This window comes from Myotis myotis, unplaced genomic scaffold (assembly GCF_014108235.1).
Source record: "Myotis myotis isolate mMyoMyo1 unplaced genomic scaffold, mMyoMyo1.p scaffold_m19_p_3, whole genome shotgun sequence".
Classification (NCBI taxonomy): Eukaryota; Metazoa; Chordata; class Mammalia; order Chiroptera; family Vespertilionidae; genus Myotis; species Myotis myotis.
Window position 1 is genome coordinate 28,408,795 of NW_023416335.1, and position 53,952 is coordinate 28,462,746.

General features: G+C 41.0%; 1 protein-coding gene across 6 annotated transcripts; it reads left to right on the forward strand.

Moving 5' to 3' along the window:
* The first annotated feature begins 3,501 nt into the window (after window positions 1-3,501).
* On the forward strand, window positions 3,502-39,800 carry ANKRD10 (ankyrin repeat domain 10). Of its 6 annotated transcripts, none has more exons than XM_036297120.1 (6): window positions 3,504-3,980; window positions 8,260-8,412; window positions 13,888-13,979; window positions 25,695-25,948; window positions 34,650-34,745; window positions 37,846-39,800. In XM_036297120.1, exons 1-6 carry the CDS (start codon window positions 3,771-3,773, stop codon window positions 38,319-38,321), a joined length of 1,281 nt encoding a protein of 426 aa, XP_036153013.1. In that variant the 5' UTR covers window positions 3,504-3,770; the 3' UTR covers window positions 38,322-39,800. The 6 variants fall into 6 exon arrangements, with proteins under 6 accessions (XP_036153015.1, XP_036153013.1, XP_036153014.1 ...); XM_036297121.1 differs by having other exon boundaries at window positions 3,506-3,980; window positions 25,713-25,948; XM_036297124.1 differs by lacking the exon at window positions 3,504-3,980 and adding an exon at window positions 4,600-4,720.
* Window positions 39,801-53,952: the final 14,152 nt, after the last annotated feature.

Consider the following 53,952-nt stretch of genomic DNA (forward strand, 5'->3'; position numbering starts at 1 on the left):
AGGTCATCTGGAACCTAGATGGGCTGAGTCTCCAAATGGCACTAGCACCCAGGGATGGGGGAGTCAGAGATTATAAAGGACTCGGGTTTTTTCTGGGCAGAGAATTCTCAGGGCGGGTCCAGATCCTGGGAAGGTCCGGAGGGGAAGGATAATGATCTTAGCAAGTGGAATGTGGTCTAGGTGAAAGGGAATGTTGGTTGTGGTCTAAAGCTCAGTTCCCAGGGGAGTGGGTATCTATTCAATTATTTGATCAGACCTAACAATATCAAACTCAATTTTCAATCTACCATGAACAAGTTGGAATGTATAGCCACAACACAAGGTGGGTATCCATGAATGGAAAATGGTTAAGAGGAAACATTAACTAAACATCAAGGATTCTGGCTAAACCAACCTGACAGGATTCTTGCTGAAGGCAGGCCAGTGTGAGCAAATACCACCTGAGGGTTGTAGGTAATGAGAAACCTGATTAGACATCAAGGGTGAGCATAAACGACGTACAGGGAATTCTAGTTAAACCAACTTAGTATTGTTGCTAAAATTGGATAATACAGAGACAACCTCACAAGTCCATAACTCAAGGCCTAGCTTAAATTCAGGGGGGCCAAAATAGAGTTTAGTCAAGGAGAGAATCTTTGTCACTTATTTATGGCTGCTTTGTCAAATAAAATCAAAGGATGTGAGTTATGAATCTACTTTTTTTTCATTTTTCCTAGAACTTTTTAGAAATAAGAGTCCTAAAGAAAATCAGAAATTGATAAAATTTGTGAGTTGGGCAAAACTTGGGACCAACTAATTGGAACAATAGCATTTGGGAGTACTCAATAGACACCCTTATAATTCTCATATCCACAATTATCATGAGACATATTTTAGGAATTCAGCATCATATACAGGGTGTCCCCAAAAATGTATACACTTTAACACCTGATAGCTCAATTTTTAAAATGAAGTGTATTTTAATAAACACTCTTTTAAATATTCAGTGGGTATGTGTACATTTTGGGGGGACACCCTATATATGTTGGCCTATTTCTCTAAAGTTACTTAAATTTGCATATAGTCCAAGAAACCCTAAAAAAAACCCCAGGAAATCATATTAATTGAGGAAGGTTGCACTCTAAGAATCCTATCACTATAACCTACTTTATTTTCCTCTTCATGCAAAATAAATTCCAAGGTTAAAAAATTTTAACAGTGGGTTGGAAACTAGGTCTGGATATTATTCTAACCTCTGTCACAGGCATGCAGGAACTTTGTCCTTGGGCAAGTTCCTTAGCTTATCTGTGTCTCAGTTTCATCATTTGTAGGGTGCCTGGTAAGAAAGAGTAATCCCTCCCTCTCTGTATCATGCCTAAGAAAGCATGCTTTTGTCCTTTTGCAAAGTGGGATGTCTCTCTCCTAGGAAATGCAGGAGTCATTAAACAGGGTGTATATTGTAAACAGATAATTTGATTAATATCAACATATTGTACACAAAGAAAGATGATTGAATGAGCAGATCAATCTTGAAATGTGCTTATAGCATATTTCTACCTTTTCGGCACAAACCCAAAAGTATTGCTTGAACTACTGAAATACTTTTTAAAAATATACATATATATATTTTTATTGATTTCAGAGAGGAAGGGAGGAGAGAGATAGAAATATCAATGATGAGAGAGAATCACAGACTGGTGGCCTCCTGCATATCTCACACTGGGGATCCAGTGCGCAACCTGGGCATGTGCCCTGACGGGGAATCGAACCGTGACCTCCTGGTTCATAGGTCCCCGCTCAACCACTGAGCCTCGCCAGCTGGGCCTGAAATACTTTCTTGACTCACCTAATAGATTATAAATTCCTTGACATCAGATTCTAAATCTCATCCATATTTCCCATTCATTAGTAGTTGCTCACTACTTGCTACTTTTTCTCACTTACTTTATCTAGAGCAGTGGTTCTCAACCTTCCTAATGCCGCGACCCTTTAATACAGTTCCTCATGTTGTGGTGACCCCTCACCATAAAATTATTTTCGTTGCTACTTCGTCACTGTAATTTTGCTAGTTATGAATCGTAATGTAAATATCTGATATGCAGGATGTATTTTCATTGTTACAAATTGAACATAAAGCACAGTGATTAATCACAAAAACAGTATGTAATTATATATGTGTTTTCCGATGGTCTTAGGCCACCCCTGTGAAAGGTTTGAGAGCTGCTGACCTAGAGCATTTCCCAATGTGTTTCATTCATTCATGATGTACTCAACACATTTGTTGTATAGATAGCAGTCATTCCTTTTGCTGGGCACTGTTTCTAATTCATTGTTTTGTGTGTTTTTTTAAATATTTTTTATTAATTTTAGAGAGGAAGGGAGCGGGAGACAGAAACATCTATGATGAGGGAATAATTGATTGGCTGCCTCCTGCACGCCCCCTACTGGGGATGGAGCCCACAACCCGGCATGGGCCCTTGACCCTAATGGAACCCGGGACCCTTTAGTCAGCAGGCCAAGGCTCTATCCACTGAGCCAAACCGGCTGGGGCTCTAAGTCATTGTTTTATTTATTAACTAATGCTGCAATGTGCTATCTTATGCATCAATATTTTCCCAGATATGTGGTTACCTGCTTATAGCTTACTGATTAAAATTCTGTCAAAGAAAAAAAGGAAAGCAATATAGACAAGGAAAACGAATATATACAAACTATATGGTTAGAAAAGTACTGTTAAGTAAATATCCATAAACGTTAATAATCGTGAGATTATTGATAATTTTCACGTTTTACTCATTATCAGAAAAAAATCTACTTTAAAAAAACAATGATTCTCAGTCACTGAAAAATAATTTAGTATTTTTTTGCATGCAGCAGTATTTTCCTCATTATTTTTGCTGTCTGTCCTCGCAAAGGACCAGCGGGCGCCCTAATTGGGGCAGAAAGCGCGGGAACGTGTCCTCGGCTCCCGGCCTGGGCCTCGGCTCCTAAGGAGCAGTGGTCCCCCCAAAGGAGTGACTGGGCGAACCGAACCACGGGCGCGCGGCCGACACCTCCCAGGGACCCGGAGCCCCGCTTCCGGGGTCACAGAACCCCAAACCTGAGACTCCGGGCGCTTTTTATTAAGTGGGGCGGGCTTCCTCCCGGAGGCCCCGCCGCTGGGCCGCCCCCGCGGGACGATGCGGACGCACCCGGGCCTGAGGTCTGGGAAGGGGGCGCGGCCAAGAGCCCGCGGGACCCGCCGGGCCAGGGGACAGCCTCGGCCCCGCTCCTCCCAACCCCAGGCCCCTACACCCCCTACCCACCCACCCCACGCGCGCTCCAGGCCCCACCCACCCCACGCGCGCTCCGGCCCCCCCGCCCCCGCAGCCCTAGGCCTCAGCCCCCCGCCCCCACGAAGCCGCGCCAGGCCCCGCCCCCTCCCGGCCCATCCATCGCCGCCGGCTCCACCCCGGCCGCCTCGGCACGGCCTCCAGCTCCCGGCCCCGCCCCTGGTCCCGACCGCTCTCAGCCCGCCGCTCCGGGCGTCTGCAACATCTCCGGCCCCGCCGGGCTCCACCCCACGGTTCCCGGCCTCCTTCCAGACTCGGTGTTTCCCGGCGCCAGCAGGGCCCGGCCTCCGCAGGCCCCGCCCCCCGTGCGCGCTGCGCTCGGCAGCCCGCGGGACGCTGCGGCGGCGGCGGCGGCGGCGGCGCTACACTCGCTCCATTGTGCTCGGGCGGCGGCGGCCTCGCAGGTCCTCCCCGGTACGTCCTCTCGGCCCGCCCGCGCAAGCTCTTCGGTGACTGACCATGTCGGCGGCGGGAGCGTGCCCGGGCGTGGAAGCGGGCTTCTCTAGTGAGGAGCTGCTGTCGCTCCGCTTCCCGCTGCACCGCGCCTGCCGCGACGGAGACCTGGCCGCGCTCTGTTCGCTGCTGCAGCAGACGCCGCGCGCCCACTTGGCCGCCGAGGACTCCTTCTACGGCTGGACGCCGGTGCACTGGGCCGCGCACTTCGGCAAGGTGGGCGCGGGCGCTTTAAGGCGCCATTTTCCGCCGCTCTCCTGTGGGGTCGGGGAAGATGGGGGCTGAGCGCTGGGGGCGCGAGGCGTGCCGGGATCGCGGGGAGGGGCGTGTCGGCCGCGACGGCGCCCCTAGGGACGCGGGCGGAAGAGGGCCCGGAGGCGCCCCGAGGGGCCTGGGGCGCAGGAGCCGCCGCGCTAGTTTCAAACGGGGGCGGCCTCCCGGAGGCGCCGGCTGCCCGGAGGCGCCGCCCCTGGCCTGGAGGATGAGTGCCTGCGGTCGGGAGGGCGGATCGGGCCCACCCCCGGGGGCCTGTGCCGCGGCCGGAGCCTCGCGCTGCTGGTCGTGTTGGGTGATGGTGCGGGACGAGGCCCTGGCGGGGACGCACGGGCTGCCGGAGGCCGGTGCCTCTGGGGAGAACCGCGGGGCGGCCGGGGCCCTGGAGGTCTCGTTCCCGCTCTGCCCCAGGAGAGAACTCCCGGCGCCGGCAGCGAAGCCGCGCCAAACTCGGAGGGTCGGTGGGCCGGGTTCCCCTGCCTCCTTGCCGAGCGTCGCCGGCGCCGAGCGGGGTCCGCGTTGGTCGGCGCCCTCTCCCGGCCCCGCGGCGGGGGTCTGCGCCCGGCCCCGCTGGAACCAGCGTGTACAGCGTTATCTGCAGACCCCTCTGTTAGCTGGAGGCTGTATTTCAGGTGATTTCGGGAGTGGAATAACCTGATTGAATGTAGTCACCAGGCCGTTGGGTAAGATAAGTGGAGATACTTTTCACAAATTGGTTTTAGGGGATTTTGTGTAGCATGTTGTCCATATGCTTCGGAGCCTCCCAGCTTGCCCGGGCTTAGTAAAATCAGTGATGGGTGTTCGAGTCTTCCGTGTAAATTACGGTAGAGGTGTTAAATTAGGCAAAATTATTAGATAACGTTTTCCCCGTCTGCGCAGTAAATGGGGTTATCGGATCCGAGGAGTCGTAAAGGGAAGGTTTCGGTGCATTTCAAAAGTAACTGATTAAGCCCTGGCCAGGTTCTCAGAGGTTAGAGCGTCGGCCCGCGGACTGAAGGGTCGCGGGTTCGATTCCCGGTCAAGGGCAAGTGCCTCGGTTGCAGATTCCCCGGCCTGGGAGGGGCACATGCAGGAGGCAACCAAAATATCCTCTGGGTGAGGATTTTAAAGAGAAAAGGTAACATTAAGACTTGTATGTCAAAATTCAGGAACATTTAAAAACGTTTCCCTCTGAAATGATGAGGTTAGGTTGAAATAAAGTTTTTGCAAGAATACATGCAGGGTAATGCGAAATGTTACTTTAAGACCTGAATATCTTAATATTTATATTACCAGCAGGTGAAGTTGCTTTACTTTGCTCTTCTTGGTGTTATATTCTCAGTACATTTGTATCTTTTGGGAAACCGTTTCTGATTCCGCTCATGAAACGGAAAAGTCATGCTTATTTTATTGAAAGAAATGAAAGAGTTATGATTAGTGGGGATGAGGCAAGTAACTTAATCAACCATAAGATCCCATGGCGCCAGTCTCTAAAGTTGGGTTACTATGGTACCAGTTGCTGACAATGAGCGCCTGTGGGAAATCAGTCTCTTAAAAGTAATAGAACCCTCTTTCCTGTCCTTCCTCTCTCTTCAGTGTAGATTTCCCAAGGCAATCAGTAATCTGTGGCATTATCTCCCTCCTGAGAGCATCTTGCTCTGGTTTATTTTTACATTAAACTCTCAAAGCATTGGTTCTCGACATATTCTGTCCCTCTGTGTTTTGGGGAAAGGTACCCTGTAACAAGCAAGGACAGCTTTTTTGAAAAGGCTTTCCTGTTGATGCCTCTCCTCCCTACCCGGTAGGAAGTGACACCGTGTTGTATGACAAGCCTGTACATTCTGTAGAATGCTCAACTCTCATTAAAAGTGGTCATTTAGAATAGTTACCACCCCAAGGGTGCTTGTTATCTAAGGATTACTAATGGCCATAACTGCTTTAACATGCTTAAAATGATAAATTTCTTGTGTGTATTTTATGATAATTAATAAAACTGACTTTTTGAAAGTTTTTACTTTTATAGAACATGAGTAGTAGATTAACCTCAAGAGGCCAGATATTGTAAATAGAGGCAATTACCCTAGTGTTTTCAGCCATCTTTAATCATTATGAACGTATAGTGTTCCATGTGCAAGGGCCATAGAAAGCATCATTCAAGTCTTTGAGAAAAAGCTATTAGGACAAATTAGATCAGGATTCAGTACTATAGGTCCCCAGTCCAGTCCCCCCTGAACACTCCCTCCGCCCCCTTGAAAACAGCTTCCATTCTTTTATATAAATTTAAGCCTACACTGTTCTTGGCCTGTGCAAGAGCCAATCTAGCATAATTATGAAATACGTGCACTGATAGGGTCCCTAGTGGCTGCTGGCTGCCAGCCGGGGCCTCCCTTCGTTCTGCCCCTGGTGGTCAGTGCACATCATAGCAAGCCATCGAACTCCCAGTCCGTCAAACTCCTGAAGGGACACTTCGCATATTGGAGATATATATATATATATATATTTTCCCAACTTTCAAGCTTGTGTTCCTAGAAATGTGCCAATTGTGCAGAGTTTCCTAACCTTTTATGAGGCTTATTTGTTCCCAGAGCACTTAACATTTAAAATTTCTAATTATACCTTGCTTTTACAAGCTGTCTTACTGAACAGTATTTTTCCAGAATTCCAAACCCAGTTTCCTAAATTGAACTAATAGGTACAGGTTTAAGTCCAGGGAGCTCTCAGTTGATATTAAGATGAACTGCTTTTGGAATACCCAGTGATTTTTTTTTTATCCTTGTCTCATTTTTGTTGGATTTAACAGCTGTTCATTTTATCACTAGTATTGGCACTTTTCTTTTTACTCAGTACATTAATAAAGGCAATATGTAGCAATATACCAAAATTGTCTCTTTATCAGCCATCACTCCCAGATTCAAGTTCCTTGAAGATAGCATGTTTTAAATCAGTGTACTTTCAATTGAGAGTTCATCTCACAAAAATGTTGATTTTGGTCATCTGTCCTTTGCAAAGAAAGGCTTAAATTGCTGAAAGAGGATAAGAGACATGGGGTGAGATGGGAACGTAGCTATTTGTTCTTCATTTGAGGTCTGTCCTCTGGAAGAGAAAGAATTTTGGCAGTTAGAGCTTTTTCACTAATTGTGCATGGTGCTTCGTGAACGGAAACGGAGCAGTCTGGAGTCCAGCATCTGAGGACACACCAGGTGGAAGAGTGTAAGTCCTTGAGAACAACAGGCCTTCTTGGACAGTGCTTGGCATGTGGTAGGCATTTCTTCAGTGTATGTTGAGTGTGATGAGATCTTTACCCAGAGGCTAGTATAATATGGAACCAGGCTGCAGAGTCTGATCTTGACTACTGTTCCTTTTAGTCACCTGCTAGGTGCAGAGCTCAGCTGTGCTCTATCCCTTTTCTGCATTGTTGTTTTGAGGGTTTTTTCCTCTATACAATCAGTTTGGAAAGACTTAAGTCCTACCCTCTCACTTACTCTACACATCTTTTCCCTGAGAAAATAATCTGAAGGGTGGACCTCAATTGAGTATTCATCAAATGCTGCATTGTATCAAGGTGTACAGTTGTGCAGACTGTAGAAAACAGCCTTTGACTATGGAGAGTTTACCATGGCTACACAAACCTTTTTTTAACCTACCAGTCACTTTAACATTTTTATTCTTTAGAATAGTGTGTGAAAGTGGCAAAACCTAGTTTTGATAGAAGTCTAAATAATGCAAGCTAATCTTTCCTTATTTTGTCTTTTCCAACTGTAGGGAAAACAGAATACTTAAATTTGTGTGGTGTCAGTCTTTTTTACTTTATATTTCTATGTGCCAATTTATTTTTATTTTTTTAAGGGAGAGAAATAGAAACATCAGTGATGAGAGAGAATTGTTGATTGGCTGCCTCCTGCACGCCCCCTACTGGGGATTGAGCCTGTGTCCCAGGCATGTGCCCTGACCTGGAATCGAACCATGACCTCCTGGTTCATAGGTCAGTGCTCAACCACTGATCCATGCCATCCGTGCTTATTTGCCAATTTTTTTTATAAAGAAAAATGTTTGTTTATTTTTTAATGCCTTTTAAAATTTCTATAACATTGGGAAGGAACGACTTAATTTCTTCCCTTAAACAGGAAAAAAAAAAATGGCAACAAATGCCACTTAATCTCCATTGTAGAATTAGATTATTTGTGTAATATTTAATAGTACACCAACATTTATGCATGTTTCATTTCTCCTACTGCTTTTGAAGTTGGAGTGCTTGATGCAGTTGGTGAGAGCTGGAGCCACACTTGATGTTTCCACTACACGTTACGCACAGACCCCAGCTCACATTGCTGCTTTTGGGGGACATCCTCAGTGCCTGATCTGGTTGATTCAAGCAGGAGCCAGCATTAACAAACAGGTAAGGGAATTTGTTTTGTTTTCTTTTTCTAGTTATAATTACATGGTGTTGAGTTTTAAATTGAGGCCTTAATTAGAGTTTGATATTTTTACCTGTGGGCTAATTGGAATTTATGTTTATTGAATTACTTGTGGATAATAGGCCTTTCACATAGCAATGCTTTCTGTTTATAGAGTACTCTCACCTGTTATATGATTTACTGTGATCCATGGTGACCCAAATGATTTGCCCAAGGTTACAGCTGTGACTGAAGGAGTCTGGCCTTAAGCCCAGCTTTCCTGGCATCCCTGCTCACAGCTGCCTTAGCCTTGTTTCCACTGATAATTATGCAAACATATTCATACTAGCAAAATATATTTAATAGCTGTGATTAAGTTAGCCTTAGCAGAATGACCAGTGTGAGTTAATGTTGCTTCTGGTACAAGTTGGGGGTGATGACGACGGAGATAAATGGTCACTAGGAAGTGACTTCTGGACACCAAATGCAAAGGTTTTGTATCTAAGCATACAAACATAAACATGAGAATGCCGGGATTTTTTGTTTTGTTTTTTTAAAACTATATTTTTATTGATTTTGAAGAGGGAGGAAAAGAGAGAGAAACATCAATGATGAGAATCACTGATTGGCTGCCTCCTACACGTTCCCCACTGGGGATCGAGCCCATAACCCCAGCATGTGCCCTGACTGAGAATCCAACCCACGACCTCCTGGTTCATAGGTTGATGCTCAACCACTGAGGCACGACGACTGGGCAGAATGCCGGGTTTTTAATGGTGTGTTTTCAGTATTCTTTTCACATGAGTTGGGGGAGGGGGAGCGGAGGAACCCATCAGAAGAGTGCCTAGCTTATTGGGAACTCTCTGAAACAGGCTTGTGGTTGTAAAAGACTCCATAGATAGTCTGACTGGAGCATCCCCAGTCTTAGCACGTGCCCCAGGTTGTACTCGTCTAAGGCAGTGGTCGGCAAACCGGCTCGCGAGCCACGTGCGGCTCTTTGGCCCCTTGAGTGTGGCTCTTCCACAAAATACCACGTGCTGGCGCACACGTACAGTGCGATTGAAACTTCGTGGCCCATGCGCAGAAGTCGGTATTTTGTGGAAGAGCCACACTCAAGGAGCCAAAGAGCCCCATGTGGCTCTCGAGCCGCAGTTTGCCAACCACTGGTCTAAGGGACTTGTGCCATGGGCTTTTTTTCTTCTCCTTTATCCTATTTTTATATTCTTTTCCTGGTTTTAATCTTTTGGCATGTTAAAGACTAGCCATTTTCTCAAGATTAGGAGATAATATCTCTGCCATCTCTAAGGTCAACATAAGGAGTTTCCAAAAATTTGGTGTACTACTAATAATCATCAAGGGTCTACTTTGTGCAAAGTAACTTTTATTTCCTCTTTTCTGCTTTTTTGTCTTTCCTAAGATTCATCCTTTGATGATAGCCAGAAATAAAGTAGTTGCAAGCCCCTCTCCTAAAGATAACACAGATACCCACCTACAAAGCAAGTAATTTAGGAAAAGTATTTTAGCAGTGATTTAACACAAGGATTGATGGGAAAGGGGACTTGAGGAATAGAGGGGTAATTTGTTCTCCATAATAGACTTTTAGTCGTGAGGACAGTAAAGGGAGAGCCCTGGATTTTAGACCTGTTTCTGTTACTCAACTGGAACTTATATCTCCACACAGGATGCCTTTATATATACAGACTTCTCTGCCACTTTGTTACTTTTAAAATAATTTTTTAAATATGTTTTTATTAATTTTAGAAAGGAAGGGAGAGAGAAAAAAATATCAATGAGAGAGAAACATCATCAAACAAAATGGATCGGCTGCTTCCTGCATGCTCCCACTGGGGATGGAGCTGAAACTTAGGCATGGGCCCCAAAGGGAATCAAACCAGTGACCTGGTGTGTGGGTCAACGCTCAACTACTGAGCCACACTGGCTGGACAACTTTGTTACTTTATCCACCTATTCAGGAGTTATAAGTTGGCAACTGTATACTGTTATTGCTGTAGGCATTGCCTGTCTCTACTTGTCTCATTCCTGGTCCTGCATTCTTCTCTCCTCCCCCTTTATCTCAGTAGGAGGGGCACTAAGCCTTGATTCCACACTCTGCTTCCTATCTCTCTGGCCTTGGGCAAGTAATATTCTTGGTCTGTGGCTCAACCTTTTTATCAATAAAATATGGACAATCCATAAATGGCAGTAATTAATGTTTAATATTAATATGGAATTTAAGTACAGAATACTCTACATGTTAATTTCCATTAAATTGTTACATAGAATCTAATTTACAGCTAAAGAAATTGCCTAATGCTACTTTTCAGACCTTTCTGAAATAATCCCCCTTTTCATATAATGTTTTTAGCAGCTCATTGTTTTCCATAGGTAACAAGTTTGTGCCCCCCACTCCTTCCTCTGAGCTGCTCTAGTTAGCACTGTGTGGAAATCTCTCCTAAACTTTGCTCCCAGGGCCAGAGTCCCCAAATCCCACTCTCTCCTTGCAACCCTCCCTTGTTTTAATTGTTCACGTGGCTCAATATCCCCAAGTCCTCCCATGTCAAGGGTGCCACTTGGATTTCTTAAGCATCCTGGCATTGCTCCTGACAGGATCTCAGTTGGCTGTGGTCTGATGTTGAACTTCGTTCTGAATCTCAGATGTTGTCTTGCTCTGTTAGGTAACTGGGACTGCTATGACAGGCACCCAGGGACCCTTGAGGTCCCAGTAGCCCTTTTGTTGGTTTCCCCAACACACTGTTGATCCATCTTGAGGTAGTTTTCTTCACTTTCCAGATAAACTATTTTAAAGCCAGGTCCAGGTTTTTCATCTAAGGGAAAAGAGGTCAGTGCCCCTGACTAAATAGTCAGGTATTGCATGTTTTAAAACTTATTGCAGCACGGGTTAAAAATTGCTGGTCTGTCATGACTATCCCTGGGTGCCATTTTTTGTGTTTGCAAGTCATCTCTTTAATACCCCTTCAAGAATTTTGCTGGCATTTGATGTTGCTTCCATAGTTTCTTGTATCTAGATTAGAAATAAGAGTTTTCTTTATTAAAATTCAAGGTGACTTGTCCGTCTTCAGATTTCTAGTAACCTCTCCCGCTTTCCTTTATTACTCAAGAGTTTGCCAACAATACTCCCAGAACCACACTACAAACTATTTGGTGTTTTTAAAATGTGACTGGGCTGAAATATAACCTTAAAATGGCTCTCTACTCTTACTCTCTTGGCTACAGTTTTCTTTAAGTAGTATTTATTCTGCCCTTCCCAGTTTAATGACGTTCTCCTTGTGTAACACAGAACAGGTAGTTTTGCTCTCATCATCTGTTACTATCCCACCATCTTCTGGAAATAGTAGCAAAAATCCTTTTCCTTCTTGTTCCAAAGGTAGCTTTCTAAAAACAAAACTTTATTTTCCCTGAGAGTTTTTGTTGTTTTGCTTTGTGGGTTTTGTTGTTGTTGTGTGTTTGTTTGTTTTTGCAAAACCTCATCTAAATCTCAGTTCTACTTTTCTGGCAATACCTGTCTGAAATTTTTATTTGTCCTTATTATGTACCCCTCCCACCCTTAACCATTTTGGGGGAGGATAGGGGTTATGTTTTTTTTGTTTTTTAAAAATCTGAGTTCAGTTGTTAGTTCCTTATAGAACCACATGGTTTTCTCTTTCTTGAAAAATGGGATTATTCTGTGTACTTTTATATCACTTTTGAACATATCTTAAAATAAATGTACACACTTTTTCAAAACTCCACTAAACTGTCAGGTCTTTCATATTTCATTTTTCTGTACAATAATGTACCACTCTTTTTTTTATTTTCGCCCTCACCTCAGTTTTCCCCCCTGTAATTTAATATGCGTTGGTGAGGAGCTCAAATATTGACTGAATTTATGAATGAGCTATTTTCCAAAGACTGTATCAGACACTGTAAAGTTGCCCCACTTCTGCTTTATATCTTTATCCCTTAACTATGTGGTAGTCTTCTGCCAGGTTCCGTTTCCAGTGACATTGAAGTGTTAATTGATTCAGTAACGGTTGCTGCTTAGCCACTTGGAATTTCCCAGTCAAAAAGTCCTATCTCAGTTTTTTTTAGTAGAAACAACTTCTCTTGATTCTGTATCTTTCTTTACCTCTAATTTACATGAGAATCTTTAAATCAAGTTGTGTTTCAAATTTTTTCCAGTCATGCAGTGTAAACTAATTCATCCTCTTTTTGGATTAATACATTAGTGTTGAATTGTTTCTCTGAGTCTGCTCACTTCCACTATCTCTTCCAGTATTGTTTTCTGAGGCATGAATCTGATTCTAATACAGCCTTTCTAAAAGTCCTTGGACAGATTTGTTCATCACAAACAGCCTGAGTTCTATACGAGCTGGCTATGTTTGACCCTTGTGTTCTCCCTTCCCATCATTTCTTGACTCTGACTTCAACCATGTTCTCTACAGCAGCGGTCACCAACCGGTGGTCCTTGAGTTCCGAAAGGTTGGTGACCCCAGCTCTACAGTGTAGTCCAAATTCAAGTTCAAGATAAAAAAAAAAAAATCGAAAGGAGAAACTGGTGATGTCTTGAATCAAGCTAGCCTTGTGGTAGATATGGGTAAACTAGACTAGATGTTAGATATTGGTGATATTTCTTGGCCCAACCTTTTTTTGGCCATGCTCCACCTAAGCATCTCTAAAATCCTGATCCTCCCCTCCCCCACCTGTGACATATAATTCTTATGCAAAAAGTGAACTATCCACGTGGAGAAAGTCTAAAAGGCCATTAACTTAGTCTAAACAAGCTTCCAAAGAACATGGCATCTGTGAAAGAGAAAAATAAAAAAATGAAAGGATAGTTGAAGTACTGAGGAAGAAATCACTAAGAAATTGTTTAAAAAATAATAATGTAAAGTGATAGGAAAAAATAGCAAATAAAGTTTCAAAACATAATAGAGAACTGAAATGCATAAATATGTTACAGTATATATTTATATATTGTATATGAGGCCCCTAGAACCATAAGAAATGCAAAAAATTTGCTGTTGATAACTCATTCTCGAATTGCCCCCTTTAAAAATCAAATTGCCTGCCTTGGGGCTGTGCCCACATTGTGAACCGCCGATCTAGAGCGTACATGCTGTCACTGCTGTACAGGCCCCACAGGGCTGTTTTCTTTTCTTGATCAAAGTGTGCCCCTACCCTGGGCTGCTCTTATATTCTCTTCACATCTACATTTCTTTGTGTTGTGCTTCAAATTTGGCTTTACCATATTGTTTCATTTCAAAGATGAATGAAATGGTGCATGTTGATTAATTTTACTTTAAAATGTGGAAATCTTTTTTTTTGAAGTCGTAATGCATTTTATTTTGTTTGTTTTTCAAATGATTTTCTCTTTATTGATTAAGGTATTATATATGTGTAAAATGTGGAAATCTTGTTGGATCTGAATATTGGTATGTGTCCTTTTTTGTGGTTTTTTTGTTTGTTTGTTTCTCCAGGACTGTGAGGGTGAGACTCCCATTCACAAAGCGGCTCGCTCTGGGAGCCTAGACTGCATCAGTGCCCTGGTAGCTAACGGGGCTCACATCGAGTAAGTGTCTTTGTTTATTCTTCCCAGCCAAGATGTAGTTAAGGGTGTTGTGTTTAGAAACAGTATTTAGAGCAAGCAAAGTCCTGAACTTTGTTTTTAATGTTAGTAATATAATTTTGCTTTTTAGATCAGTTGGTTTTGGTGAGCAAAATTGTGTGGGTTAAGTTGACCAACAGAAGGGGCAGAACAGTTAACTGATTAAATTTGGAACCTAGCATCATTAACTTTGCCACTAACAATATCACCATGGGCAAGTCTTCAAACTTTTTTTTGCCAAGGAGTAATTTGGAAACAAATGCCTTGGATTGGATTAAAATATTTTTCAGGCCTGTTGGCTCAAAAAAATCTTGCAGACAATTAGCTTTTCTAAATTTTTATTTCTTCATCTTTTAGCAGATGTGAGAACATTATGTTTTAAATCCTATTATAACTTTTGATGATTTTATAACTCCTTGGAAAATGTAACTATTTACATTAAAGACTTTAAAATCTCTCTGAGCTTTTGATATGATGGCATTTTAGAATATCTTTGTTTTGGCCCAGTTTACATCAACTAGCTTATTTGTAGTTTGGTAAAACAAAATATTTGAGTGTATTTTTAAGTGTTATTTTGTATGTAAATCATTAATTAGCTAGTCATGGCATTAATACATTTATTTTAGGTAGTAAATTCATTTGTATTTACTTTTTCTTAAAGATTTATATGATAAAAATTTTTCTTCTGCAGTTCACAGCATTAACAAAATGGATGCGGTTTTCACCCTTAAATGTTGAGTGTAAGCTATAGAGCTGTAATAACCAAAATAACTATGATAATATCAGCTTTTTTGTTTTATCTTGAGTGTCTTGAATATTTCATAAAAATTAATTACAAGCCACTTTATTCTATTGGCGATGTGAAATTTTAGACTTTGAGAGAAATAAAACCCACAAAACTAATAACTTAGTTTAACCCTTTGGTTTCCACTTCATTGTTTGACTCTGTATTATAATAAATATTGAAAATAGACCCTGGAGAGCAAAACCATATAGGTTAATGCAAAACCTGTCTAATACCAGGGGCCTGTCGTTGGGCTTTTAGTATCTTAGCTTCTGTTTGATTTAGTATTAAGATTAGTCATTAGTTGGGCTTGGGTCATTTATGTAGTGATTTAGTTTTATAAATATGACTTGCATTTTAACTGTTACTTTTCAGGGTACCTTGTGATTTCACATGTAGTTATAACTTAAGGTAATGTAAAAACAATTAAATGCATATTATACAATGTTAAAAACATTGAGTTAATTCTCAATGGATTACTTTAAAAGCAAAGATATATGTGCAGTTTTCTTAGCTGTATTTAGATTAAAAACTATCTTTAATAACAGAAGCTTTGGTTATAAAATACAGAGTCATATAAAATAATTGATTAGATTGCTTAATTGTCACTTATTGAAATAATTAGAGGTTGATCTTTTTAATGACTTATTTTCGAAACAATTTTCTTAATTGGTCCTGAACATTTTATTACTAAAATGTTAGTTTTATTCATTTTAATGGATAGCTTAATCCTTTAAGCCAATAAATATCTATTGCTATGTCCTTTTAATAGGTGTCTTTTTAAAATGAGATCATTTTATTTACAATTCTGTCCTTGGTTACAGGACCCTCGAGTGTCTTTTTCCCACCAAGTGTGACTGAGCATGACCTCAAGTGCCAGTCTGTTTTTCAGTATAAGAGCCATTCCCTCCAGACCCTGCATTATGGTGATTTCCCTTGACTGAACTTTCAGATATTTTTTAGAAGAAATATTTAGCCTGAACCACCTAGCCAAAAGCAATTTTTAAAAGTATAAATCTTTGGCCTGGAGATAGAGCACAGTAATCATTATTTATTGTAATTATATGTGGGGTTATTTAATTTTAACAATCTAGATAAAATGTCAGTTTTGACAATAAGCTAAATTGTAAATTGCTTTTTTGATTCTTTTTCTGCACATTTTTGTAGTTTTAAATTTTAGTCTACCAACAAGTAATAGCTTGATTCCCCCAAATTATGATACTTAGACCTATTTTACTTGTTTCGCATAATGTTGCTCATGTGGTAAAGTGTAGTTCTAGCAAATAAAATGCCTTTTTCTATTTTAAGATCAAGGGGCACATGATTTAAAGTTACTTTTTTTTTTTTTTTTTTCAGTTTAGGACAGGCCAGATTATTAATTCTTCATATTACATGCCATAATGCTTAGGAGATAATATAATTTTTTCCCCTGAATAGATTAAAAATTATATCATTATTTTATAACACTTGGTGGGATTTAATAATTTTGTTTTTAATTTCTACTTTGCTTTTTATATATCAGCTGCATCAAGTGGCCAAAGTCTTAAGTTGCTGCTTTTTGGTCATTGGGTAGATAGTGGTGAGGGCAGCTATACCACACATCTGTGGCTAGAATGCTTTATTATGTAACTAACTTGTCAATGTAGGCTGCATCTGTAAGATAACGCATGTCAACTGCTGTGCATCGTATTACATTTTCTAGCACCACACGTGAGTATATTGATGGAGTTTCTTTTTCTTCTCTTATTTTACATCTTGAGTTTTGGTGCCAAGTTTTCTTTTTCATGTGAGGTTTTGTTTCTACTTATCATATATGATGGTCATTATTTGCCATTTATTATTCAGATCTAAAAATAAAAATACTCAAGGTTACATCAGCTCTATGACCAGACTAAATGTTTGTGTACCTTAAATGATCTACACCTCTACAAATGCTTCTCATTCTCATTTTTTTCTCAAGTATGATAAGTATGGGGGTTTCATTAAGTTGGTCATCCTTAATTTTGCTTGTATGGCCGTTCAGTTTTTCATTGCAGCTAATATTTGAATGCTGCCTACTCCACACTTAGGATTTTTGAGTAGAAGAAGGGCATGTACTGACATGGAAAAGTTGTTGCCTCGTTCTTTTGTGATCAAATTAGTAACACTATAAGTTGTGTTAATGTGATTTCAGAAAAAGATGCTTGGAAACACTATCTGCTGATAATGAAGCAGACCTTTTACTACTAACAATGTAAAGTGCAGATTTTGAATCTTGTATTATTTTTACTTTTAGTATTTTTGCACCAATTAATTTTGGTTACTTTGTATTTATTTTCTTGAGAGATTGAAGTTGAGAATGATCCCATATCAACCAGATATTAAAGTAGCTTTTTTAATGCCTTGGAGTGAAAAGGGGGGCGGGGGCGGGTGGAGGTAGTTAGCAGGAGTTAGGGTAAAACCAGAATTACTTGCATCTCAGGCAAATTTGCTAGTCCATTTTAATACTACATTATATAGGTGGCAGTGTTTAGGTATGACAAAGTCTTAAAGCTTTCTGTAGAATCCATTAATTCCGTTGCAACCAGATCTTCAAATGGGCTTACATATATTTTAATTTAATTAGTGTGATGCCTAGAAGAACTTAGCTGGAGAAGCTTCTATAGCCTTATATAAACAAGCTCAGTGACTCACTCTAAAAAAAATCTTGCCTAATTTAGAAAACAGGCACAGTTGCCTATAATAACAAAAGTGATCTTAACCGACTTTTTTTTTTAATGTTGCCCAAAAAAGTATGTTGCTGAACTTTTAGGAATTTTTCATTGACATGAAGTTAGTTTAGTTTGGTTCATAATTGGTGGCCATATTTATGACCCACCTTTATTTGTTTATCTATAGAGCCCCTCTCTGGAAGCAAAATTTTTATTAGGGCAAATCATGTGATAAGCATATTTTTAATAACAGTGCAAGAAGTTTGTTTGCAACTTTTGCCCTTGGCAAAATAACCCAGGTTTACTTTGAAATTTGTGACTTATTTGTCATTATGGCAAACTTGTCTGATCTTACTATTTCCTGGGTCTTTTTTTTTTCTTTTATTAAAGTGTTATGCGCAAGATGGAGGAATTAACTTGCTGGGATAGCTATCAAAGTTCTGCCTCCTGGGCAGGAGCAGATGTTGGACTGGACAGTATTATAGAGTTGTTGACAAATTTAGTTCAGAATTTTATTTTTCATGCTTGAGTAATATATAGGTTTTAATATTTGTTTAACCACTGCTTTTACAAAGAATGTTTTCAAATAAAACCAATGATTTCTAAATCCAAATATATTTTACCTTTGCTAAAATATAGTGGGAGCATGTTAAATATTTCATCAGTGTATTTGAATGATACTCTTATATTTTAATGTATGCAAACATAATTGGGGTTCAGTTGCAATGTAAAACTACCTTCATCAGTGTTGAACTTAAAATGAAAACTTGGCACCAAATTTTTAAAGATAGAAACTTTACTAAATAGTGTCTCCCTATTGTTACCTAAAGAGTATATTTAAGAAAGTTTTCATGATTATTAAGAATTTGGATACCAAAGGGTTAAAAATATACATTTTTCTTTTACTGAAGAAATCTCATGATGTTTGCTAATGTTTTGTTTGTACAAATGGACATTTAGTAATGTTTTTAATTTTTTTTTTTTAATGATTCCATGTATTTGCTTATTTCCATCTAGGAATAGTTACTAATGTATTTGAGATACAGCATACCAAATTTTAAAGTAACCAGAATCGTGAGTTAATGGTTTTTAGTCCATACTATTAAATTTTGTTGAAATATTGACATAATTATAAATTGGCTTCATGCTAAAAATTATTAGAAGTGATTGAGGAGGCAGTGTTTTAGAGCAATAGCTTTTGGTCAAGGAGGTCACATGACAATGGCTTATGCTCAATAAGTGTGCTTCTGCACTTCATGTATGTATATGTATTTTTAATCCAAATGTTGCCTGCAAATATGTGATCCCTTATTATTTAAGTTTCCTGTTTTATGAACCATTGCCCGTTTTAAATCACACAGAAGATTCTGAATCTGTAAAAACTACACATGTCAATGTTTTACAGCTACGTAATTCGAATTGAATTGATTTTTTCAAGTAATCCTAGAAAGGGGGAGCATTCCATATAGAAACTGCTGAAACTGCCACAGGTGCTTCTCCGAAAACCTTACAGTTGTGGCATTGAATGTTCAGTATGGCTTCCTTTCTCCACACGAGGCATACTGTTGAGGTATTTGTTGCGGTGATTGGTTTTAATGCTAATCTAGGAATTCAGATATAGATTCTTTAGATTTGCATGCTTTGCTTACCCTAATTTATGATATCTACCTTTTTATTTGTAAACTAACAATAGTTAAGTTGAGATCAGTATTTTAACAGAAATATTATTTATATAAAAACTGTGCTTATCTTTTATTGTCACATGGCATTAACAAAAAGAAAACATCCTGAAGGTGATGTGACAACTCAGATTCTAAAATCTATATTTCAGGTATTTCCTGATCCGTGGTTTTTCAAATTAAAAATAAAAACTGTTACTAGAATGGCTTCTTACGTATCCTAATCATGTGACACTATAAGTGGAAAATAGATGGGGGATTGGCTAGCAGTAGAGTGGAATTTGTTTTAAAGTTCTTTGAAGAGACATTCTTAGGTATAATAAATTTAATATTCTATTCAGAATTTTATTACAGAAAATCCTATATAATAAAAGCCTAATATGCAAATCGATCGAACGGTGGAATGACCTGCAGAACAACTGGTTGCTATGACACGCACTGACCACCAGGGGGCAGACACTTAGCGCAGGAGCTGCCCCCAGCCCACAGGCTCCAGGTTAGCTGGTTGCTCCACAGAGGGAGGCAACAGGCGGTGGTGGCAGGGGGCAGGCAGGCGAGTGGGTGGCACCAGGCTGGCCAAGGCGGGTGCCAGTGGGGGCCCCCCAATGGCCCTACCAGTCACCCTATAGATCGGCCCTGATTGCCAGCCAGGCCTAGGGACCCTACCGTGCACGAATTTTGTGCATCGGGCCTCTAGTAGACTATATAAGCATGTTTTTAACTTTAGCAAAGTTTAAAAAAATACCAGTTTGATTTTTCCAGTTATTTAGCAGAGCAAACAATTCATACTACAGGCTAGCCTATGTCTTTCCATGTTTTCATATTCCAATTTTGAAAGAATACTAAGAACCATTGGAGAAAATGGGTGGTCTGCCTAAAGATGGCATTTCATGTTGACTGTTAGAGGAACTAGAACCTACAGATCACTTCCATAATAAGCAGTAGCAAATTGATCTTACCAGCCTGAAAATCTGATAATGTCAGTTTTCATGTACTTTAACAAACTAGACCCGATTTGAACATCAAGTTGATGAATACCTGATTTCTTTAAATCTTTCCTCATTTTCAAAGATTTTTAAAGTGGATATTAGGACCAGAGAGGGTCAACTAGAGCTATAGAACAACTTGGTCCCATGTGGGTCCTCTGTTTTCAGAAATGGACAAAGAAAAATTTTAGACTAGGTGTACTCTGTGCCCAAGTGCATCAAACTAAAGGTGCCAAATTTGAAAAGATTTAGTTCAATGTCTATACTAAATATTTTCATGCAAAATAAAGTTTTAGAGAGTAATTTTGAACATTTTCTTCCAGATACTGTAAAGACTGCAGTTCAGATTAACTTTTGTCTTTATCAGTACCTCACTTGAGGTTCATAGGAGTGTCCAGCAGTTAGTGCAGTGTGGCCTATCACACCACAGTGAATGCTATGGATTAATTGAAAGGTGATAGCTTGACTGCTTAAAAAGTACTCTAAAAGAACAAAGTACCACATTTAATGTGAAATTGTTATAGAACCTGTCAATCTTAAGCCACATTCATGTGCCCAACTCCCATTGAGTTTTAGGAAAATAACGGGATAGCTTAGGTTTAATACCTACTTAAACTTGGAACACTATAAATAGAGTTTGAAGGGTTAATAAATTGATGATATATAACCAGAATTAGTGATTCCACTCTTAAAACAAAATTTTAAAACAACATTTGAGACATGCTTATTAGCAAATAGGACAGCTTATATGAAAAAAGAATTTAAAGACCTGAGCTGCTTTTGTTAAACATTAAAGTGTTTTGAGAATGGGACCATATAATGATTATTCCAGTTTTTATTTGGAAGCCCATGTGATTTTCAGCCTCTATAGTTCGTATGAAAGTCCTCTCTACTTATTTAACATTAAAAAGTGGTTTGAGGAATTAAGACCTATAAAGATAGGTTTTCTTTTGTTTGAATTGAATAGTGCATAAAATAGAAAAAGTCTTTACCAGAAAGATTTTTTTCAGGAACCCATAGACCAGTGGTTCTCAACCTTCTGGCCCTTTAAATACAGTTCCTCATGTTGTGACCCAACCATAAAATTATTTTCATTGCTACTTCATAACTGTAACGTTGCTACTGTTATGAATCGTAATGTAAATATCTGATATGCAGGATGGTCTTAGGCGACCCCTGTGAAAGGGTCGTTCGACTGCCAAAGGGGTCACGACCCACAGGTTGAGAACCGCTGCCATAGACAGTTATTAAGAATAGAGAGGATTAGTTTGTTAACAGATCCAGCCTGCTGATTGTTTTTGAATGGCCCGTAAACTAAGAATGACTTTTACATATTTAAATGGTTGATCAAAAAACAAAAGAATAATAATATTTTGATTCATAAAATTATATGAAATTCTAATTTCAATACAAATAAAGGTTTGCTAATACACACTTAAGCTCAGTTGTTTATATATTGTCTGAGGCTTGCTTTCAGGCTAAAATGACAGAGTAGTTGTGATTGAGTTTGTGGCTTCTAAGACCTAAAATATTTATTTTCTAGCCCTTTAAAGAAAAAGAAAAGTTCCCCCCCCCCCCAAATTAGATGATCCCTAATGTTCCTTTCCTGTCAATTTTTGTAATGTGCATTCTGTGATTGAGCAGCCACTTGTAAGTTTTTAAATGTAAGGAGAGCAAAATTAGGGAGTTAAACATTCCACAGGGGTAGAGAATGGAGGAATGAATGTAAGTAAGTAGGAGAGGACATGGGAAGGAAAACATTAGAGGCAGAAGAGGGGAATAGTGGTTTTGATTGTTGTGTATCAATGTCAGGTGTTAACAGATGTTTTGCTTCAGAGGAATAGAAAGTCTATTAAAATAAACTATATATTGTGTATACCAGTATTCAGTCCTTAGTAACTTGAGAAATAATATAGGTGAAATCTTCTATAGCTCCCTAGAAGTAGAGAAAGGATACTTTATGTCTTTTTCCTATAATACTGTAGGGATATCGCCAAAACTATAACCTCCCAATTCTTCCACAGTCATCAAATGCCCCAGATCATATCTGTCCATACATTTATAGACTATGTAGACCTCCCTTTTGGATCACTCTAATTTCTGGTTCCCCAAAGTTATGTGAGGAACCAGTCTGACTTGTTACTGTTCTCTCTCACTTGGTTGGTCCATGCATAGGGAGTATACAGCATGCATTGGCTCTAGTTCTTCTTCTTTTTTTTAAAATATATTTTATTGATTCTTTACAGAGAGGAAGGGAGAGGGACAGAGAGTTAGAAATATCGATGAGAGAGAAACATCGACCAGCTGCCTCCTGCACACCTTGCACACCTTCCACTGGGGATATGCCTCCAACCAAGGTACATGCCCTTGACCGGAATCGAACCTGGGACCTTTCAGTCCGCAGGCCGACGCTCTATCCACTGAGCCAAACCGGTTTGGCTCTAGTTCTTCTTTTGAGTTTTGAAGATAATGCCTGACACAACTTGGACATTTGGTTGGCTCTTTCTCAGTCAAGTGATGTGCAAGTGTTTGACTACTTTTGATAAGGGAGGAGGTAGGGTGGTGATGTCTAGGTCTTTTATTAAGACATACAATCCCACTTAAACACTTACAATCTCTATGGTCTCTGGATCTCTGGATCTTGGCACTAATTTGTTGCTTATTTTTCTTTAAGGTTCTATTTCCTTGGAAGAACAGTAAACTGCTATTCTAGCCTAAATTCAGTCTACTGTTAAGTTTCTGAATGACAAGTAAAGGAATTGGGTGTATTTTGAATGTTAGTCTTTTTAGCAACTTCAAGATGTTGGCATGCTCCTTACACAAGTTTTCGTTGGTGAACTGGCATTTATGGTTGTAGATTCCATTTTTAAAAATCTATGTACTATTCTTTTTTATTCTGTGATCCACTAAGGAGTAGTCTTTACTGTCAACTCTATTCTAATTCTAAGCATCAACTCTCATTTCTGTATTCTTTGATTTCAGAGAGCAAGTCCATACTTATCTGTAGAAATGATCATTGTATAAAGTTTGCTTACGTTCTGGGTCTTCATCTTTTCAAATTTGGAAAAACTAAGATTTAAAAAAAAATTTCAGGTGGCAACTTTTGTTTTTGTGTTTACATTCTTGAAGAAGTAGACCTTTCTGGACCATCTTCACTTGTGATATCTTCCAAAAATGAAATGCATCATTTAAAAATAGTCCAGCTATACACATTAGAGTTACATTTGAATAACAAGTTGATATTAAAAATAAAAAATACTATTTTGTATAAATGTAATTTGCTCTGCCCAAATTTCAGTAGTTTCCATTTAGTTTATGTATCAAAATAAAAACATTAAGAATTCTAGAATAATATCAGAATTCACATCCGTGGGGTAAAATTAAAATGTCAATTTTAGTCCCCAGTAGCCACACACAACTGCCTTCAATGTTTAAGAAAATATTGTTGGTTTCTGGAATTTGTAAGAATTGTCTCTTTTATATCTGATAAAATTGAGTTTGGGCTTTTGCCTTTCTTCAAAATGTATAATAAATTTCTTTATGTCTTCTTCTAAGAAGTGAAGACATGTTTAGTGATTATCCAAGAATATATAGATTTTTTGTTTCTGAGGTGGAGCGTTATGAGTATGATGGCTGGAAATATGAATTCAAAGCTTATTTTTATCTTTGAAAATGAAAGACCCTTATTTGCCCCTGATTCGGCAGTTTTCTCTCTGGAAAAAAAAATTTCTTTTTTGGCATTAATATTAACCTAGGAAACAAGAACCAAAGGTTCTGCATTGGTTATTTCACTTACACAAAATAAAGCCTTATTTGATCATACCTTTGCTCTGTTCATAGCATAGCTTGCTGAGTAAATATGGAGATATCTTTGCTGTTTGGTATTTCTGCAGTTTCGGTTTATCAGCCTATACCTAACAACCTGTTTTGCTTTTTTTTACAGATTTATTTCACAGAGCAGTGTATTTTCTTGTTCTCCAGGGGAACTTCAACATGGAGTTGCTTTTGTTCTCTAAATGTTTATTGTTTCCTAATTAAGATCTACAAGCTCAACTGGTTCTTTTATATTCATCTTATTCAGATCTCTCACACCACCACTTCCTCCTTTAATTTGAATCTTAGCTACTATAGAAGACATCAGACCTTTACTTGTGATATTAACCACGTAAGATGTTGATGCTTTTCAGTAGTAGAACTCTTAGCCTTAGGGCATGAGTTCCTAGAATAGTATTTGGCTTTCACAGGAAATATCCTATATAATAAAAACCTAATATGTTAAAGGTCCAGTTGTCCAGTTGTCCGTTCAACCAATGAAAGCGTAATATACTAATGATAAGCTAAGGCCGCTCAGCTGCTCACTATGATGGGCACTGATCACCAAGAGGCAGACAGTCAACTGGTTGACCAATCACTATGACATGCACTGACCACCAGGGGGCAGATGCTCCAACTGATAGGTTAGTTTGCTGCTGGGGTCCAGCCGATAGGGACTGAGCAAGATGGGCCGGACATGCCCTGGAGCCCTCCTGCGGTCCTCCCCAGTCCCGATTGTGCACCAGTAGGGTCGCTCAGCCTGACCTGAACCCTCTCACAATCTGGGACCCCTTGGGGGATGTCAGAGAGCAGATTTCGGCATGATCCCGCAGGCCAGGCCGAGGGACCCCACTGGTGCACGAATTCGTGCACTGGGCCTCTAGTCCACTCATAATGCTGTAGAACAGCGGCTCTCAACCGATGGGTCGTGACCCCTTTGGGGATCAAATGACCCTTTTACAGGGGTCGCCTAAGACCATCGGAAAACATAATTACATATTGTTTTTGTGATTAATCACTATGCTTTAATTATGTTCAATTTGTAACAATGAAATTGGGGGTCACCACAACATGAGGAACTGTATTAAAGGGTCACAGCATTAGGAAGGTTGAGAACCACTGCTCTAGAATGACAATTCCTTCAAGTTTTCCTAAGCAAGGCCAAAAAAAAACCCCACAACTCAGCTTTTCACATCTCCAGCCTAATGACAAATTATTTTAATGTCAGGACATCCTTCTAAACTTCCACTTATAGTGTCACATAAAATCTGGCTTGTTGGTAAGCAATTGCATACCTTTGTTTTTAGGAAGCCGATTGTTATGAATGCCATGGACAATTTCAGTACATGTTTGTTTGTTAATGATTTTACTCAAGCTAAAGGAATGGATTATTAAAATTAAGTGCCTATAATATAGAGTTCAGGTTAAGTCTGAAGTTAGCATAAATTTAGGTTCTTCAGACTAACAAAAAATGATTTTGAGAAGTTAAATAGGAAGATGCCTTTTTTTAAAGTTTACTATATTGATTTTTAAATTACTATCGCCCAAATCTTGCTTAGTAATCAAATGTGCATAAGAGAGAAGTTAGTTACAGAGCTAGGATGAGTAACGCCTTCTTTAATGAAGACTTGCTGTAAATCTATATACCTTTTCATATCACCTTCAGATAGTTAGTCAGTTCGGCAGGAGCAGACACCAGCTGAAAATGCTAATGGGATGTAATTCAGTGTTTTTGTGTTGTGCAGCCTGAGAAATGCCAGTGGCCTGACAGCAGCAGACATTGCTCATACCCAGGGTTTCCAAGAATGTACCCAGTTTCTCTTGAACCTCCAGAATTGTCATCTGAACCGTTTCTATAATAATGGCACCTTAAATGGGGGCCATCAGAATATATTTCCTAATCATGTTAGTATGGGAACAAATCGCAAGAGATGCTTGGAAGATTCGGAACCCTTTGAAGTGAAGAAAGCTAGAACCGAAGGTGAGACCACTTTGTAGGCGAGTGTTTACTTTCTTTAACATGTTTTCTTTTTTATGGCTGAAAGCACCTCAAGATGAGACCTTCACTTAAGGTGGTACTGTGCCCGGAGGATTCTGGTGCAGTGAAGGTGGAGTTTTTCCTGTATTGCTACTTTGAAGATTGGCCATTTAACAAACGGGGAGAATGTAAGAGGGCAGTGTTGACAGCTCAATATAAATGTGTGTCCATAACATTTCTGCATGCCCAGGTTTACCTTCCATGAATTAGAAAGATTTTTCTTGTTTGTTGTACCTGTTGGAAATACAACTATTAAAAAAAAAATCTGCCCCTGTGCCTGATTTCTTTGTTTCCTGTAAATGTCCCCGAGCTTATAACAATTGTTGGTCTGGTAGTAACACATAGTTTCACATCTGGGAAGGTAGATGTTGGCTGTACTGTTCCACTTGCACTGTGATTTGGCCTCCGCTAGTCTCTATGACCCACAGGGTATTGTGTATTTGTCGCAAGATCTCGTATGTCACTTTGAGGACTTATGTCTGTAAGGTAAGTCAAGTTTTAGGTATTCATCCACTTTTTTATCTTTAGTTTTGGAGTTTGCAAATAATCAGAAGCAGTCATTCTTTACTTTGGGGAAAAAAACCTTTATTTAGGAAAAAATTACATATACGTATATCTATATGTAAAATATCTTAAACAGGACAAATTAATAGCTTGGCAGGAATATTTAGCAAACTTATACAGAGGAAATTGAGAGATGACAGTGAAAAGTACTCACTGAAATTATGCACTCAGATAATATTTGCTGAAAATACAAAGTTGTGCCCTTTGACTTAAAACAAAATTAGCCCTCACTGGTTTGGCTCAGTGGTTAAGAGTATCGGCCTATAAACCGAAGGGTCAAGGGTTCAATTCCCAGTCAAGGGCACGTACCTCAGTTCCAGGTTCTCCCCAATCTGGTCAGTGTGCATGCGGTAGGCAACCAATCAGTATGTCTCACACATTGATGTTTCTCTCTTCCCCTCTCCTTCCCTTCCTCCCACTCTAAAAATCAATGGGAAAATATCCTCAGATGAGTAAAAAAAAAAAAAAAATTTTTTTTTAAAATCAACTATACAAGTATAGTATGAGAAAACACTGCTGGGTAGAGGTGTTTAAATTTTATGGGTCAACATCATCTCTACTGCTTTGTCTCTAATGGGTATATCCAGACAAAAGGTTTTTTTGTGTGTGTTTTTTATGACAAGAATTGTAATATCTACTTCATAACTTCTGAAATCTTGGTCACTATAAAAACTTATGGTTATGTGACTTGAATGAATGAATGAACTTAAATGTAATAGCTTATCAAATTCATAGCATTTATAGGTTATGAGTTTAATCTAGAAGGTGCTATGATAAAACACACGGAGGTATGTCTACTTCAAAAGTGTTTTTTAATAAAGTGTTGCCCAGCATTGTCATTTATTTGTAACATGTTTCACTATATATTTTCTAATGTTTTTTTACAGCTCTTTAAGCATATACTTTTTAAAAATGCTTTTTAAAATTTAATGCCTGATTAATATTTTGGAATGATATTAAGTGTTCGATTCATTGTACCCTCATTCTGTCTATGTCTATTAGTGTAGTTTGGTAGGATAAATCTTAAATTCTGGTGTGATTTTTTTTTAAAGGTTTGACACCTAACATTCTACTAAGATGCAGAAATGTACCTAGAGATTTTTTTAAAACTAGTTTCTGAAGGTTTTATGGTAAGCTGATTTGGCCAATATCTTGCTGTTTTTGTCCTAAGTTTTCTAAATCCTACTACTACACAAATTTAGTTTGAAGCATTATGCAGGTTTTTAGGGATTTTATCTTTCTTTTCCAGACAAGGATTCATTTAGGCCAGTGATGGTGAACCTTTTGAGCTCGGCGTGTCAGCATTTTGAAAAACCCTAACTTAACTCTGGTGCCGTGTCACATATAGAAATTTTTTGATATTTGCAACCATAGTAAAACAAAGACTTACATTTTTAATATTTATTTTATATATTTAAATGCAATTTAACAAAGAAAAATCAACCAAAAAAATGAGTTCGCGTGTCACCTCTGACACGTGTGTCATAGGTTCGCCATCACTGATTTAGGCGAACCAGAGTTAGAGATTCACATCTTACACACTAAACTCACCATGCAGCTTTCACAAATTGCCATTCCTAACAACCTGAGGATGTCAGTTAAGGAGAAAATGTGATGCCTGGCACTTGAGTTTGCAGGTAATAATTATGCAAACCTAAGGTTGAGCACTGCTCTATATATACATGAAATAATACTTGTCACGATCACAGGAGAAATCATTGCTTGACATCAGATAAACTTTAATAGCTCCTCTTCCAGTGTTAACCATTTGTCTACTGAGTATTATTTTAATTATTTGCTCATTAAAATTTCTAGTACTCCAGTCCTGAGATTGCCTCGCATGTCACTTAAGAGTGTGTGTATAAATTCATATTTGTAAGCATAGATAGTTGTCTTTTTCCCACCCCCATGCCTGCTGCCACTCTCCTTTATGGGAAAGGAAGAGTTGATTTTTTTCATTTTACCATTATGTACTTGCTGTGAATAGTATGCTAGGGCAGTAATTCTTGATTACTAAAAGATTTTTCCCCCCAACTACCTGAATGTTCTAAATGAAGTTGTTCTTGACTTCAGTAGCTCTATAGTTATTTCCATTCTTTGACCAGTTTTTTAGAATGCAATTTAAGATCGGTTGCCTTAGTTCATTTTAATTTTTGGCATTTTTTAAATTTGCTATTTATGTAAGCTTAAGTCTCTGCTCATTCTGAATTTTTTTTTTCCCTCATGCAAGGACATACTTAGAGAGGAGGTGGGGGGAGGAGAAAAAGAGAAACATTGATTGGTTGTTTTCCTTATGCTCCCTGAGGATTGAACCTCTACAACCCAGGTACGTGCCCTGACCAGGAATTGAACCGGCAACCCTTCGATACACAGGACGACACTCAAGCAACTGAGCCACTCCAGCTAACCCTGAATTCATTTTGTGGATAAGTTTTTGGCTCTTATGTCAAAGTGAAAGTACTTTTTCCCCTAATGTAACATGCACATAAAATACTTTTTAAAAATCACATACAAAAGTATTTGGAAGAGTTTAAAATCATTTTTTCTTTTTTGAAGTACAATTTTGGCTTTTTCTTACGGGTGACTGAAATATCTTGGTTAAATAAATGCATAGCTTGAACCAGTTCTTAAAGATGTACCTGTAAAATTCACTCCTTTAATTTTTTTACTTTAGAATCATGAGTCTGAAAGTTATCTACTCTTCCCCACAGAAAGTAGTATCTCTCTGCTTTCAGCAAACCATTTTCAAATATTTTAAGGTAATTAGAGTGATTTTCCCTTGGAAACTATATTGGTGTAAAGAACCAAAAGGAGGAATAATGCCTTGGCCTTTTTGTACTGCTTGAATATGAACTGTCCTTTGGAAGCAAATCTCTTTCTTACAGTCATTCACGCCAGTATCAAAATGTGCTTTGGTCAGAACAGACATAATAGATAGGGCCATGAACTCTGGAGGGTGAAATAAAATGCAAAGTTATTTGAGTGGTTGGTTTTGATGAAAAGTATTTGGGGGTAATAGTTCCCAATATGGGATTTTGTTCATTTATGATGGTGCAAGGAAGTAGCTATATAATTGGGTTTGGATTCTCCCCCACCCCCCTCCATTTATAAACCATTTGCTCAAGATGGAATGACGGATGGACTTGACGTAAGCTGGCACGGCTTTACAAAGATGTGTTTAATTTTGTTAGCATTCCTAGTCATCAGGAGTAACTCTACAATTACTCATGTATGTGTTTCTTGAGAGCTGTTGTCCAGGTTATTAGTGATCCTGGCTGGAAAAGAATGGCAGCTTCACCCATTAGAGAAACCTTTACCTTGTTTTTAGCCAGTAATTTTTGGGGTACAGCTCTAGAATGGTGAGTGGGGAAGGGTACTGTGAGTTACAAACTTACCTGGTAACAGAGTTTTATTTTTGGAAGCATTTGCCCTAAGAAGTAGGCTGTGGTAATGCCAGATCTCAGATGTTAAGCTGACCTCATGGTTTTGTTTTAATCAAATAGGTATATTATTGATCTAGCATCTCATACATATGTGTGGGTATTTAATATTAAAACATGTTTTAGGAAATTACCTTCAACATGAATAACTCAGTTTAAAATTAGCAGTAAGAAGTGTCTCAGCACACTTTTCCTGGGATGAATTTAACAGGATTTTCACTTTCTGTTCTTAGTTCATGTTGACCAGCCTTAATGACTACAGGAGGGAGAAGGTAGATGTGCCTTAACACATTTGTTAATATGTGTTAGCTAGTTATTCAAACATGAGATTCAAGAAGTCACATTTTTAATGTAATTATTTCTATGGAGTGTCATATATAAAATACTTTATTTTTTTGTTTACTTAGTGTTCTCAAACTTAAAGTAAACGGCTGTATTTGTGTGGTATTTTTTTTTTAAATTTGACCAGAGAGAACACTTGTGTTAGAACAACAAATGGTTTTGTCTTAATCCTTAACACATAGCATTTTAGAAATATAATTTGAATGAATTATAATAAGGACCAAGCATTTTCTGTGATTTCCACTTACATTCTTGTAATCTTGAATTCAAGCCTCATGTGCTAGTCTGTTTCCAGTGTGTGCAGCTACAGTGGGACTCCACCACTTGCACACCTTCAGGATGGTGTGTTTCACATCCACTTTCATTCCGTGTTCCTTTAACAGCCCCAACCCCCTCCACAGTTTTGCAGTACTGCCACTTTTGCCTCCCCACTGCCCTACCCTCTTGAATTTCCCCAATCCCTGTTCTACTGCAGTTGGGGCTGTGTCATAGTTCCCCAGAAGGTTACTTTACAGAACCCCTTTTGCAGTGGCCTTAGATACTATTTTCAACAGGATGTTTATTTTCAAAAGTAGTTATTTGGGTTAATGTGCTCCATAATAGAACAGAGAATAGTTCTAACTAGTAATGGCTGGTGGGAAACCAAGGAAACACTTCCCTCTTGTTTTTTTTTTTAAATGGGGATCTGAGATCAGAGTTCCCAGTTCAGTGGAAAGACCACTGTGGTGGTGGGTCAGCCCTGGGAGGGACCTCTGACTGGCATTGTAAAGATGCACAAAGGAAGATCACCGTCTCACAACGCCGAGCTGCTCGTAAATCCACTGTCTGAAACTACTTGCCAGTTTTACGCATCAGTTGGTGTGTTCGGGATGGAGTATAAGCCTTTCCTACATTTTAAACTCTCATGGTTTATGTAGTTTTAGAAGCTCCCTTAGAATTGGCTTTAGGGGTTTTATTCAACCCTTGATTTTTAGGTGAAAATACAAATGCAGGCCTCTGTTATCCCGGCACCTTCCTGAATGGAGCATCTTGGCTCCAGAGGTCAAGGATGAGAAGACTCCCTGGGCAGTGACTGCCTGTGTTTGCTTTGAGCCAGTCCTAGATGGTTTTCTGTCATAACTGTGCATTGTTTAATGTGTGCTAGAATCTTCAACAAATACCTGCTTTGGGAGTCAAAAGGTAAGGACACTTTAGAACATGTTCAGTAATTTTTTAACTGAAGGTAAATAAAACAGGAAGGGAAAGTGTTTTTCCAAAACAATCAAAATTTACAGTTTTGGAAGAAGAATTCTGAAGTGTTTACAGACCTCCTTTCTCAGATGCAACATGGGATATTTAAACAGTTACTTTGGCGATAGGTATGTGTGAGAGAAAATACCCACAGGTGACATCTGTGAATGTCAGAGAAAGTCAAATCCAGATCCAATGTGAATATTCTGAGAGGCCAATTTTAATTTCATGACATAAAGTACAATTTTAAAAAGCAAATGCAACCTTAGTGCCCCTGTATAATTTGAGCGCTCACTATATGCAGGTGCTGAGAATAAAGTGAAGACATTAGTATGAAATTACCCAGGGTTCTGGGGCAGCTGGATTATCAGCCAAGTAGTGAAATATCCTTGCAGATATTTTATGGGAAAAACTCACTACAAAGATAGTGTATCCTTAAAGAAATTAAATTCTAGGTTGTCTGCATTAGCATATGCTTCCTACATTAAAGAGTTTGACTACCCAAATATGAAAGCCTTTGTTCTTGTTTCACTTTTCTATTAATGAGAAACCTGCATTAACAAAAGACAATCTGCTAAATGGAACAATTTTAGAGCATAATTCCTAGTGTACTGGGTAGGCCTCTAGCTAAGGGATTAATTTTTGCTTTAAAATGGCATTGTGCCCCAGGTCCTCTATATACACATTTTTGTTTCCAATGTCCCCAAACTTCCTTTGCCACCAACTCTGGCCCCCTAGTGGCAGGTCCGCCTTCATGTTCTGCTTCCACTTCTCTGAAATGTCGGGTTAGTTTGATGTTACTGGTTGCTATAGTTCATGTTTCTTGCTTTCTGTGTTTGCCATTTCTGGCTAGAGTGTAGGTTTCATTTGTTGATATGGGTACTATCCTAGGCACTGGGCTCAAAGGGTGAGTTGGCAAATACAGCTTTTATGAAGATTGTGGGGTAAGGGTGGTCTTCATTTTTTTTAAAATATATTTTTATTTCAGAGAAAGGGTGAGGGAAAGAGAAACATCAATAATGAGAGAATCATGGATCAGCTGCCTCCCTCATGCCCCCCCATTGGGAAATGAGCCTCCAACTCAGGCATGTACCCTGACCAGGAACTGAACTATGACCTCCTGGTTCATAGGTTAATGCTTAACCACTGAACCACACTGGCTGGGCTTATCTTTTTTATTTCAGAGAGAAACATCAATTATGAGAGAGAATCATTGATTGGCTGCCTCCCGCACATCCCCCACTGGGGATTGAGCCCACAACCCCAGGCATGTGCCCCTGACCGAAATCAAGCCCGGAACCCTTCAGTCTGCAGGCCAGTGCTCTATCCACAGAGCCAAACCAGCCAGGACTGGGCTTATCTTAAAAAACAACAAAACACGTGCAATTTGAAATTGCAGATGTAATGTAGTTGCCACTTTGCCCACACTGACACCTGAGCTCCACAACAAAACCAGACATGGAGTATGGCTACTAAAAGCCACCCTGTATCCCAGGGGATGTCTTTTTTACAAGGATATTTGTGGCTTTGCCATGATAGCCTGCACCTGTTCTCAGTATACAACCGATTTGGCTTATCAGGCATTAGAGTGCGGAAAAGGGGGAAACCACACCCCGTGCTGAATGCAGGTTTATCGAGACTAAACTCCCAGAAGGTTGTATGGATTGTGACAACTGGTATTTGGAACACCCCTTTCCAGTCTTCCCCCTTACTGAGATGGCTTATTTATCGCTGATCTCTTGAAAGTATTGTTTCATAGTGAAGATAGGACCTTGCCTATCACTTATTTGGGGCTTGTAGAGGATTACAAAAAGCATTGAGTGGAAAAGACTGAAATCCATGGTTTAACGCCTCTGGTTTTTCAAAGCACTTCTATTTGTAAACTGTTTTCTGGCCTCATACCTGTGCAGACTTCTATTTTCTCTCAACTACACAAAATCACACTCTTCTGTTTCTCCCACATACTAATTCAGAATTTATTTCTCATTAAGACTGCACTATCTTTAGTTTCAACAGTTAAGGGAATAATCTGGAATATGCTCATTCCTATATTGAAAATGACTTGTGTGCCTCTAAAACTAGAAGTAATTAAAGCTGCAAAATTCAAGCTTTGCTTTTAAATTATTTGAAAGAAATATTTAGCACTAAATGTTGTTGCTTATTCTTTGACCCCAAAATAATGCTAGTTATTTATCTGAGTAAAGACCCAGAAATGTGCACAAAGATGCCTTTATAAGGATATTGATTTGATTATGGTGTTCACAATAGGAAAGAAAACGGAAGCAACCCAAGCAGTAGCAGGGAATTTGGTGGCGGGGAAGTTATAATACAGCCGTACAATGGATTTCCAACTTTAAAGATTCTTTTGAACTTAGTTGATACCTTTATGCCATGGTAAATGAATAAAAGCAAAGCATAAAAATGATTTTTAGGATCTGGTTTTGAAGGAAAATACATGCTTAAGACTAGATTTGTCTATATCAAATGAGAATGGCTGCGGGGGTTGAGGGTGGGGGTGTTTCTGCATGGAGTATGTAGTACTTGGAGGAAAAGTGATTAAATGTGCATATTAGCTTTTCTCCAAGATACAGAGAATGATAATTTTACAAGAAATGTACATATAGCATCAGCTCCAAATATCTTGGAACTAAAACTTCAATGTTATTTTATCTAGAAGCATAGGCTAGTACCACACGGGAACAGTATTGGCAGGCCTGTCTTGAGTCTTGGCTTTTACCTTATTTTCTATTACTGAAATTTGTGATTTTTTTTTTTATTTGAGGATCATTTTCATGATTTTTATGTTACCAAGAACTGTCCTAGTATTTATGAAAAACAATTGAATGGACATTTTGAGGCATAATATAGAATACGCTGAATTGAAAAATATTTGTAATACTGTGGGAAAGTTTCTCAGTAGTATACTAAGATCATTTGTCGTGTAGATTATGAAATTATTTGAAAATTTTGGAATGTTCAGTGCTCGAACAAAAAGGAATGAGAAACATTTGTTGTAAAGTCTTTCTGTATGTGCATTGGATCTAAAATTGCCTTTGTTTCCTGTGCAGCTCAAAGCTTGGATTACTGCATGTCGCTAGTGAACAGCGAGGCAGAAGATGATGCTGACAAAATGCACATCGATAGAGAGTTTGCTGTTGTAACAGGTGGGAGTGGACAGTTTCCTGTTAGCTGCAACAACAGTCCAATGGTTGAAGACACCACACAGCAGGAGGGTGGTTCTGTTGGACCAAAAGAAATAGAAATATATACTGTTTCAGCAATGCAGACCCCTTGTCGTTGCAAGAATCAGTATGCATATTATTTCTAACAGCTTCTTTCAAACGAGTTTTGCACTTTGTTGTCTAGTGTTTCAAAGAATGTTATAATTTGCATATCTTGGGCAAGTTTGTAGATACAAGGATAAGTGTTTTTGGTGCATTCTATGGATATGAAAAATATAAGTGCAATCTCTATATTTTGATTTTAAACTTTTGCTTAATGTGCCTTGTTTAATTTTAATAAGGTTTTGCATTTTTTCTGATGGAGGACTTTGGGTGAATATACTGAATGAACGCCTATTGCTAGTAATTTCAAAGCGATTAACAGCCAGAAGTCTGACTCGCCATAAACATTGAGAACTAGTAAACATTGTGGTTTTACTTGTAACCAGTCGCGCCAGTACAGAATCTGTCATTCGACGCTCAGTGGTTGCTCTGGTTTCTGTGCCACACACGCTAGGTCTAGTAAAATGCTGACCACCGTGTCTCACAAAACACATTCTATACACTAACATTTTTAGTATATTAAAATTTTAGTATTGATAGTCATTATCCATTTTTAAAAGGCAAAGTCTCAGTTTCTTTTAGCTTTTTAAGATTTATCCATTTAGTTCATGCTTTTTTTCTACAATCTTATTTAGGTACCATAAAAATATTTTAGCCATTCTTTTATTGTATTATTATATTTAGAAATAGATACTGGCTTTTTAAAATTTTTATTATGTCTTTATGCCAAATTCTCTACTGGGGATAAAAGATTATATATTTTGTTTCCCAGACTTACATGAAAATAATCATTTCTGTTCAAAAAAATGTATACATCTTTCTCGAAGCTACAGAATTGTTATGGGAGGAGTCACCTTTTTGCCAAATAATTAAATGAATCAAAGCCAATTTGTTTGTTTTTTTAATGGCATTGCTACATGCTTTTAAAAAGGCAGAAGTAATCACTCTTTAATCTTCAAACATTAATTCCCTGGGTTTTCAGGTTAAGTTTGATACCAAAATGAACGTAACATTAAAAAAGCCATAATTTTTTTCAAGCCCAGCTCATCCCATATATAGGTGCCAAGTAAGCATCCTCATATTTTCCATCATTTCATTTATAACATTATCTGACTGAATAAGCAAACATTAAAATAGCTAAAGATTACTTGTAGCAGATAAGTAAATGGGTGAGTCCTGAAAGGCAGTTTGGAACAGAATAAAGGACAGTATTGGAGCTGGCCAGTGGGGCTATGTCTTAGCCATTTTCTAGCATGTCTGCTATTTGCATGCTCAGTTTTATTAGATTTCTTACAATGATATGAGGTGATCTACTAACCTTGATTTTGAGATTGCATAATGCACTAAAGGAAAGCAGTACTCACACGGTGAACATTAAACAAAAAAAGTGAGTCTCGTTAACTCAGATTTCTGAGGCCATGCTCATTTACCTTTGCAGACCCAGTCACTGAAAATCGGATTTTCACCTTTGTTGGTAGTATACCAGTTATTAATAACTATCAAACTTGCCACCATACCCATGAGTTTTATCACCCAGGAACAGTTGTTTATACTTTTTAAAAAATTTAAATATTTCCCTGGAACAGCTTGTTTTTTTCCTTTTTATTTCACTTCATGTTTAGTTCTTGAAACACTTGCTCTCTACCCTTGAGTTTTACCTAACTAGAAATGCTATCATTTACTTTTTTTAAAAGTTGTCATAATCTTCTGAAGAATTTCTAATAATTATTAAACTATGATTGGCATTTAAATTGCCAGAAAATTGATGATTAATGGAATGTTTAGGAGATGTTTGTTCATTGAACAAGCTATGATTTTTTTGTTGGCAGAGAGATTTGCAAGACACACAAAAACCTGTGTTCGAGTACAAGTCAGAGGTCTATAGGCGATGAACCCAAAAGTGGCCCCTTCAAGGGACAGGCGCACTGTGTGAGATGTTAGGGTGACCAGATATGCAAAATGGGTCCTCATCTATTACAGCTTAGCTCTTCTGTGTTTAATATCATACCATGCTTTAATAGCGCAGAACATTAAAATTTAATATTAGTAAGCAAGACATAATTTTAGATCATTCTCTATACTGTGCTGTGAACTCCTGTGAACATGAAAATTAACTCTCTAGTGTCATTATACAGAAAAGTACCTTGTAATTGCCTATTCCCATGTGCCCAAGCGTTTTGTGACTGACATTTTTTTTGTAAGACATCCTTCTTTTAATGGATGCAGATTAACCTATCAACATTTTCCAGTATAAGTTGTTTTTGAAAGTGGAACCTTGGATGTCATGATCACCTTAATTGCTGAACTCAGAAGAAACTGCAGAACTGCCATTGGCCCAAGACTGTGCATGAGAACCATTAGTTCCTGCCTGTGGTCGCGGTGCTGGGCACTCTGCGGAGCTGCTCGGTGGCACTGGCAGGAGGACCGTTAGGCTTGAGTGTGGAAGGGAAAGCGGTTCCTCTGCATATTCCTGTGTACGCTTTCCTGACGTGTGAGGAACGTCCAGGAGCTGCCTTAGTTCACCTGCTTCGTAACCGCTTTCCTCTTGTTAAGTGCTGCAGAAGTTTGTGTTTTATTTCAGCCTTTTGTGGGAATCCCTACATCCAGTTCTGATGGACTTTCTGAGGGGTGATTTTAAAAACCTTTCTCCGAGAGGAGACTAAAATGGGAAGTTTTTTTGACAGCTTTTCAGTACCATTGGTATTTTTCATGCAGTATATTTGTCAACTTAAGTTTTTTTAATTTTTGGCTTCCCAGCACTCCTGAAATGGATAAATGTTTTCTTTCTTCCCAGGCAAATGCTGCCGTTGTGTTTTATTTTAAAATCTATGTATGGTTTTCACTTTGGAAAAGGAACTGGTTTGTTTAAAAGAATAGAAACTGAATAAGTCCTTTAAAATTGTAGCAGCAATGAAGCATTTCATAGTTTCTCCTCCCCTCTGGTTCTGAATTTTGGTGACAGGTGTATTTCTTAATGCAGATATGAAAAACAGTAGCTCCGTATCGAATACATTGACAAACGGATGTGTCATCAATGGACATTTGGACTTCTCTTCCACGACTCAGATCAATGGGATGGAAAGCAGGAATAACCAGTGCTTAACAGGATCTAATGGAATTAGCAATGGATTAGTTCCAGGACCACCATTTCCGAGTAGCCAGGGTTCTCTCTGTGTTAATGGGACTGAGGAACCAGAAAAGACCGTGAGCGTTAATCCTGAGATGTGCGGTTCTCTGCACCTGAATGGGAGTCCAAGTAGCTGCATAGCTAATAGACCTTCCTGGGTGGAAGATATTGGGGAAAATTTGCACTATGGACATTACCACGGGTTCGGGGACACTGCTGAAAGCATCCCTGAGCTTAATAGTGTAATAGAGCATTCCAATTCTGTGAAGGTGGAAGAAAGATATGACATTGCCGTCCTGGGTACCATGAACCTCTACCATGGCTCTTAAAGGCAAGTGGCCGGGCTCTGTCTGGAAGCATTAATCCTTCCTAGTAACCAACTCAGAATACTAATGTAGCATCAACTTTTAAAGGAATGCCACGACTTGTCCTACTTTTTTATACTTTAACTTTCTGAAAAAGCAAACTTGTATTTATACAAGTTCCTCGTGAGTCCTAGTGAAAGCACGAGTGGGGCATATTTAGTGCATCAGAGTTTCTTCCGTAGGTAGCGAGACTCTAACGATGCACTTTTGGAATTTAATTTTTCTGCTGCCAATCTGTCACCATAAATTGGCAATTTTTCCTTTTGTCAAATATCTCATAAAGATAAATTGGAGGCAGTTAAAGAGGTGCTTGGTAATTTAACTCTTTGCACATGGGCATCATTTTGAAAAGCTTGCTTTTCCCTCATTCCTGCAGAATTTTTGACAGAAGACAGCTATTTCCCTATGCAAGGTCCAGCCTTACAAAGATGACTTGCAGTGATTTGTATGAAGAAAAGAACATGTGTGCTTTTCAAAGTTCTTTCATTGAAACTTTGCAACTTGACGTATAAAGGTCTCGCTTGTAGACACACACAGTGGTTTGGACACATAAGTCATGTCCCTTCTTTCCTGATTTAACTCACTGCCTGGGTTTCATTGAAAACACATGCAGCCAGGGACTGACTTCTGATTGATTGTTTTTATTACACATTTCCTACTTTGTCTCTAGAATTTTTACCGCAGATAACGGTTTCCTTTATATGTAGTGGAAGTTACTATTCGTAGGAACTGTCAGGTCAAAATGCGTAACTGACCATTCTGACTTATATTTTCTTTGTTTTTGTTTTTCTGGGGGTTTTCTGCTTTAAAATATATACCACTATGTATATCCAGTAAACTGAGAGAATTTTGAATCTCTTTTAATAAAATTGTTAAGTTTATGGTTTTATAGAAATTAGCTTTTGTTTAGGTGACACTGTGGTTACACTGTGCAAATATTGTAATGGGTTTTTACTTTTCTGATTTTTGTAATAAAAATTGGTGAAGATTGAGAAAATGTCAAATGAACAAGCCAATGTTCTAGCGTGTTACTAACATTTTGTGTGTTTTTTTAAACTGTCCTTTACAAATTGAATTAAAAAAATCCTCTCACACTCAATTTGTTCCTAGGGTGTAGTTTCTTTCCTCATAAGGAGTATGTGTATGTATAAGGCAGTGGGGTGGGGGGTGGGGGGGAGTAGTGTCCGTGAAGTGGAAGGAATAGGAAGGGAGGTAGGAGTTAGTATTGCCTTTCATTTTGCTTGTAAGATTTTACTTTATTCTTCTGATTCCTGCCATGTAGTATTTTTTATCTCCTTTGGTATATACTCTAGTTTTATGGACACTTTGTCTCACTGGATGCGGGGTAGCAGGAGGGCAGGTAATAAAGTGCTATCAGCTAACAGTATTGTCTTTGTGTTATTTTCATAAATGACAACAACCATACTTTTTTTTTTTTTTTTTTTTTCTGAAGGGAGGCACCTACTAGTATTGATCAAGGCACTTGTGTATTCTATGCTTCAGTTCTTTTCATATCAAAAGCTTAATTTAAATACTCACTGAAACTTCTGAAGCAACAAGCAAAACTAATTTTAAAAGTTTTAAAGCAAAAGGAAATGGCATTAAAATATTTACAATGCAAAAAATCTTGAAAACCTTTTAAAGAAATATGAAAAATAAAGTTGGGAAAAATATGCTTCACAATTCTTGTTTTTGTTTTGTTAATTCTCACCTGAGGATATTTTTCCATGGGAGGGGGGAGATACGTGCCCTTGACTGGAAATTAAAACCATGACCCTTCCATCCGCAGGCCAACTCTCTAACCATTGAGCAGACAGCCAGAAGGCTTCCCCATTCTTAAGGTCAATTCCTTATGGGATATTTTTTTAAACACACACATACACAACTAATTAAATACAATAAATAAATATTACATCTGAAAGTATTATAACACTAACCTATATCTTTAAGCATTTTCTACCAATTTTGCTTCATTGTCAACTTGCTCTGAATCTCTAATTTTTTTAATTGTTATGATACAAAGATTTTATTTTTATAACAAGCTACCAGTATAAGTAAAAGATAACTAGAATTAGAAAGTGCTACATATGCCCCAGCCAATTGGCTTAGCTGGTTGGAGCATCATCCCTTACACCAAAAGATTGCAAGTTGGGATGTGTCTGGGAGGCAACCAATCAATGTTTCTCTCTCACCCAGATGTGTCTGTCTCTCTCTCTCTCTCTCTCTCTCTCTCTCTCTCTCTCTCTCTCTCTCCAACAACCATACTTGACTGAACTTTTTTGGGTCAGCAGATATTAATGAATATAAGCCTTTTAAAATTTTAACTTATAATTAGTAAATGGCCATTCCGGCATGCCGGTATATGTTAGTTAAGCCCTAGTTGGTTTGGTTCAGTGGATGGAGCGTCAGCCTACAGACTGAAGGGTCCCAGGTTCAATTCTGGTCAAGGGCGAATGCAGTGGGGGGGTATGCAGGAGGCAGCCAATGAATGATTCTCTTTATCATTGATGTTTCTATCTCTCTCCCTCTATGAAATCAATAAAAATATATTTAATAAAACACTCATTAATTTATGCATATTATTGTAAAACTGAAGAGACCAAAATGAGGGAGCATTAGGCTTTGGAAGTGTCACAAAAATGACTCTCATGACAACAAGAATCTGCTTGTGTCACCGCCACCTTCTCCCATGCCCATGTGGGCTCAGTAATAAGCTCCAATTCTAGATGGCCTTGGAAACCTTTTTAACTGACTGACCCAAGAAGCCCCCCAAACGAGAGATGAACCCTAGTGCCATTTATTCCCTGCTTGACAATTTTGTATTTCAGAGACTTCCTAGTTAATATTTGCTGAAAAACATTAAATGGAGCTCTTAAAAATATACTGAAGGTCAGAACATTTGGTTTGTCTTGGACGTGGGACAATGGCTACTTCTTGGGGGTAAAAATATTACCTGGAATCTATAGGAGGGCAATATCCCCACTTCGGTGGGTATTGATGAAAATAATATTTGGCCATATTATAGTTGAGTCTTTGACACTAGTACATTGTTTAGAGGTACATAAGGAAGTTATGATGGAATTATATCATGCCTAGAACTTGCTTCAGAATAATATAGAAAAGTGAGTGGAGACAAAGCTCAAATCAGATTGAGTATGAGTTAATGTTGACACCAGGTCCATGAAAGTTCATTATTAGACTTTGTAATATTGGGGGGGGGGGGGCTGATTTTAGGACTTTAAGAAGAAAAAGAATATTCTATACTTTAAAAATTTGTGGACATCATTTTAACACTGATTAAAAATAAGCTTATATTTTGCTATGTTTAAGTCACCAAAATTCATGCTGAAATATTACAATTGTTCACTGATTCCAAACTTTTTGGTTTCAAGACCCTTTTAGATACTTACGTGGTTTGTTGTTGTTGTTGTTTTTTCTTTTCTAATTCTCACCCAAGAATATATTTTAATGATTTGAGAGAGAGTGAAACATCAATTGCTTGTCTGCCATACAGCGACCCGACCAGGGGTCAAACCTGCAACCGAGGTAGTATTTGCCCTAACTGGGAATGGAATTCGCAACCTTTGGGAGTACAGAACAGTGCTCCAACCAACTGAACCACCCAGCCAGGACAGGTGCTTGTATTCTTAAATACTAGTGGCAAACAATTGGAAAATGAAATAAGTCCATTTATGGTAACACCCAAACTGAATATAACGTAAAAGGTATTCAAGACCACTACACTGAGAACTAAAGCATTGATGAGAAAAAGAGGCCTAAATAAATGTTCGGTTGAAGTCCTTATAGAAAATCTGGCCTCATACAGATAATTGAGAAAGAGAGAGATATTTTAATAGCCCTTGGAGTTAGTTAATCATGGATATTTGATGTAACATCGAAACCACAGTGGTAGTTTCTTAAAGGTTAATTGCAATGTTGAATCAGAAACCAAAATCAATGAATGTATTGTACTCAGTTACATCAAATCTGTTTATCTTGCACTTTGAATGGACCACTAACCCATTCTTGATTTTATAACATCATGCATTAGCTATTCGGAAAATATTCTTTAACAGAGTTCTGCAGATCTTCCAAATGTTGAAGCATCCCATTTATTCAATATTAAAAATCATGGAAATCAAAGCTGTCAAGTACATGGTAGTGAATACATGTTTTGCAACATTCTAATTTTTGCTTGAAAGCTCACTTTTTATCAATGGCCACAAATACTGTCAGTTGCTTGCTTTGAAGTGGCAGGATCACTTGGTTGATTTTTTAAAATCATGTCGGACAAACATTCAAGTCTTAATAAGCATAGTTTGTCAATCATTCTTTCAAATAAAAATGATGTTTTCAGAAAAGAAAACTACGGTGTAACACATGTTGAGTTTAAATTCACATAAATGAGTTTGACTCAGGCACATGGGATGTTTTTTTCCCCCTCTGTTACAAATAATGCAGGAATGAACATCTGCAGACTTCTCTCTGGTTTTGTAGAACTATGGTTTTGGGGAACTATGATTAGATTCGGTCTTAAAAAGTTAGACTAGCTGCTTTGGTGGATAATCCTACAGTTAGGAATTCAGAATTTGGATGGTGATTTTAGAAGTGAGAATGAAATTAATAAAGAAGCTGCAGAGGCCGAGTGGAGTAAAGAGGCTTGAAGGCTGAGACAAGGGAAGGAGAAGGTGTGCTTGGGATGTCTGTGTCCCCCGGGGCCCATCAGCAGACAGACACCACACAGTGACTTAGAGAGAAATTTAATATAAAAATAGCTAAGCCATAATGGGAGTAATGAGATGGCTGAGACGAACATTCTGCATGTGTGCCAGGGCTGAGGCTGAGGACTTGGGAAATGCAGGCTTGGAAAAGGGTCCCGTGCCCAGGCTGCGTGCTGAGCTGTGGTCCCAGCCCATTGGATGGTGAGGGCCCTGAGTGCCTGGACCAGGGCAGTCCACAGACCCTGCAAGCAGGGAGTACGTTTCTGTGATGGAGGCAAGCTGAGGCTGGCGGGGGCACCCGAGGTCGCTGCTGCCAGCTGGAGGCCTGGAGGCCGCGTGGGAGGTTCACAGTGAGGTGGTCACCAGGCCCTGGCTGCAGTGTCACTGACGGAATGACTGAGTCAGAGCACCCCCAGATATCCCACCACCACCACCACCACCACACTAGCAAGCATGCGTGCGCGCGCGCGCACACACACACACACACTACCAATGAGTGTGCCGTAGGGGCAGGAAAGTACAGAACAGCACATCCCAACCTGGAAGAGACCCATTCTGCTGTGCCCGGCACTGACAAAGCTCAGCATCATGCCCACGGTGACGGAGGAATGCTTGGAGTCCCGCCCGTTATCATGGGGCTGTGCCAAAGGGGGAGTTTGGACGTCAGGGCCATGAGTTGACACCTGGCACTTGGGACGTGCCTTTGTCAATTCTTCACAAATAATTGTTTCTTTGTGTTTCTTTGGTCACTTCTTGGAATCTCATATTTCTATGAATTTTATGTGTACAGAATTAAATTTATTTTTTCTTCTGTTAATCTGCCTTAGGTCAATTAATTATTAGGCCAAAGAATCTAGAAGGAAGAGGTTCCCTCCCCCTACTGACTCCCACCTGCAGGAGAGGTAGCCTCAGAGAGGGAGAGGGAGGGGAGGCAATGCGGGGAGGAAAGGCTCAAAGACATCAGCTTTTGTGTTTTTGTTTTTTCATTTTATTGCTGGGTATTTTGTGTGTTTGTTTGTTTGTTTAGGAAGATCTGAAACAAATACATTTAAATAAAAACATTTTAACTAAATAGGAAAGATTGGATTAGAACAGTTTTGCCTGGTTCATCTAAGTCCCTCCCAATTTTCACAATTCCACTCCCTAGCATCTCCCTGAACTTCAAGATTCTGATGGAGCCTGGCCATTGTGGCTCAGTGGCCGAGCATTAACCTCTGAACCAGGAGGTCATGGTTCGATTCCTGGTCAGGGCACATGCCCAGGTTTCGGGCTCGATCCCCAGGGTGGGGTGTGCAGGAGGCAGCCGATCAATGATTCTCTCTCATCACGGATGTTTCTGTCTCTCTCTCCCTCTCTCCCTTCCTCTCTGGAATCAATAAAAATGTTAAAAAATAAAAAAAAGGTTCCGATGCGGTTGGAAAACAGCTCTGGTTTTTCTGTTTTACCCTTTATGACTGCCATGGTGCCATCACCAGTGAATTTTATTTAAATGTTTTTAGAAATAGCTCCAGCGCATCAGCGAGTCGGACCCATTCCCTTCCTGCTAAAAAATGTCATTACAGTCATTTGTTGGTACTGCTTTTCTAACAGTTCATATAATTCAAGATAATCTATGCCAATTTTGCAAGCAAAACAACATGGACCACTACATCAAATAGCACATTAAATCTCCAGTACTGGTACATAGCAGTGACATTATTTCCTTATTTCAGTAGTTCTGAAATTCTCTCCAGAAGAGAAAGGGGGGTTGGGGGGATGTGACAGGCCTCCAACAGAACAAGGCCTCTTTCATTCCAGGCAGAATGGGATCCTCCGCCCACAGGCCAGGGGACCCAGGATTAAAATTACAGCTATTGAAGTGTGCCCGCTAGGTTACATAACAAGAACAAACATGTTAATATATATGCCGGTAATGACACCCATTAGCAATCTCTGTCTCCATCATTGAGCATCTGGGTATGACAATGCCAAGATTCTACAACAAAGGGAATTCATGTAGCATTTTCCTCATGGAGGGAAAATCTCCTTAACAGAGGTGACGACAGACCCGGGGTCAGGTGAATAGAATGGACGCTGCGTGGACCCGTTCAAATGAGACTCTCATCTTAGATCAGTGGTTCTCAAGCTTGGCTGCACATTAGAATCACCTGGGAATCTTTTTAAAATGCTGATTTCTGGGCCTCATCCTCTGGAAATTCTGTTTCTTTGTTACTAGTGTTGTGGCCTCACCCCATAACAGAGAAACAGAATTTCCAGAGGATGAGGCCCAGAAATCAGGATTTTAAAAAGATTCCCAGCGCCGAAACCGGTTTGGCTCAGTGGATGGGGCGTCGACCTGCGGACTGAAGGGTCCCAGGTTCGGTTCGGGTCAAGGGCATGTACCTGGGTTGCGGGCACATCCCCAGTAGGAGATGTGCAGGAGGCAGCTGATCGATGTTTCTCTCTCGTTGATGTTTCTAACTCTCTGTCTCTCTCCCTTCCTCTCTGTAAAAAAATCAATAAAATATATATTTAAAAAAAATAAAAATAAAAAGATTCCCAGGTGATTCTAATGTGCAGCCAAGGTCGAGAACCACTGTCTTAGATGATGCGGCAAATAACCATTAGGCACAGGAGCAGCAGCAGATTCTCGCAGCAACAACGTAAGGAAAGAAAAACAACGCCAGGCTGATGACCACCCGCAGGAAATCTGACCAGAACCTCATCACGTGTGCTGCCTGTTCATCTGGTTGACAGCTCCCACCTGGTGAACATTCTGCGCGTTAATTTTTGCTGTTAAGGTAATTGGCGTGGTGTCTGCCTCCTGGGGAGCCCTGACTGACACACACAGTGAAGGCGATCTCACCTGCAGTCGACACTGACCTTCCAGAAACCTGAAATCCCCTCAGAGCCTTCCAGCCCGTCAGGCCAGAACAAGCTTTTCGGAGTTTCAGCTGGAATTTTAATTTGAACCAAGAGATCTGTTGAGAAGACATCTGCCGAGTACAGTGTTTATGTAAAAACCTCTCGGGAGGCCTCCCTGATGCAGAACAGCCTTTGTGATCCCTGACCGGGTCTCAGGGGCCCGAAGTAATGATTGCTGGGGGGGGGGAGGGGGGGGACCGAGGGAGGGGGGGGGGCCTGGGGCAGGGCGGTGGGTGTGTGGCCATCACCTCCTGAAGCTCCAGCCAAGAGCAGCAACGGGAAGGAGAAAGAACAGCCGCCTGAGCAGCACACAACTTCATCCTCTCGGTCAGGAGGGACTGGTGTCGGCATCAGCGCCGAAGGCGGGGTCTGCGCTCCCAGGAGAGGCAGAGGAGTATGCCATGGAGACCAACAAGCGCACGGGAGTGTATTTTGTCCTCATCCACGGTAAACGTTTTCTACCCCAGTCACCTGTGTAAGTCCGGCAGCTGCCATGCTTACTAGGGGACTTTTCAGTGTTCAGATTTTGTGGTTGAGGGACACAAAGAGTGATGACATCATTGGGCCAACAGGAGGGAGTGCCAGGTCACCAAGCACCAGCAGATGCACTCATGGGAATGGGGTCGCTGAGGTTGTCAGTCTGAGAAACCCGCAGCCCAGAGCCTAGGGAGGCATCTAATGTACGTGCGACCGAGAACAGAAAACAGACATTAGCTAAAAATTAAGGAAGTCTGATTAAAGTGTGGACCTTCGTTACAACACGTATCAATATTGGTTCCTTCGTTGTAGCAGATGCACCATATTAATGTCAGATGCTAATAATAGCAGTGTTTATGGGAACTTGGTGCCATCTTTGCAATGTTTCTGTAAATGTAAAACTGTTCTAAAAAGTTATTTTAAGTGGGTTCTGTAAAAATGGCCCACATTTGCATGCCCCAGATGAACACAGAACTGACCCTTGGGGAGAAGAATTTGAGGTGTGGGACCCCATGTTGTGGACCCTGTTACTCAGGGGGAAGTAAAAAGTAGGAAAGATTATAAGACATCTGGAAAGCGGAACTAGGGTGGGTGGGTCTGTGCACTTCACCTGGTCACTCGGTGCATGCACAAGTTTGAGAAGCCCCGGGTGGAGCTGGAGACGGGGCGAGGCACAGACACAGGGATGAATCTCCCTGTGAGCCCTGCAGTGAGCGGTCTAGGGGGTCTCCCCTGCCGGGGCACAGGGCTCTGCTATCCCCAGAACCCAGTCAAAGCCCCAAATGGAGGGGTCTATTTCCTGGGGCTGCTGCTCCCATGACTCCAGACTGGCCTAAACAAACAGGAACCTGTGCTCTCCCCGTTCTGGGGCGAGAATCTGAAACCGGGGTGTCTGGGGCTGTGCTCCCGCCCAGGGCTCCAGGGGAGTCCTTCCTGCCTCTTCAGCTTCTGGAGGCTCCTGGCCGCTTCCCTTGTTCACATGCCCACTTCCAGTCGATCATGTGGCCCTCACCCTTGAGACCTGTGATGGTCTGTTTCCGGGTGCCATCTCCCTGGTTGGCTCTTTGCCCCTGCTCTCACACCTGTCAACAGTCCCTTTGCCAAAGTCCTTCCAGAAAATCGTTTGAGTGCGCCACCTCTTTCCTGCTGGGACTGTGACAGCTGGGATTGAAAAGGAGACAGGAGAGCAGTGGCTCATCCAGAGTCTAAGCAAGAGGCCCAGAGGAGCCTGTGCAGTCCCTGGAAGGCTGGGGGAGAGAAGGGTGGTGAGGCGGGGTGCTGATTAGGGAGAGGTGGGGACCCACAGCCTTGTGGAGCCCCCAGCTGCAGGATGATGCAGGGTACTCCCCAGGCCCACACTTACCTCCCAGGCCTTCCCCCTGAGTCCAGCCTGGGCCTACGCTTCCTGGAGCACCTGGGTTGTCAGGAGCCAGCAACTGGGTTGTTGTGCCCATATTCTAGATGCCAAAACTGAGGCTGAGAGAGAAGGAGCAGAGGTCCCTACCCCCAGCCCATCTCCCCCTCAACTCAGCCCTGCTCACCGGCAGCTCCCCCAGCTGCTGCCCGGTTGCCGTGGTGTGGGAGGAAGAGGAGATTTCTGAGAAGCAATCCAAAAATACACACCAGCTGGCCACTCCTTCCTCACTCCCTCTCTCCAGCTTCAAAGCCTCCTTTTGTGCAGGTGGGGAGGGGGGTCTCTTCCTGGCCAGGCAGCCTGGAGCAAAGGAGGTCAAGGAGGCAGAGGGTCCAGGTGTGGGTTCTGGGACCCCAACCTCACCCAGCAGATTTCCTGGACCTGAGCTCCTTCGCTCTCCCACAGTTCCCAGACCAGGCAGGCTGTTTCCTGCCTCCCTGCCTTCGCACATGCCGTTCCCTCCACTGGGATGCCCTTCCTCGTCCTTCAAATCCCAGCTCGGCTTTAACTCCACTGGAGCACCTTCCCTGAGTTGCTTGGGCTCCCCCTGCATCCTGCGCCCACCCCAGTCACAGCCGTTTTCTGGCTGATGCTCTCACAGGGCGGTGAGGTCTCGGGATGCGAGCCGAGCCTTTGTAGCCCAGCCCCTGGCACAGACAGGTGCTCAGTAAATCCGGACGGAAGGGAAGGAGGGCGGGAGGGAAGGGAGCAAAGAAACACCTCTCATAGGACTGGAGAGGATCCGGACCATGAGCACCTGGCCCGGGGCTGGGCACGGAGCAAAGCCCACTCCCTTCCTGCCGCCTCCCCTTGAGCCTGGGCTCCAGCACCTTCTGCCTCCTCCGATTTGGAGCCGGCTCAGGGGCAGTCTCCATACCCACAGGCCTGTGTCTGTTGCCCATTTGGATGCCAGGTAATTACACCAGGATGCAGACGTGCACTTGACTTCACAAGGAGCTGCAGCGGTTCTCAACCTGTGGGTCGCGACCCCTTTGGGGGTCGAACGACCCTTTCACAGGGGTCACCTAAGACCATCAGAAAACACATATATAATTACATATTGTTTTTGTGATTAATCACTATGCTTTAATTATGTTCAATTTGTAACAGTGAAATTGGGGGTCACCACAACATGAGGAACTGTATTAAAGGTTCGCAGCATTAGGAAGGTTGAGAACCACTGAGCTAGTGTGTTTGGGAGAAAGGCCTCCATTCTCAGAAATCCTGGACTGTGCAAACTTCAAGGGCCTGAGGGCTGACCTTGAGCAGGGGTTTTCACACTGAATATTTTCTGCAAACAAAGCCTTACCTGAGGCCATTATATAAAACAGATGGAAACTAAGCTGCTTGGAAGGCTCCTGGGAGACGGACCAGAGTCCCCTTTCCCCTGTAGCTCTGGGTCCGGGGAGATGGGGGTTGGGGTTGGTCCTGGCGGTGGGATGGGGCAGCCAGGAGAGGGGAGAGCCCTGGGGAGAGTCAGTGGCTGATAGCTGCTAACTGGTACAGATGGGCTCAGTATTTTCTGAACTGCATGTTCATGCCAGTGTGGCTGGGCCAACGAACTCATCTTTCACAGCAAAAGTCAGTCTATACAAACAAAAAGGGAAATACGTCCTTGGAAAAAATCATAATGACCGCAACCTCTAATGTTCTCACAGTTTCTTTTTCTTTTTTTTTATAATCTTGAAGGAATATTTTAGGGGAAGTATCTCTTGTCTAGAGGAAATATTTATATGAATTCGGCAATTCCATCAACTTCTCTTTCTTTTACTTTTGTGAAATTCAAGTAAAATTAAATTTAAAATTGTATCCCCAAAAAAGAAAATTGTTAGTGTAACTGTTATGCCCAGATTTCAAGATCCCCCAAAGGACATCACCAGGGAGCGCTGAGTCCGATGCAAAAGCATGGAGTCTTTATTCAAGCCCGGGGCTTGGTCCCTCTGCACCCCCTACCAACCCAGCGATAGGGTGCGAGAGAGCCCGGAGTTCCAAGAGAACAAAGAATTTATAGGGTTTGGGGTCGGGGGTGGGGGCACACTCTGACCACTGATTTGGCCGATTCCGGATGGTTGAGTGAGGGCCGGGGGCTAGTGACGCAAGGGCAGGGTGCAGCTAGGCTAGGGTCTGGTTACACAAAGGGGGGGGGGGGCTGGGGGGGGGGCTAGTATACTTTTGGCCTTGGGCTAGTTTCCCCCGCTTTCCCATTGGCCGAGATAAGGGCAGGCTGAGTAACTGATACATTCTGCGGCTTTTTCTTGGAAGAGGGGTTAGGGACACAGCTATCAGTCCTGCTCTGTCCTTTCATAACTGGACAAACAATGGGTCGGTGCTGCCCGTCACTACTCGATCCAATTAAGCAGAGACAGGGTTGAATGAGCGTTTATTCCAATATTGTCAGCAGTATGGGGGAGCAGCAGGTTATCCACAGAAATCTGCTCTGCAGCCCCCCCTAAACCAGCTGCTTATCTAGGTAGAACTACAAAGGAAAAGTAGGCAAAAGGGCAGTTTAAAGATATGCAAAAGGACTAGGGGTCTCCAAAGGGCTTAGTGCAGTGGTCCTCAACCTTCTGGCCCTTTAAATACAGTTCCTCATGTTGTGACCCAACCATAAAATTATTTTCGTTGCTACTTCATAACTGTCATGTTGCTACTGTTATGAATCGTAATGTAAATATCTGATATGCAGGATGGTCTTAGGCGACCCCTGTGAAAGGGTCGTTCGACCCCCAAAGGAGTTGCGACCCACAGGTTGAGAACCACTGGCTTAGTGATGTGCAAGGGCCGGGGTTACATGGGGAAATAGCCAAAGGTGAGCAATTAACAGGTAAGCAGGCTGGAGGTCTGCAAAGGCCTGGAGGGATGCAAAAAGGGTTGGGGGTCTTCAAAGGGCTGGCGATTCTGGTTTCTGTAACAAATCTTCGTTAAACTTTGCTGGTCAATAGGCAGCTCCAAAGGGGGAGGAAGGGCTGCCTCTCCAGGTCAGCTCCAGCCAAGGTAGAAGTGCCTTTGAAGTATGGTAGCAACCATACTTCAGGTAGAAACTGTAGTTTAACCTAACCCTGCTGTTTGGCTTAACAATAGAAAAGTTATTTTGATTTTCTGAATTGTATACATCATCCCATTCGATTGAATGACTATCCCATTGATAGTTATCTTACTGGTTTTAGAAAGCACATTCTTCTGTCCCTGGGAAACAGGACAGCACAATTATCCTAAACTGTTTTAGTGGCCACAGATAATGCGTTCCAGTGGACTCAGTTGTCCCAAGACCAGGACAGCACAATTACTCTAAATTACCTCGATGGCTCTAGATAATGAGTTCCTGGCAACCCAGTGGTCTCAAGACCCGAGGGCTCTAGATAAGGTGTTTCTGTCAATTCAGTGGCCCCGGGACCCAAAACTGTAATTAACATGCTTAATTCTGCTTCTGTAAACTGCTTTTTTGCAAACCAGGTTCCTCATTCCAAACCTTGAGATGTAATCAATAACTTTGTGATCTTTGCCTATATAAATCTGGCTTTGCCACCATCTTATCACTGTGAGATTTGGGAATGACCCCTCATAGTCCCAGATTGCAATAAATGTGACTCTCTAATTCGACTTCTTAAGGCGTCCTTCTGTGATTCGAGGGATACGTTACAACACCTTCTTTAATCAGAATAAAACAATCATGGTTCATAGAGCATGATTAATAGTTCTTACGATACTAGCTTGTTCCCCATCATTCTATTTCTGCCCCCTTTCATTTGCAGCCCTGCTAGTGTGGCTCAGTGGTTGAGCATCAGCCCATGCACCAAGGAGTTGCTGGTTGGATTCAGAGCACATGCCTAGGTTTCAGGCTCAATCCCCAGGGTGGGTGTGCAGGAGGCAGCCACTCAATGTTTCTCTCTCATTATCAGTGATGCTATCTTTCTCCTTCTTCCCTCTTCTCTCTCTAAGAATCAATAAAAACATATTTTTTAAAAATGTTAGCTAAATTGCTTCTTGGCCTTTTGGCTAAGATCAAGTGTAAAAATTGTTAGCTATATGAGTGGTTAGAGCATCGGCCTGTGCACCAGTGGGTCACAGGTTGGATTCCCGGTCAGGGGCACTTACCTGGGTTGCAGGTTTGATCCCCGCCCCCAGTGGGGGCAAGTGTGGGAGGCAACCACTCAATGTGTCTCACACTGAGAAGGCTAAAAGGCTAATTCCAATGTAACCCTGATGTTGGGGGCTAGCCATCTGAATCTGTGCAGGAACCTAATGTACATTCTTGATGACCCATAATTAAGTCACTGCTCTTTTCTCCACAATCTGGTCTTGCAAGACCTGTTACCTAAATGCTCACATTTTACAGAGGCCAGAAACCATGAACAATACATAACCCCCGGAGGGAGTTATCAGTGCTGGTGCCAGGCCAGGCCCTTAGATATGATCTCAAGACCCCCATCCCAACCCACGGGGCTTTTTACAAAGCCCACGAAAGGTCCGGAAGTCCCCAATCATATTTGGGGGACAAAGAAACCAAAGGGGATAAAAGAAGGGCTTCCACCATATTGGTTTGCTCAAACACTGGAGGCAACTCCTCTGAGACCACCGGCGTAATAAAGCTGTGTAACTCCATTTCTCTAAGCGTCGCTTGGGTTTCTTCGGTCTTCTACAGCAACACCTCGCCCCTCCCTTCTACTCTCTCTGAAAATCAATGGAAAAATATATTCCCACTCCTCGGGTGAGGATTAAAAACAATTGTTAGATACGCGTGTAGGAGTTTGCTAACATATGGCATTGGCAGGTGTGGAAGGTGGACACTCTGGCAGTTGAGGGGGCTGCAAAGTTTATTGCTTCAAGAACAGCACGTCACCAATGAAAATGTCCAGAGCCTCCGACCACAGTCGGCCTCCAGGAACAATGTTCTGCAGAAATATTCACAAAATATAAAATGACGGTGGCTGTGGCGATATTGTGTGTTGTTACAAAACTTTGGAAGCAACTTAAATGTCATCAGCGGGGGATGATCAAACTTGTTTCGATGCCACAGGATATGAGAGGAAAGAAATGCAAGCCAGTCTCCAAGTCCCGACAGGCAGACACCTCCAGGGCAGCTCTAACCCCACATGCATTTTAAAAGGAAAAAAAGAGACAACTCCCAAGCTCTGTATCTATGGATGGATGGATGTGCGATGTGCACACACACAGCTAGGAGGGGTTAGCTCTGGGATGAGGGGTACGGTGGAGAGCGGGTGCAGGACTTGACTTGGGGACTAGACTGCCTGGGTTCAAATGCTGCTCCTACTTCGTGCTGTGCAACCCGGGCAAAATATGTAGCCCTCTCTGTGCCTCCATTTCCACATCTGTGAAGTGGGGTCTATAACAGTGCCTACCTCATACTCACAGGATTGCAGTGAGGAAGAATGAGCTCTTCCTTGTAAGTAATTCCCAATCGCTCTCCACCCTGTGAAGCAAACGGGTGTGGAATGAGAGGGCACAGGTGGAGGTTAGGGCAGCCCAGTGACAGAATCAGTAAGCCACTGGGCAGTGTGACTCAGGGGGATGGCGCTGGGGATGGCCCAGGTCACTCAGCCAACCGGGGCTCCCCAAGCTGGGTGATTTGGGTTCCAATATTATTTGTTTCTGTTTTAATTGTGAAAAGAGAACCTGAGTTACTCAGCATCATAACTTGGAACATTGCCAAACTTCCACCCACTTTACCCCGTTAGAAGCAGCCTCTGAGATGAGAGCCGTTCGCCCAACCAGACAGGGTCTGCAGTGAAGCAGCACCAGGCCTGGGCGGCGGGGTCCCAGGAACCGTTAATAGGGCCAAACCCAGCAGCCGGAAACTCCCCCTTTCCTGGCGAAGAAAGCAGGAAGTCAGTTTTAACAAATGCCGTTCAGACTTTATTTGATCCAAACAATTTCTATTGAAGGTGAACTGAGTGGCATCCATTTTGACATAAGTGATTTATCTTTCTGCTGGGACACCGAGTGAGGGGGTCGTAACACAGGGGCCCCATTTAAAAAGCAGAGCGTTCAGATCAGAATAGAAAAATCAAAACAACCCCAGGGTGCTGGACTGGGCTGGGAGGCGTCCGTGTCAACTCAG

Excerpts from the sequence above, each read along its gene's own strand:
- ANKRD10 (XM_036297120.1), top strand. The coding sequence starts at position 3,771 with ATGTCGGCGGCGGGAGCGTGCCCGGGCGTGGAAGCGGGCTTCTCTAGT. Across the intron at positions 8,413-13,887 it reads GAGCCAGCATTAACAAACAG|GACTGTGAGGGTGAGACTCC; the intron begins GTAAGGGAATTT and ends TTGTTTCTCCAG. Across the intron at positions 13,980-25,694 it reads GCTAACGGGGCTCACATCGA|TGTTTTTGTGTTGTGCAGCC; the intron begins GTAAGTGTCTTT and ends GATGTAATTCAG.